The sequence below is a fragment of the Amblyomma americanum genome, chromosome 1 (assembly GCF_052857255.1).
Source record: "Amblyomma americanum isolate KBUSLIRL-KWMA chromosome 1, ASM5285725v1, whole genome shotgun sequence".
Classification (NCBI taxonomy): domain Eukaryota; kingdom Metazoa; phylum Arthropoda; class Arachnida; order Ixodida; family Ixodidae; genus Amblyomma; species Amblyomma americanum.
Window position 1 is genome coordinate 234,361,896 of NC_135497.1, and position 72,089 is coordinate 234,433,984.

The window sequence follows — 72,089 nt, forward strand, 5'->3', positions numbered from 1 at the left end:
TGGTGGCAGAAAAAATTTAGCTTCATTTGCTACTGTACAGTAAGGAGTTCCTCGCACTTAATCTCACATTGCGCATGCCATTGCTGGGCTAGTAGATGCAATATTCAGCTTCGTTTTCTTCTGAAGTGACTGAAATTAGATATTTTTGGCTGTGCAATGTCCCGCTATCACTCTAAATATCACTTGTCACTCACCTTGTGACAGCTATACTCTGTTTCATACATCAGGTGTAACGCTGTGAAAGGTACGGAAGTAGTCTCCCCCTCCCCCACGCCTTTCGCAACACAGCTGTCATTCTTTTCACCCCCCCCTCCCCTCCATACTTAAAAGACGCTAGCTACTGCCCTCAGTCACCCCTGATGAAGGAGCCGAGTCGGCTTTGAAACGTTGGGCTAAATTTAAAATTTTGGTTGGAGATGTGCAGTTTATTATGGGAAAATAAAGGGCGGCGTGTTACTCCGCACTTGTCCAAGCGGTGTACGGCACGAGAAAGCGACAGCGTATTGTCAGCAATAACAATGCATTTAATCAATCTCATAAAAAATGCATCATGTAATAAGCCTGCAGGAAAAGCATTTACTGTGTTTCACTCACCACAAAGAATGCACTACTTTTTGGTCGCGGATGCAGGCAGCGCAAACAATAGTGCTAGCTTTGACAGCATTGCACCTGATGTATGAAATGGAGTATAGACAACCGGCCACAAGCAGATTCGTTTTGACAAAGAAAGGAGCACAGCCCATTTTTTTTATGTTGCAAAGTTCGAAGGGTCGCTTTACAGCAGATTGCAACAGAAAGGTCAAAGCTGCTGTAGTATGCACGGAAAATATTTCAGTTGTTACACCACAGCAATGCTGGACATTAAAGGGTTAAAAAGAGGAAAAAGTACCTCCAAATACTAAGAAGAAATTTCCAGTTTCATATATAACTACGAAAATAACCAATTTCTTAGGTTCTATTAAACTGTTCTAATAGCTGATTTTTTTGCTGAGAACAACCTTCTGCTTTCTTGCAATCCAAGAAAATTTATTTGGAAACTGTTTCCTTCATCCAAAACATACCTTTGTAAGCATGTACACTTAGTTAAAAATGGCAAGTTCTAGTTAAACATAAAGACTTCTAGACACACACAGTTCCAGATACAGAATTCAGCCTAACGACAACAGGCATCTTTTTATTCTTTTGCTGAAATATAAACGATACTGTGCACACAAAGAAATTGCAGGTCCAGCTCAGCACACTATAATACCAGATCTTCACTCCCGCAATTTTTCTGCCATTTTCTCTTTCCCTCCCATGCGTGGAACAGGGGCCAGTGACATGTTCTTTCGGTTGACCTCTCCATACTTGAAGAACCTCCTCTTTCTGGTGGAATGCAAGTTGTCAGCAGATGCACATGTTACATCCTGTGCATATTTCAAGCCATCCAAACCTGCTTTCTGAACAATGCCCTTCTCGAGATCTGCTAAAATGGAACACCCATTCAATGCTTCGGCTTCACATGATACCTGCAAAGCTGTACACCTCAAGCAACCAAATCGATGGTGCCCGCAGACAGCAGTCACTTGTGAAAGCACTGATTCCACCCATTACCAGAGTGCAAATATAGTAATGGTTTATTAACATGATAGAAACAATGTGAACACACACAGGTCTGCCAGAGCACTCCAGTGCTGTCATTATGGTCCATTCTTGAGCGCTGGCAAACAGAAACTAATGGCAATTAGTAGCCTGGCCGGGCTTCCTCGTAGAACTTCGCACCAGTACTGCCTGTAAAGAGTCGCAGTAGGCCCAAAGTTTTTACCAGAAAATTGTGTGGCTGGCAACCCTAGCCTGCAACCATGTGCTGCATTCTTTTCACAGGCAACAGCACCATGGAAGCAAGTACAGCAGATTTAATTTAGCACATTCTCCTACTTGAGGTGGTTCTTTCTCTCATAGTAAGAAAGCTCACTTGACTACCAGAAACATAAAAGCCAGCCATGTTTCAGCTGGTCTATTACGTCAAAGGACAGTGTATGTTCATGAAAAAATGAGAAAAAACTTGTGAAAAAACTCATGTTGATTTTGTGGTGATATAACACTGCTACAAATTTCCAAAAACCTGCAATGTACTTCTCGAAGTACCCATGGCTAGTCTCAGCATTCAAGATACAGTAATTTCAAACACACCTTTGAGTACAAAAAACATTTCTACATTACCTTGGTCGACGACTAGCTTCTTCATTGGCTTGCTATGTTCAGACACCTGCACAAGGAACAGAGAAACCATTTTTTAAGGACCTCAAGCTGCTATGACAATTAGCCTTTCAATGGCCAATAACATGGGTAAGATAGTTTTTTGGCTTTCCATGCATGCAACATTCATGAAATAAATTAATGCAGCAATAAATATGAAACATATGAGCCAATGTAATCAAAAAAACATAGTCCTTTTAAATAAAGGAAAAACAATCACTGAAACTCAACCATCCACAACTTTCATTGATACTAAGTGCATCCACCTTTCAAAGTACAGCTTTAAGGACCATCTGTTAATGTAAAGCCTAATTTGATTTGTGAGTTTATGATAACATCAGTGATGTGATTTTTCATAGATGCAACTCATATATAACGATGCGCCACTACGCACTATCTTTTACCATTCCTAGTAACTATGCTTGAAAAGAAAATGATGTGTAAAAAAAGAAGAATCGAGTTATTATATAGTTTTAGCACAGCGCGATCCGCTACCGTGATCCAGTTTCGTAGGGAGCCGGAGGCCCAACTATGCCTGCGCAATAGCCGTTGCACGCTTCTCAGGGCCACCTGCACATGCGCAGATAGCTCACCACGAATGTGGTCCGCCAGTCTAATCATATTCTCGAAAGTTTCGATTTCAGCATCGCATCCGTATAGCTTCGTGCGTCATGTGTTGCTTTTACTCAACATGATGCCGCCTGCGAGACGAAGAAGCTACGATGCAAAACTAAGTTCTGTGCCGTTGAATAAGCGCTGAAGAACAGGAACCACACAGCAGGGAGACAGTTTAACGTGAGTGGAAAAAATTGTCCAGGACTATCCGCCTCTTTTTCATAGGGCAATGAAGCTAACTCCAAAATCGATGCCCACTGAGAACTTCACGGTAGCGTGCAGTTTCCCCCCTTCAGCCAAGCAAGGACGTGGAAGTGAAGACCGGAACCGTTTGTGAATATCACTGTCATGTGCATTTCAAGCATGCCCTCCACACCATTGGAGGAGCAGAGTAATTCCCTGCGTACTGGAGGCCTATTTAACATCTGCTTTCATTGCACGGTCTGGCAATGGGTCCGGCCAGCATGATATGCAGCACGAATACATTCACGAAGGATAACATGCAGCGCCTGAGAATTTTGCTCTTAAGTCAATACAGTAAAAGCTCGTTAATTTGAACCTCACGGGACCGGAAAAAAAGTTTGAATTATCCGATGTACGAATTATCGAATGGCCTTGAAAAAATTGACAAGAACCATTTGCACTACGGTATATGTACGGTAGTATTTACTCGTGTAATGAACCCACTCGCATAATGAACCCACCCACCCCCGATTTTGGCTTACAAATTTGAAAGAAAAAAAAAGCATCAGTTGTTAACGCTTCCCTCCATTTTGCACCGTCACGGTCGACAACGCAGTGCAGTGTGCCAAGATGCTGCGCAGTGATAACATCACGGTGTGTTTACCTTTTGAAGTTAGCTCTAGCAAGGGCAAGAAGCGAACTTTGCCGAGCGCTTGTCCGGTTGTGCAAGCCTGGTTTTCAGTACAATTGCCTTAAGGGGGGACATGGCTCTTTGGCACCGAAAATCGGCCCAAAAATCAGATTTTCAATCTTTTAATTTTCGTGTTCCTCGCACCATTCCGCATCTGTATGCAAATTTTCATCATTATACCCCACGTAATTAAGAAGTTATAGCGATTTAAAAATGCAGTACCACACCCACTTCCTTTTAAATTGTGGACAAACAACACCCAATTTCGATCGCCCGGCGCATCGAAACTACGCGCTCTACCGCCGCCATTTTGGTCTCGTTCGAAAGCGCGGGTTTTCGGCTTATTTTTTCTTTCGAGCAGCAACCCTGTACATGCCGCCTTCGCCAAAAAACGAAAGAAAAAATAAATAGCGGCGCGCGCTGCTATTGGCCGGTTTAGGCACGTGATCAATATGGCGTCGTCTGGTTGGTTCCGGCAAGCTAGCCATGGAAAGCAGACGCCCGGCGACGCCATTTTGTCTTTCTGCCGACCACGCGAGTGCAACGCGAGAACCATGCCAGGAGGCGCGAAGAAGTACCGCTCTGTGCACAAGTTCGGGCGAAAGCGTGCAAAAGGAAAAAAACGTGTTAATGACGCGACATTGTTGCATACTGTGCAACAAGCAAGCGTCAGTGGTATGGGATTGCGTGACGGTCACGTTGCGGGCGGCGACGCTTCTCCGTCTCCGCTGGATAACGGCACTGTTCTTCGTGCCGATTGTAGCCGCGTACGAATTGAGACTGCGCCTGTCACTAACAGTGACATAACTCAAGCGAATGCCCATGAGCAGTCTACACTTGATCGACTGGAATCGATGCCGGCGATGGCACGAAAGACCGCGCTGTTCGCCGATGCAAGTGGTGCGTCTGCAGGATCAGAAGCAGACGGAACAGCCTCCTATGCAATAATTGACCTCAGCGTTGCGAACGTCCTCTTGGATGCCGTGCGGTGCAAAACGTGTTGTGGATGCGTGAGGTTGATTACCAGCGACCAGAGCTATGGCCTCGCCGTGAAACTGATCGTGCTATGTGACAACTGTGGTGAGATTGCGGCTGAGTGGAACTCGCGGAGGGTTGACGGTGAGAAAAAGTGCAATCCTTTCGAGCTCAATATTCTTGCTAGTCGAGCAATGCTGTCGACCGGTAACGCCCAGACAGCAATGAACGATATCTTTGCGGCGATGGGATTGTCGCGGCGTGGCATGCACAACAAGACGTTTCAACAGCCCTTGAAAAACACGCTGCAACCTGCTGCTACTCGAGCAGCCGCGGCAGCTATGGCACAGGCCGCACAGGCAGTGGCGAAGGTATATGACGACTTGTGTTTTGGGCACAGGGGGAACATTGCAGTGTGTTACAACGGCACATGGATGACGCGCGGGCATTCGTCACATATAGGCGTCGGTGCCGTAGTGGAACTCTTCACTGGTTATGTGCTCGATTATGTGGTGCAGTCAAAATTTTGTCTGGGCTGCGAAACTGGCCCAAAGCCGAACACTGACGGCTATGAACTCTGGAGATCGCGCCACGAGTGCCAAAAGAACACCAACTGCAAGGCTGGCCAAATGGAGGTAGAGGCAGGCAAAATTCTATTTGAGAGGTCTCTACAGCGCCACAACATGTGCTACACACATGTTGCGATGGGGACAGTCATACGTTTAATGCCCTTCAAGATGCTAAAATCTATGGCTACATTGAAGTAGTCAAGGAGGATTGCATAAACCATGTGCACAAGCGTATGGGAGCAGCTTTGCGCAACCTCTTGCAGAGGCACAAGGGTGCAGGAAAACAAAGTCTTGGTGGCAGAGGAAGGCTCACAGCTGATCTAGTTGACAAGCTAGCTATATATTATGGCCGAGTGCAAAGGTCAAATGTAGGTAATGTGGATGCCATGCAGCGAGCCGTGATGGCGACATGTTACCACATCACATCTACTGATGACTGCCCCAATCACACTTTGTGTCCCACTGGTGAGCAGTCTTGGTGCCGCTGCAAAAGCAAAAGAGGAGCCCGAACTGAAGCATAAGTACAGTCTGAGAAGCGATGTGGCTGAAGCTCTTTTGCCCGTGTACAGTCGCTTATCAGAGAAGGGCCTGCTGCAGAGGTGCATTCGGGAGAAGACCCAGAATTCAAACGAGAGCTTCCACTCGATCATCTGGACCTTGATCCACAAAGAGCGGCATTCATCACTGTTTGCTGTGGAAGCCACAGCAGAAGCTGTGCTGCGCTTCAATGCCGGCTGCAAGCATACAGCAAAAGCAACTCTGCAAGAATGCAATGTAAACATGCCAGCAACTGTCTACAGGAGAGCTGAAGAAAAGGACTTGCGCCGTAACACGCGTTCTGCGAAGAAGCGGGCGGCTTCACTTGGCTTTGCTAAAGTGGAAAAAAAGCACCGCGACAGCATTCACCCTGACTATGCTCCTGGTGCATTTTGAAAGCATGCGAAGGTCTTTGGGGTTTTCTTTCCTGATTAAATATGCTGTGAGGCTTGAGTGCTTCTCACAATCCCCCAATTTTGGGGGTGTTGCATTTTTTAAAGAGTAATATCTCAGGTCCTTTGCTATATTTTTTTTTTTGCTAGAAAGGGAACCTTGTGAGTCACATGACACCAAGGTAAATGCAATGACCACAAGACAAAATTTACTGAGAAGGTTATTTGTCTTGGGTACCCAAATGGACCTTTCCTTTCAAAAGTTTCCTATCGCATAACTTAGGCTGAAATTGGCATAAGCCATTAATTTTTGCTTTAGTTCAATTTCCACTAGTTTCTGATCATGTTGACATATCAATCATTGACATAATTTACATGTAGATACTGTGAGATGTTTTTTCTCCTTTTCTCAAAACTGCAATTTTCGGGGTTCTGCAATTTTGGAGGAGCGATATCTCTTACTATTTGTGCTATAGCTCTCATTCTTGCTCTGTTAGAAAAACTCTTGGACAGTGCATTAAGACTAAAATATGTTCAGTTATTACACGGCAACATTTACAAAATTATCAATCTTGGGTGCCAACTTGGGCTTATGTCACAAAAGTTTGACTAGGTGTAACTTTGGTTGAAATTCTTCAAGCACATTAATTCTTGTCTTCTTGCACTCTATGATCCTTCTAGATCACTCTGGCAGGTCTATTCTCATCATGCCATAGAGTGTTTAGTAATTAGCTCACCTCCAAATGAGCAACATGAATTAGGTGAAATTTTGAAAACTATTTCATCTACAAGAAAAATAATCAGATATTTGAAATCAGCATGCAAAAATATACAAATGGTGCAAGTTTCAACCAGATCCACCCATAAATAAGGAAAAAAGTTCTAAGAGGGGTGTCCCCCCTTAAGGGCGACTCACATGGAGCGAACTTGCACTGCGGATTTTGAGCGGCACAGCAGACAAGCCGCCCACCGCCGCACAGCAGCCGCCAGACCGCTGCCCCCAGGATTTAGAAACGGCGTGATTTCATATGCTTAGTAAAATGCTGAGAATAACAGCTGTGCATTTACAATTAAACTATTATTTATTCAATGACGACAAAGAGGACGAATTATTCGTTGTGACCCCTCCCTTTCTGAACCAATATAGTTAACATGTTTGAACCTCCCGCGCTTCCTGACGTCAACCAACGCTTACTGGCTAAGCCTAGCAGCTTTGAAAATCCAGAAGCATTCTGAAAATCTGGCGCATTTGATCGCTAAAATTTTGTGCTGCAGGCATCTTCAGACAAAGCAAAAGCTTCATGCGACTTTTGTTTGCTGCGAGCATGAGGCACAGTGTAGCGGCAACGACAAGTTTGTGGTGAAGCGAGAGGCCGCTTTGGAAGGTGCGGCCATGTTGTAGAAGCGGGCGAAAGTCAGACACGGTCGCGCCCTGATTGATCCGTGCTGATAGCCCACGTTGGCCGCTTCCAGCCAACGGCTGACCGCCGGGCGATGCTAAAAGCCGGCGTCATGTAGTGTTCCTGTATATGATCCCGCAAGGACGCTACCAACCCCTACCCTCCGGCACCGCCGGCCGCTGTGCCGGTGATGATGCCATTTAGGCTTTACCCACTCTTCCACGGTTTTATCTGGTTCCATTTTCTGTCCCCGTTTAGGACTTGCGCAGCCTCTAACTATGCGGAGGTGCTCTCTCTTTTTTTTTTTGGCCACGTGATGTGTGCCAAGCCACCTGGACATGGTGGCGCGTAGTTCGAATTATCAGTAGCGGAACCGACTCTCTTTCGAATTAATGGGCACAGATGCACAGATCTCTATGGAGCTTGTCCAGACCAAGTAGTGCAGTTTTAATTATCTGAAAATTCTAATTATCGATGTTCAAACAAACGAGCTTTCACTGTACGAAGTTTTGGTGCAGGCTTGGCATAGATTACTCATATTTTGTCATGACGTGGCAGCATGTAACAGGCCTTGCCTTTGTGTGCAGTTTGGCGTAATTGGCGCTTTAGTCACATTATTGCAAAGAGAAGCAGAATTGATACTGAAAAAAAAAAATTACTAACGTGACTTAGGGTGGGCTCATACGATTTCGGCAAAAAAGCTAAAAACAGTATAGTACTCAGCAGAAAGCATGCTGTTTCGATTCACGCTGGAAAGCAATACTGTGATGTCACAAATGATGTCACAGATCAAGGGAAAGAAACGGTATATTTGAACACAGTTTTCCGCACAACAGAAAATGCATCTACAGTTACAAAATGATAATGATGATGATGGATTTTTATGGTACTACAAATTATGCAGGCAGTACTGTCTAAGTGTCCAATGAGAGAGTTGAGCTTTTATTTTCCATGAACCACTGCCCACACATAAAACCGCAATTTGCACTGCACTCTAAACGTTCCCAGAAAAATCCCCTAAGCTTGACTCAGGATGCTCCTACAGAGTTGATGAAATAGCACTGTTCAAAGGAAAGACTAGTTCACTGAAACCTCCTCACCATAGTAACTAGCCATGCACACTAAATTGTGCGAGACCTTTATTTCAAACAATGGGTGTTTGCAGCACTAGATCATATGGAATAATCTGGGTGTTTTGTTTTTTTCAATAATGATATAATAGTTACAGAACACCACTTTTTAGGTTGGGTTACGTCGCCAGGCCTTGCTGCAGCAAATATGTGAATATTAATTAATTACCTCATATGTTTATTGAACTTTCAAATTAACCTATACTGAATGAACTAAAGCACTTAGCACACATTCCACACGTGATTGCGGCACCTAAGTTCTTGAGTTCAATGCATGCCATGTTGCACAAATGATAATGATCAGCTGATGTGTATACTATAGACACAATACAACCAGTATGTGTGTTAATGATAACATCAATACCAACTCCAAATTCTTACCTTTAAGTAAACACTACTCTCTAATTTAAATAAGCAAGACAGATAGCGTTAAATTCTTATTCCAGCCTGCACCCGTTTTACGCTATAATGCGCAACACTGAAGGCAAAAATTCATCGTCTAGGGATTTTGGACAGGTAAGCACTGTTCCTCTGAAAAAGCATAGGCTGAAAACCATCTTATCATGCAAGGAACGTAACACCACTGCAACTCACCTTTGATTCTTTGCCCCCAAGTGAAGAAGTGACGCTATGCAGGTTGGCTGCATCTGATTGGGACTGCTCTGAGCAATGATTGATGAACATGCTTGGAATGTCCTTGCCAAAATAGACCTTGTTATTAGCAGCAATGGCTTCATAGCGCTTGAGTTCCAAAAATTCTGGTGTTAAGAGCAGCTGCAAAGAAAAAAAATGATGGGATTTAGCGTGGTTAGGCCAAATTTTAATTAGGTGCGCTCGCACTTTGCTTTTCACTTCAGTGTCGGTTTAAGAAGGCAATGCGTAGGGGTGTGTTCTGGATCCACTGCGTACTGATGGAAGTTGATCAAGACGATATATAAAGCACAGCACAAGAGACTGGCAGTTGAACATGCGGGATGTTCGGTTGCGGCGATAATGTAGTGGTCTAATGCAGTGGACAGCGAAGCTGACCTGTACGCGCCGCCGCGAGTTTGAAACCCACTTGCAGCCAAAGAGGGTTCTGCCATAAAGTTTTCTGCATAGATAGTCATGATGCCTGCTGGCAGGTTGCCCGCAACCCAGTGGGCAGATTGCCACCAGCCAGAGTCTTCGGACAAACATCGGTGAAATCTGAAATTGGTGGTTTTAGTGCTAGAGAAATAAAACAAAAAAGAAAGCACTAACAAACTGAAATGCTCAGATGCTCCAGCAGCAAAAGTTGCCCAAGAGAAGCACAAGATTCGCAGAATTATAACCAAGCCACTTCATGGACAAGCTTGTTAATTAACACGTTCACTGCGGCAGCGATTTTCGGGGTCCTAATTCCTGTGCGACATGGCCTACCGGTGGGCCACCCTTAGATATTTTTGGGTGCGGCATCACCCACAAGTGAGCCTCAGGAGAAACAGACTTATTGGAACCATGATAGATGGCAATAGCAACCTGGCATCAGTGCTTTTCGCAGGCTCTTTGAAACACCTGAGCTTTCCCATTGCTTTGTAGCACTACTAAGTTTTTGTGCTGCACCGCAGGGATACACGACGTGACCCACCGGTGACCCATGGCGCAGTGAACATGTTAAGATATCATGTACGAGGGTCAACAACAAAAGAAATGCCTCTAATTTTAGTACTACTAGTATTTTCTTGTTGAGGAAAAGCTGCCCCCCTTTAGCCTTTTCTTTGGCTTGCTACACATAAATATGGAAATAAACAAATTAATGAAATGAAACCAAAACCAATAGAGACAGCTCAACAGCACTTTTTCAACACAATCCCCATTCACTGACTGGCTATGCGCTGTTGTCGTGCAGTACCAGCAAGCACGTGCACTGTGGACGTGAACTTTTAACTGTGGGGTTAAATGTCATGCAGTGACACATGGGCTATGAGGGATGCCATACTGGAGGACTCCGGATTAATTCAAAACCTGGGGTTCTTAAACGTTCGTTCACATCACATAGCTCACGGGCACCTTTTACGTTTCACCTCATCGAAACGTGGCCGCCATGGCCGGGACTGAACCCATGTGCTCCGGCCCAGTAGCCGAGCACCTCAACTACTGAGCCACCAACACGTGGCAGGGCAACTGCTAGGATTGTTTTCAATGTGCACGTTCTAACCTAACAAAACAGACAAGTCGGCAGCCATTGAAAGCTACTGCTGATATCAGCCAGGGCACTCCACGTTGCTGGATATGAAACAAACTGCAGCATTTTAATGTTTCATTATATCAAACAAGCCAAGGGTATCAAAACTCTTCAACTTATAATTTTGTGTTGTGATTAGCTTCTTGTTTAGGAAGCAAGAAAAGCTTTAACAATGGACCATACTGTTTTGTTGTGGAGGAATTCTGTGCGCAGAGTTTCACTGCAGACTTAAGTTGTATCTGGCAATAGAGAGGGCCACCTGTTTCCATGTGCCTAAGCAAAGCAACTATATATTCTGTTGCATGAACGGTTGCTTTCTTGTTTTTTCGTTCTAGTTTACTCGATTTTCATGCAACCTCGTTTTAAGAAGTTAGCTTTTATTTACATTTTTACCTTGCGATCTGATCATTTAAAAGTCCTAGACTTACTTTTTCTTATGGTGATAGCAATCCATATTGAAAACACTGCTCCAATTTAACCCAACCATTGGGCATTAGTTATTAGTACATCAACTGCTATTGCTAACAAACAATCCAAGATTAACTACATGTCACTTATAACTTCCCAGGGGTGCCCTTGCATCACCGAAAAAAAAGTAATTCTTCTATGGATAATGATATTCACCATAAAATGAAAAACATGTTCTGAAATAAAAACAGAAAAAAACATAGCCAAATTCCCCAAAATATAAAAACCGAAAGTCCAGCCCCTAGTTATAAAGCACCTTGTTTTTAATTTAAAAAGTATCTGTATTTGATGATTACCCCTAACTTCATTATATATATTTGCTTCACAACCTGAAATTGAAATTAGTTTTTTTCAGGAAAGGAAATGGCGCAGCATCTGTCTCACATCTCAGTGGACACCTGAACCGCGAGGTAATGGAAGGGATAAAGGAAGGAGTGAAAGAAGAAAGGAAGAAGAAGGTGCCCTAGTGAACAGCTCCAGAATAATTTCAACCACCTGGGGATCTTTAGCACTGACACGGGCACCTTTTCGCATTTCGCCTCCATCGAAATGCAGCCACTGCAGTCGGGTTCAAACCCAGGCACTCCGGCTCAGATTACATATTCATACACCTCTACACATACTGCATTTTTTTGCATAATCCGAAACCACATGAAGCACACACAGGCCTATTTTTTTTTTTGCTCAGAACACTTTTGCGCCTTCGACAAAGCTATTTCATTGCTGCAGTGGGTCAGAATAACCCTGCTGCCTTTGCCACTGGGGCTTTGAAAACATGTCGAAAGTCCGCATCGGCAAGGTTCGTGCACAGATTTTGCAGTCCTGTCAATTCACACTTGACTATGCGTGTGGCTGGTGTTGAGCGACATTTCATGAGTGAAAAATGTGAAAAATATAGGCCTACCCTGGCATTGCAGCTCCGCTATCTGGCGCAGGTACCAGCAGTGAGACTACACAACCTGTAGCGGCACTGGCACCGCCAGCGGCGCTGATGAATATGAAGTTGGTACGATCTGCGTTGCGTAGAACAGAACGCTCTCAGCAACTGACCAGGCCAGCAACGTCAACAGCCTGTTCCGCCGGCTCACCAGCTGCGGCTACCGGGACCTCCAATAAATGTGGATCACCCCACTACACCTGGTGACCCGGACGACAGCCCCGACGCATGCAACGCCGCTCCCACCGGCTCTGCGCTCCTGCCCGTCCTGTCCATCCTAGCTGCTGCATGCCCGCTGTTCGCACCCGGCTTTCGGTAGCTTTTCATCGCCATGTATGTGCCTACCACCGCATCCGCTAAGCTCCTTCAGTCCTATCAGTGCTCCTTCCTTCTTCGGCTGCCCGGCCTGCCCGCTTTTTATGCCAGGGACCTTGTTTTGTGGCTGGCGCTGCTGGACTCGCACTTCCATGTTAACCATGTGCCCAGCCAGCTGCTGCGCTATCAGCACGCCAGCCACGAACTCCCAACCGGTCTCCTGGCACAGCTGTGGTTGCCGCCTCCCAGCACAGACATATACGCTGACTTCAGGGGGTCTGACGGTGTATTTTAGCTTGGAGCTCCCACCGACTCTCTGTGCTCCTGTTCCTGACCCAGAAGCTGCGGTGCCACTTGACCCACCACCCTTGGCCGCATTCCCTACCCAAGATGTTTCGGCTTTCCCTCCGCCTGTTCCTACGTCGGCGCCCCTCCCCATACCGGTCTCTGCACTATCACCGCCACCGTATGTGCCCCCACCCACGGTACAGCAAGTGCCACATGAGCACGCGTCGGTCTCTTGCCCACCTTCACACCCAGCTGCCTCGTCCTACACCCCGGTCTCTCCCAAGTTTGCTTCACCGGCCCCTATGGACGGCCATCCACCTGTGATCTCCTGTCTCACAGCGCCTGCTGCCCAGCCCTGCTTCCCAGCTGTGGCGCTTGCCCTTGGGCCATCACCGGCGGCACCTTCTCTCGACCTGGGCCAGACTCGCTTCTAGTCCTAAGTTCGCCTGATCCCTCAAGCCCAACCACAGTGAGCACAACTGTCATTCCTGTCGCCAGGCACGCCTGCACGTCACCCCAGGGCCTTGTTGCGCCTAAACGCGCCACCCGCAACACCTGCCACGCATCCCTGCCCACCTGGTGCCTTCACCAGTGCCTGTGCCTCCACTACAGACGCAACAGCTTCAGCAGGTGGCAGCACGCTTGAGACGCCTTATAGCGTGCCCCACACAACCCCGCCAATGGCCTCCGCACAACTGCTTTCTTCCGATTCTGACCCCTACATCTCGGACTTGTGCCCTCTGCCCCCAGCAAGCAGCCCCAAAGACTCTGTGGGCTCACTTGTGCCGACAGCCAGTACACCCCGTCGCCCGCTTCCACTACTTCTTAACAAGGCATCCCATACCTCACGCAGCAGACCTAGAGCCCAGTGCCGTCCACCGTTGTTTCGCCATCACCAGCGGCCGAGGCATCGCTTTCACTTTTACGGCTGCTGTTTCCCCACGCCATACAATCATCCGCACCAACTGAGCAAGCGCACAACTGCCGCCCAACTGCTGGCCCCACCCGTAGGTTGTACGACTACAGTACACCTACCTCGCCTCCAATTCCTCGACTTCTCCCGCCTGTTCCTTACGTCATCATCCTCATCCTTTGGCTCCCCTCGCCCTTTGCGCAGCAGCCAGGCTCGACCGCCTAAGTTTGTTTCACCCGCCAGGTGGCCTTCACGAACCTAACTGTGTCCTAGACTTGACCAACCTGTACAAACTTGTACATACCGTTTCTTTTTCCTTTATCGCGCAATGCACCAGGGGGGAGCATCTGTAGCGGCGCTGATGAAGATGAAGTTGGCGTGACCTGCCTCGTGCAGAACAGAACGCTCTTGGCAACCGATCAGGCCTGCAATGTCAACAGCCTGCTTCGCCGGCTCACCAGCCGCGGCTACTGGGACCTCCAATAAATCTGGATCACCCCCCCACAAACCTGTGTCGCTTCGATCAGTAGTGTGTTCCGGGATCACTTCCAATACTGGAATCCAAGCTTCGTCAGCATCCTACACATTGTCACCCTATTACGGAATCGGATGGTAGCATGGTGTCCTCTTCGAAGCATCGCATCAACGTGGTTGTCACAATGGGGCAAGGGATCCTGTAAAAATCCCGCCAATTGCATGGTGCATTGTAACCCGTGCACCTCTTTAGCGGGCGTAACAGCAGGCGTGACAACAATCGGAAGGTCCCTGTCACTAGATCAAAAAAATAGCCTGGCTGCGTAGTTTCGGTTTCTGAGCTTCGCCACTGCCACGTGACAACTGCAATTGCTGGCCCGTGCATTCGCCGGTAGTCCAATCCCAGCTACGCCGGGTTTTCGAATGCCGACTGGCGTGTCACAGGTGATTTCTTTTTCCTTTTTAGAAACCGTCTTGCCGTTCCGACGCCAGTGTGTATTCCCTCGCCCCTTGCTTGCATTTGTGTTGTTCTTCCAGCACACTAAAAAGGGCGCTCGTCACGGGCTTACAGGTGTTAGCACGATGAAGCCGTCTCATAAGGCCTTACTGCGTCTTCGCATTTTCGGCAGTTTTTTTTTTTTCTGGGGGGGGGGGGGGGGGGGGCACAGTTACTTTTATAAACCGAGGCCTTCGCAAGAACCGAGCATTAATTCTAGTCCCTTGAGCTCCAAATGAATGAGGTTTTACTAGTCATCATGTTATTTTTTGTTGCCAGTCTTGTCATTTTATGGATTTTGTTTTGCATGACCTAATTATAGTTTGGATACTGTTATGCTGTCTAATCAAGTAGTATACATTTCTGTGTATATCATGTTTCTTGATACGGTACTGAGGCAGTCTAGTTTTGTTTATTTTAGTTGCAAAGACCATACACTATTTTGAAAAAAATAAGGGCAACAACATTTCCTTGTTTATCATTTTCTAAATTTTTTTTCTGTACTGGACCGATATTCGATTCGATATTCGAAGTCATTTTATCTTCATATTCGTATTCGATTAGTATTCGAAAATTTCAATATTCGCACACCCATAATTACTACATTAATTGTTTGAGATATAGTTATACTGTGAAAATATTTGAAGGACCATTTTGCAGTCTTCTTTGGCTCTGACTGGATGAGACAGCTCTACCTTTCACAGTGCTGCAAACTGCTTGTGAGATGGGAGTACAGCTAAACAAGGTAGATGATCCTGCTTTTCCAAAAGTGTTAGATGCTATAGTTGCCAGAAATACACACATACACACAAATGAAGCTGAAGTCTTGAGCAAAGCAGAGATGAAACCACTGCCGCGAGTTCGGTGCAGTTTGGCAACATACTGCGCCAGGCGTTTCGTGCCCGCTTCATCACTAGTGTGACACTGCATATCCCTGCATAGTCCCGGCAGCTACAGAAGTTTCAAACATGCAGCCCTTTAGTGGCGTCAACATGACAACAGCTGCTTAGGATGAAGCGTTGTGATTGCTGCCACGCACAGCACAGCCTGAACCGTCAGCTTAGTTTTTCACAAAGTTCCTCAATGATAAGGGGTGAATCCAGGGCATGTACAGCAGTGTGAGTGTGCAACCTGCAGGAGGCTTGCCTATGCATGCTGTGCATTTCAGTTTCCTTGGTGCCACGCTAGGAACGCAGTTTTCACATAGGATGGGCGTTCTGTGTACTTATGTCTGCACCTGTACACATTTCTATGTATGACTAACTCAACAGTTTTGCCATTTTGCAAATGGTGTGCTCTGTGCTATTTCACTGTAAATATTCATTTCAAGAAACTCTCACTCATGCCAACTTTTTTTAAGGTCTCTTGTAGTTCACTCCAATGGGGAGATAAGATTAGATGATCTGCTCGGACAGGGCTCCAATGGCTGGAGCAGCACAGTGCTAATTGAAGGCCACTGGGAGAGGCTTTTATCATGATGATGAACGCAATGTGTGGCACTATATATACACAGATGCCTTTTCGACACAGCATTCATGCAGGTGCTCAGATGCTGTTTACCTTCCAAAGTGGCCTAATTTTACCCATGAAAAAGCGAGTTTAAAAGGCAACTCATCATCATCAACCTTCTTACACCCACTGCAGGGCAAAGGCCTCTCCCATGTGTCTCCAATTAACCCTGTCCTTTGCCAGCTGCATCCACCCTTTGCCTGCAAACTTCTTAATCTCATCCGCCCACCTAACCTTCTGCTGCCCCCTGCTACGCTTACTTTCTCTTGGACTCCACTCCGTTACCCTTAAGGACCAGCGGTTATCTTGCCTTCGCATTACATGCCCTGCCAAAGCCCATTTTTTCCTCTTGATTTCGACTAGGATGTCATTAACCTGCGTTTGTTCCCTCACCCACTCTGCCCGCTTCCGGTCTCTTAATGTTACACCTATAATTTTTCTTTCCATGGCTCGCTTCGTTGTCCTTAACTTAAGCTGAACACTTTTCGTTAGCCTCCACGTTTCCGCACCGTAGGTGAGTACCAGTAAGATACAGCTGCTCTTACCTTCTAAAGATACCTTCTAAAAGGAAACTACGGGTTTTTTTTTAACATTTTGAGTTTATAATCGCATTGAAATCTTTAGAGTCCGCTCTCTCCGGTGCAAAAAAACTTTCGCAAAATACCGAGTAGAACTATTTTAAAACAGAAAAAACTAGGAAACCGAAACTAAGTTTCGTCCAAACTGACGTCGTGACCTATGACGTCATGGATACTGCCCTAAAACTTATCGTGTGTGCATTAATTGGCTATACAGGCGATGGTAAGCAACAGCTTTGGTCATTTTATGTCCACACTACCAAAATCAAGCACAAAGTTTTATCCTTCAACAAATGCAGAACGAATATCAACAAGCATGCCAACCTGTGACGTCACACGTGAAAGGTTGCTCATAGAAATCACCCCGATTGAAGCCACGAAATTGAAAGTTTTAAAATTCATTTGCACTGCATCAAGACGTCGCCAAGCTGCGAAATTTGGCACAAATGACCAAAAAACTGCGGTGAACTTACCCTGAAAGTTTCAGTAAAATCCGCAGAGGTACAAAAAATGCCGGAGTTGCTTATTAGCAATGAAGCATTTAAATGTACTTGACTATGAGCGGCTAGCTGCCACACCATGCACACTGTATTGCATAGAATATAATACCCGTTGCAAGGGATCAAAGCTGCAAGCAGCTGCACAAAATAGACGAGATGAAAGAATAGACAGTAAACAGAAGGTTACCTTATTCGCTTCTGCGAGCTTCTGCTTTGAGTAGAACTCTCCATCTGCTTTCATCTTTTCTCGAGAGAAATGCATTTCATCTGGAGAAGACAGAAGGAAGTGCAAGATAAGTCAGGTAAAGCAAACAATTATTTTCTTCTAAAAAAGCAGAAATGTTGAAAACAGATATTAACTATACAGACAAATTCACCTTTAGAGGAACTATGCCCAAGAATTTATTGCAAAGGAACAGGTTGGAAGAAGACATTGATTAAATAAGACATTGTTCGGTTGGTTTCCATTGTTCTTAGGGTTCGATCGTCACCGCAGCGGCTGTATTTCGATGAAGGCTGCTGTGTGATGTCAGTACTAATAAAAGAACCCCAGGGGTCGAATTACGGAACAGCCAAATCACAAACCTATCAGAAACAAATCAATTAGTCCCACTACTATTGGTCAATGTGTTCACCAGGCCATGTTGACCAATAGGAGCGGGGATTTTTGACCATTTTGTGACTGCTTTGAGATTGTCATCTTTCTGTAATTTGGCCCCGGGTGGTATGAATTAATCCGGAGCTCTCTTATACGCCATCCCTCATAGCCCACGTGTGTACCGCAGCGGTGGCCAAGTGGTTGAGCATCCGCCTCGTATGCGGGAGGTGCGGGGTTCGATCCCCAGTGCCGCCGGGTACCCACCGGTGATACAATGGGTACAAGCTTTCCCCTGGTCTGGTGCTCGGCTTATTTAGGGTGAAATGCTTGGGAAATGGGTCTTTGACCCCACCTTGAGAAAAAAAAAGAAAAAATACCTTGTGACATGGCGCTCTTTGGCCATAGCTGCCCTTGCGCCATAAAAATCCATAATCATCATCATAGCCCATGTGTTTCTTCAGGATGTTAAAACCAACAATTCACAATTCTAGGGTCCTTCCTTCATAAAGCTTGAGCGCAAAACCCAGAACTAACAATTAAACAGAGAATCGCTAGATGGTACAGTTGAGCCCACTTATAATGAACCTGTCGGTTGTGTGCATTTTGTTCACTGTATCCGAAATTCATAGTAAGTGTACTTTCCGTATTAAAACGAAAAAATTGAACGTCAAATAAAAGTGCCATTACTTCTTAATATGCTAGGCAAATGCTAGACAAGCCATACACTGTACTCACTTGCCTAAGCATACAATCGACTCCCTTCAAAATGAACTTGTGACATTAAATCGGGCAAACGAACATGTGACATTCAATCAGGCAAAAGTCTCTTTTAACACAGCAACAAGCTTTCCAGAAACGCAGGGGCCCAGACATCATTAGTTCTCCTTAAAGAAATGTCCTACATGGCAACAGATCAATTGGCACAGTAAGCTGTAAAAGCTGTAATACACAATTGGTTGACTGCCGGTAACATGCAGGATTTATGAAAATATTTTTTGCAGCACATAACAAATATTCCATAAGCGAATCCCCCTCATCTACCATATATACTCGTGTATAAGCCACACTTTTTTTCATCAAATTTTCTCAGGTGCAGGTTATACATGAACCAGGCCTATAGCTACACATTAACACATGTAGTGCCATTGCGAATACTGTGTCAGATATTTAAAAAGCTGGAGACAGATACGAACATTTTATTTCACCATTCATCGCCGCTTTGGCACTAATCACCGTCTGGTGAGCTCAGTTCACAGGCACTCTCACCGCTGTAGGATGAGCTCGCCTCATTGGTGTACTCCCAAAGCTGGTCGTCCTCTGTGCTGTCCATGGCGTTTGACAGCCTCATGACTCTAATAAAGATCTTTGAGATGGCGTCCGCTGACAATAAGCATCACGTGTGCAGAATCCAAGCGCGCACTTGCTGGAGGGACGCTCACTTCAGCCGTCCTGTCGGAGTTGTTCCGTGGTTGCCCGTGGCCATCCATTAGGTGTAGCACCGCTAAAATTCAGTCTTGAATGGCTGGTTAACGCAAACATCAAGCGGCTGCAGCACGCTTGTCAGGCCACCAGGAATTACTGCCAAGTCCGTTCGGCAGCCTGTCAGCCGGGTCTTCACTCTGTCTGTTAGGTGCCCTCTAAAGCTGTCGAGCACAAGAGGGGCTTTGCGGCGTAGTAGGCCTCCTAGTTGCTTCTGCCACACTGTTTTCAGCCAGTCTATGACAAACTGTCGGACATTCAAACTTCTTCTTGCACCCGGACTACGATAACCTGGGGGAACGTCTCTCCTGGCAGAGTCTTTCTCTTAAAGACTACGTAGGGTGGAAGTTTCCTTCCATCAACGGTGATGCAAAGCATCACTGTGCACCTGTGTCGTTCGGCACCAAGAATACGCATGGGGACACTTTTTGCCCCTCATCAGGCGCATCGAACGAGACAAGGGTCTGATAAGCATTGCTTATCTGTGAGAGGTCGTACTCATGCTCCCTCCAAAGTGCGCTGACAAAGTGATGCAACTTCATTATTTGGTCCTCGTACTTGACTGGCAGCTTCTGGCACAACGTTGTGTCACGGCGGATGGAGAGTTGGTGCCGTTTCAGAAAACGTTGAAGCCACCATCGACTGGCTTTCAAGTCTACAGGTCGAATGTTCATTCACTGAGTGATAGCGACTGCTTTCATACGGATCATTTCCGTAGACACCACAAAGCTGTTGCTCCTAGTACAGTCGAGCCCACATATAACGGCCCCACTTAAGATGAACTTTCGCTTATAACGAACGAGACCTGTATAACTGCAAAATATACATTGTTTCAATGGCACAAAATCACACGTATAACGAACGTCATTAAGCCCCGCTGATCGGTTACAGCAAATGGACGGCGTAAACCCGGCGCCGTGATACGAGATAACCTGCCTCCAGCCTCTTTGTGCGCCCAGCGGGCGGCATGTTTTCCCAAGACTCATCGCAGGCCAACTGTCCACCCCGTTTCGCACCACTCTCGAGCAAGCTACCCTTCCCCACCGTTGCGCCTTCCAACATCGCCCTCCTGCCCCTCCTCGTTACTCTGCTCCCCTCCCCCGCACTCTCTTGCAAATCCGCACGTGGTCTCCGCGATCAGCTGCGCCGCCGCCAGCGCCGATCACGGAGGCCACGCTCTGTGAAGCAGGCCTTCCGTGGGAGCCAAGAGGTGGCTCCACTGATGCTCATGGACGGCCCTCATTAGTCTCTCCGCTGGCGCTGTGCGTCTGTATCTTTAACTTGATTGGCTTGATTGCCGCCTGTGCACATTGCACGTCTACCCCATCGCACGCTTTTGTCATTCTTGTTGCGGTGTCATTTGTGTTTTGATGGCTTCATTCAAATCTCGGGCCCTGGTTGTAATTCGGGATGGCGGACAAGAACACTGTGCCCATTTCCATTGTAATCAGCAGTAGAGATGATGAAAGCAGCCTGAAGATGACCAGCCCGGTGGGGATTTGTGGCAGCGCGTCATCAACTTCGACATGGGGGTCATGAATTGGTTAGAATGACTTTATTTCTGTCGATGACGACGCCGACACCACGGAACCGTGCACGGACGAGGGCATCATTTCTGAGGTGCGGGACGAGAGTGATGTGGAGGAATCAGATAAAAATGAAACTTCAGAGCCAGCACCCATAAGCGTGCCTGTAGAAATGAGCTACATAGAGAGCCTCAGAAAACTTATCTATGTCAAGGGCCTCGGCGATAGCACGCTTCTGCTTTAAATAAACTGGAAACCTCCCTCATCGGATCTGCGCTGCAGAAACAAGACATCCATCACGGACTTTTTCACAAAGAAAAAATTGTGTTTTGACAAGCAACTGTCTTTAAAGCTGTGGTTCACTTACTACGAACTTTGGGATATAACAAACGGACACCGCGTGACGCTCGACTATAGTGCAAATGTACTCAACGAGGTCCTCTTCAAGTTTTGGGAACTTGCACTGTTTCCCACCAAGGTCTCGCCAAGGTCTTGCATTTGCATACACCAACAGCGAACACACTTTTCGTTGACATCAAACTTGTGCCTGGCCTCCCGCTTACCATGTTCCTCAGTGCATCTTGCCACCTTAAGTATGAAGCTTACAGTGTAGGACTGTCTGCGCTTGCCCATTGCTTTTTGTTTCTTCGCATTCAAAAGCATGCAGCCTGCCACACGATGGCGCATACAACACAACAGATTCCTCAAGCAGTCCACACATTTCCAAATGAAGCACTAAATAACAAAGACCAAATGGCGCTGGGCAAGGCACCGTGAAAACCGGAGAAATCCACGGAAGCGTCATGTTGTGCAACAAAGGTGATAATGAATGCGGTATGAGAAAAGCAACTACAGCCATATTGTAGCACTTTGTGGGACTAGGTACATTTTTGGTGAATTGTAGTTTTTTTTTTCTCAAATTTTTGCAGCCGAAAAATTGGCGTGAGGGCTACCACGAGGGCAGCTTATAGACGAGTATATATGGTATACTTAGTATCATTACTGATTTTATTTCTGGAGTCTGCATGCTCAGTTTCAACCTTATATTTCAGCCGCTTCTGCAATTCCAATAAACTGAATAGATTTCAAGTCCAGTGATGTTCGTCATAAAGGGAGCCTACTGTACAGCAGACATACTATGGTACAAATTGTTAACAATCTCCTATGAACAATGACCACTTTCAAGACTTGCAAAATCATCATGGGTAAGCACTCTTTCACTAAGCGCATGCTATATAGAACCAATTTCTGCTAGGCTGTTCCCTGGAAGAAATGTCATCCTGCTGCTGTACTTCTCTTTTTTGCACCGCCCTTGGCCTGGGACAGCATTAAGTTGGAAACACCTCACACATTTCCTACTGCCAGTGCACCACTAATAGTCAAATGACTGCCTCTCCCTTGTTCTTAAGCAGTCATCCCAGGTCCGAGTGTGAAAAAAGCATGGCAGTGGAAGCAAAAATTGAATTGAGATTGTGCTCTTCAGAAAGCTAAGCACAGAGCGGCTTCCTCATATCTTATGAAGCAGAGCACAATACTGTCACACATTGGTGAAGGCAGTCCAGAAGACAGAGAAAAGGGCTTCCAAAAGGAACTGTTTATTGGGCTGACCTGCACGCACGAAGGACTGAATGATTCGGTGGAGGCAAGAGCAAAAAGCGTGTTCAGCGGTTGTCGAACAGAATTCCCATCACTCTTAGCTGCACTCAATTTAAAGCTGGCAAGGAACCTTAGAGATAAGGTACCGAAACAAACTACAACAATCTTGAACAATGTAGAAGCAGTTGCACGTGGCGGGGATAAACTAGGGTAAGTCTGGTCGCGTCTTGCATTGAAAAAAAAAAATTTATAAAGGCGTGTGCTGGTGGCTTTGATGTGAACAAACAAACAGTACAAAGATTCGCGGCAATACGCCACTTTCATCAAAGCTTCGCTCCATAATTTAACATCCTTGCACCTTAAATGTTTTAGAAGTTATGGTAAACTACTGTCAACAGAAATATTAGATTTTTTGTGCGTGCAAAGCTGTTAGTCTTTCTATCTTGACTGCAACATTATGTTTATTGGCATTTAAATAAATAAATGAACACAAATAAACCTAATGTTGCAGTTAAGCACAACCAACAACAGTCAACCACGAAATAATGTGACAAAGAAAACTTACCAAACACTACCACTTGCAACATTATCTCACACAGCAGTCAGAAAGCAAGGCCTCAGCACGGTGCTCAAGCTTCTGAAAATCTTGCTGTCGCACAAACAAACTGCAGTGAACCAATCTGTCACACCTCAACCACTTTCTCATTCCTGAGAAAAGGGCTGAGGTTTTTTTTTTTTTTATGCTGATCGGTTGGGAGCCTCGAGATCCTTGCCCCTTGCCCCGGCAAGGATCTCAACGCAAACAAGTGCAAGGAAGAGTTTCAGTCACACCAGATGGGATTTACTAACGTTAAAAGTTTCGTGAAAGCAGCATCAGTTTTTTCAAGAGCTACAAGTTACTGAGATCTGACATGTAAATCCTGTGATGCCTGCTCAACTTCCAGTCAGTTTTAATGTGAAAGCTTGGCTTGTACAATTACCCCTCCATTAAGTTCCCACTTATTACTTTTACAAGACATGTTTTCTTAATCTCACAATAATTTTCCATTATACAACAGCCTTAGAACCAGTTCAATATGTCCAGTGACATCAGCACAGCTCTCCAGACACAAGTGATGCTGTTGTTGTGTTGGGTTTAATGGCACATAAGCATCTAAGGCTATCATGTGCCAAACTCAAGGTGTAGGAAAATTGTTTTCTGCTGAATTTTACAAATGTGAAAACTTATCATTGGTGTATATGGCCTAAAATTTTAGTTCATGTTTGTTAGTAATGCGAAAGTAAAGAAACTTTAAAAATGGCTATTAGTGAAAGCTTTAAAGAGTACCGGGTAAACTTAGCAACCATCCTTGCCCCGGCAAGGATCTCGAGGCTCCCAACCCATCAGCATAAAAAAAAAAAAAAACTCAGTCCTCTTCTCAGGAATGAGAAAGTGAATGAGGTGTGCCACTAAATGTAGGAAGGTGCAGGGTCGGAATTTAGAGTTTTTCAAGGAGACCTGCTTCCATTAAAAAGCTGCTAAAAACATTTTGGATATCAATAAATGCATCTTCACCTAAAATTAATGCTGGGTGAAGGGGAATGTGTTCTTTGTAGAATCGAGTAAAATACTTTTTCCACAGTGGCTCAAGTTCTGTGCATGAGAATAGGATGTGGTGTACTGTAATTTCATCTCCACATTTTTCACAAATAGGTTTGTCTTCTTTTGTGAGTAAGAAGTTGTGGGTAAGGTGTGTGTGTCCAATACGGAGACGGCATAAAATTACTTCTTCTAAATTACTTCTCCTGCATGTACTCTTATATCCGCTTATTCCTCTCTAATCAAGTGGCCCGCTTTCATGTAGACACCGATCTGTCTGATCCCCAGCATTTCACCCGTAGCACTCCTCAAGGTGCTGTTCTCTCTCCTACCCTTTTTATCTCGCTGTGGCACCTCTCGCCTCCCAGCAAGCCGAAATTCCCGACCTGCACCACATCTTTTACGCCAATGACATCACTCTCTGGCATTCGTCTGGCTCTACCAGTCACGTACAGGACACCCTGCAACCTGGCCTAGATCTTATCGACTCTTTCCTCACCACCACCGGTCTCTCTTCTGCTCCGGAGAAATCCGAGCTTTTCCTTCTCAACCACTCTCATACCAGCGCTCGCACAACCATTTTGTCTCTCTCCAACTTCCTGGCTGCCCCATTCCTGTCATCACCGAGTGCAAAGTTCTTGGCTTCCCTTTGCATGCGGCCAAGAACGTGCAAGCCCTCCAACACGCTGTCGCCACCTGCCACTCTGTAACTCACCTCCTGCAGCACGTGGTGACTTGGCACTCGTGTCTCCACGAGGCCCATGCGTGCCGCGTCGCCCACGCGCTCGCCCTCAACAAGGTCGGGTACTTTGTACCATATGTTTCCTTCACTCAGACTCAACTTAACGTTCTTGAAACTGCCCTTGTGGGCCTCTACAAGGCAGCTCTCAACCTCCCTATCACTACCTATACCACTAAGCTCTTTGCCACAGGCCTCTTCCATCCTCTATACAGTCAACGACCGATTTTTCGGACTCTCTTGGGACCGTGAAAACGACCGAAAAATCAGGCAGTCCGGAAAATCAAATTTCACCGAAAAAATCACGACTTATTATCAATATGCCGGAGGAAGGGTCAGTTGTATTGCACACATTCTAAAGCTCCTCGTGACTAAATTTTGCCACGCGACATGTGCATAGACAACGAGCGGCAGCTGCTCTCACGAGCTCGGCCACTGGCTGTGCTGCCCTCGGCATGTCACCGATGAACGCATGGGTTGGACAAAGTCTAAACGGGAAAGCGAACACGCCGCTGCGGGAACTGCACTGCGCCCGCAGTACGATGGGCCCAGAACGAGAATGCGATGATGGCGAAACAATAGGAGCCAAGAAACAGCCGAAGCAAGCACTCCCATCAGCGTTGGCGTTCGCCGTTAAGCCTAGCAACTAGAGACAAAATCGGCATTGTATTCGGCGATATCACTCTGCGGTGGCTTGCGTATAATGGGGGGCGTCTTGCCAATCATCAAAACGCCAGTTGTTTACGGTTTTGCGATAGAAAAGTCGGGCTTTCGTGCGTTTTGCCTAGAGTACACTGACCACGCTTTGAAATGCACATCTATTTCCTCCCGCGCTCGCCGTCTCGGTGAAGCCATATGCCTCTCACACGCTTTGCTACTGCCTCTTTCCCTATTCAGGATGAAAGACTCGGCACAGATGAGTTCCGCGAACTCTGACTACTGTTCAAGTTCGTGCGGCGGAACACATTCAAGAACAGCACGAATTCGAAGCCATGCGGGCGCAATAAGCCGACTCGCGCAGAATTTCAGCATCGCAAGTTAAGAGGCTCCTTTTAAAGCTTGAATTTTGTTTTCTTTGATCAAGTTTTCAATCTCTCCTGCAGTTTGAATTAAGAGGTCCCACTGTACGCATTATATGGCGGCTTGGGTACTGGCGGCGAGTGCAAACGAGGTCCGTAAAATCAAGCAGTCAGTGGCGGTGCGTCCGAAATTTTAGGCGCTCTTATACATTGGCTCTATGGGCCATGTAGCGGTGCCACGAAAAAGTCAGAATAATGAAGCATGTCTGAAAAATCAGGCGTCCGAATTTTCGGTCGTCGACTGTATTCTCTTCTCATTCTCCACCATGACTCTCAGCTTTTCCCGGCTTTCCCTTACCCATCAGGATCAGTGGTTATTGGCCTCAGGCGGGTATCTCTCCCATTCCCATCTCCACCTTTACCTCTTTTATTCCTACCCCGGCTCCCAATCTTCGTATCTTCATCCTCCTGACCAACATGTGCCCCATCCTACACGCCAGTGGCGGCTAGCGTAGCACCATTCCGCTCTCTTTGATACCCAGGGTGTGGCCTATACAGATGCCTCTTTCGTGGCTCCTCGAGGCTCCTGTGGCTACGCCCTATACCATCCCCACCTCCCTGCACCTCAAACCCACACTAGCGGGCCATACCTGCACCCTCCGGATGCACTGTCCCTCGAGGTCCTAGCCATTGCACATGGCCTCCAGTCATTTCCCCTCCTTCCGTCTCTCACAGAGTGCACACTGCATTCAGACTCTTACACCACTATTCGCCACATACAGAACTGCACCTTGCCCTTTTCACTGCAGCAGGAGGTCGAATGAGTGGTGTCCACACTACAGCCTTCCATCGTTTTCCTCCGCTGGGTCCCTCGGCACTCAGGGATTGATGGCAATGAGCTGGCCCATCAGCTCGCCCACAACTCTGCACTGGGCGCCATTGATCCCCTGGCCCAAGACCCCGGAGGACGGTGGAAGACTCACCCTGCGCTGCACCATAAAGGAGGTCTATCTCGAGCTGCGCCTCGACAGAAGACTTTACCCTCCCCCTCATCCATCGCTCACTGTGCCAGAGGCTCGCCTTCTTCGGCACATCCAAATGAATGCTGTCGTCACCCCCTCCCACCTCTTTCTCTATCGCTACCGAACAGACCCTTCTTGTTCCAACTGGGCCGCTATCTATGCAGACCTGGCCCATTGCCTTTTCTACTGACCGGCTGCTCAGCAGTCGGGTTCCTATCCCCTCCCTTCTCTATCCATCACCACCTGGCTCGACTGGCTTGCCGCTGAAGGGGAAGAAGAACAGCAACGTCCGGTCGCCCAGGCGGTCGACATGCTCGGCCTGTAAACTATGGCCGAATAAAGGTCTACTACTACTACTACTATTTGCAGCTGGCTGAGCAGTCCAAAATTTGCGATCTTATGACGGCAAGCAAATAATCAGAACCTTTTACAATGACCTCATTATGAAAACATCATGCAATAACATATCTTCTAATTTTTTAAAGCAATGCATTCAAAACTGTTTATAGCAATGCTGTCATAGCACACTGTTGTTTACAACAATTAAATCTGGTCACTGAATGTCAGCCTTGAAAGAAACAAAAACAAGGCACTACAACCGTGCCAGCCAAACCATGCCTACAGAGCAAAAGTGCGTGCGTGTGGAGCCGACCAACGGACCGAACCGGCACAGTGACGCTGAGAAAGCGAAATAACCCGTGACATGCAGTCGAAGACACCGGGCACACCGAGGATCCTTGCCTGTCGCGGCGACACAGTGAGGAGAAATGATTGTTTCCCCTATCAACAAGGCAGAGAAGTAAGGAGCCTTGGTGGAGCAGTCCATTATTAACAGTTCCGAGGGGTGAGCTGCTCGCAGAAAACAAGCCAGCGTGCCTTTTTTTTCGTTTTCTTTTTTGCATTTTGCACGACTGCTGGCAGTGAGGGAGGTGAGAGCACGTGCGCTGTCCCATCTCCCCCTGTTCTTCGGTAACTTTGTGGATAGCACTTGCCCTGAGGGCAGGTGTTACTTAGTCAGGCGATATGCCGGGTTGCTGTTGCTGCACCAGCCATGCGCGCCATCGTACTCTCAGTCAGTGCAGTGCATGCGTGTGCCAGCGTGGTTTTTCTTGTTTACAGTCACCGTTACCTCGGTTCTGCAAGCTCCATGGATTTTCCGTCAGGAATTTCTTCTGGAAAGCAGGTGTGATGCCAGTGACGCGGAGGCATGCGTAGCTCCCGCTGGTGCAGTGATGACGGTGCTTTGGTCATCGGTGAATGGTGATGATTGCAGTGTGTTGAGTCAAAGAATTCTTTCACGCTAACATGCAGTCATGACAAATGAAGACCTCACCGACGAGGCGATCATAGCAGCTGTCACTGGCACGGACAACAACGAACAGGAACCTATGCAAGTCGTGGTGTATAGTAAAACTCTACTAATTCGACCCTACATTAATTCGGAAATCTGAATAATTCGAACTGTTCGCACTGTCTTGGCCAATGCCCATGTATGTCTATGGCATACTACGCTCGCTAATTTGGACGCTACGGGTCTCACACTGGTTAATTCAAACAGTTTCCCGAAGGAAGGCTGCGTCCTGGTATTGTGACTGGTGTGGCAAGCAATCGTCCAAATAGCCGGCACAAACCTGAATTCTATGCTGAAAAGTTATCGGTGTACCTCAATGTGCGTGCAACTGTAGGCACCATGACAAATGTACGGGCATGTCTCTAAGTCAGTCAGACTGCGTAGTTTCGGTTTCGCTTTTCAGAGCTTCGAGCAAGTCCCTATCACCCAGCTAACTGAGCCCAGCTGCGGCCCGTTTCAGGCACCGAATGGCGTAAGCACTTTCATCCACGTGGCTCTTTCTCTTCGGTTCTTCCAGTGCATCGAAACTACGCACTCGTCACATGCTGTTCGCTGTTTGTGCAGTGAGAGAGGCCTCCTAACATGCGACGCTGCCACTTGTGAGGGGTGTGACGCAGTAGAGGTGGAGTTCCGGCAGTACTATGTTACGTCGCACCGTGAAGGTTGCCGGGGAGGCCCTTACCGTAAACTTTTCAGCAGTTCTGCTTGGACACTCCCAACAGTATGCATGCAATAAAGTATTTATGAAAATGTGAAAAATAATCATAGTCACGCCGTTCTCATCTCAAAAGCAAGGAACCATTGTCCAGTCTTTCACCAGATAAATATACCATGATGCAAGCAGTTCTTGTTATCTTTTTGGGATGATTCGATAATTTGCACAATTTTTCCGGCCCCGAGAAGTTTGAATTAACGAGCTTTTACAGGCATTAGAACGATCAAGCCTCTGCAGGACTTTCCTATCATTAAATGATATAAAGTTTGTCATATTTTCTTTTTATCGGCACAGCCCTGCTATAACAACTGTCAGTTAGAACAATGGCATTTCCATGGCACTTCAGTGGGTTTGACTGTATGCAAAATTGGTCTTTCTCTACTTAACATTCACAGATCCGTGGCAGTCCTCATACCACTCCTGGCGCAGTGGTGCAGTGGTTAAGGGGGGAAGAGGGTCTTATACCCCTGTCACAATGGCATTTCGAAGGCCCTCGAACCGATAGCCTATCGACTCAAAGGTGATCAAGCGCTGCTACACGGGCAGTTTCAATGGCCATCGAGTCAACGGAGCAGCGCAGAACTCCATCGAGATTTCGAGGGCCTTCGAGCGCTGCCCAAGGTTCCTAGCGTTGCTTCGAGCGGCGCCAAGCGCACTTTCGTACACGACACATTCAAGGTACAAAAGCATGAACAAACATTATTCGCCTAGAATTTAATGCAAGCAGCCTGTACAATAATTTTAAAATTGTACCAGACTGGTTTTAAGTGCATTAAGCGCATTAATTTTGCGTTGCGGTCTTCGCGTTGCTTGCGTACTTAGCGTTGACAACATGGCGGCGCCCTGCCCGCCCGCTTCACAGCGATAACAGCTTCGTCACTAATCCCTAAAAGCAATATCGTGTTCTAAGCTGTTGTACTCGCCTTCGATTTGCCCATTCTTACCCTTGCATCAAGTTTCAAGAGACAAATAGCTCTTGTTTTTCAGATATCATAGCGATTTCCCAGGCCTTAAGCCTGAAGAAGCAGCGCTCCGACGCAGTCGGACTGGGTTGGTTTTGGCTCATATTGTATTAGAGTGGCTACAGCAGTGTCTGCATCTGTCCGTCGCGCACATGCAATTGAAAGAGTTTTAGACGACATGCGTGTATGCGTGTATTTCAGCATTTAGTATATATTTATCAAATGTTTTTGTTATTTTTGCAAAATCCAAAGTAGCGATTGTGGCGGCACACAAGCTTGGCGTAAGAGACGATAACCATTTCAATGGCCATTGAGATTTGCCGTGTAGCAGTGACACAACTCCTTCGAGTTCGATGGCGATTGAGAATTTGGAAGACCCTCGACTCGATGGCTATTGAAACTCGCCGTGTGACAGGGGTATTAGAGAAAAATTTTTTAATACAGTAGCCGACGGGTAATTCGGACTCCAATAATTCGGACTTGTAGGATATTTTGGACCTTGATGAGGCACCGTCAGTCACCCCATAGAAGCACATACATATTCGCGACGGATATTTCGAACTTCAATAGTCCGAAAGTTCGATTTTGCAGACTAATTTCAGTCGCCTGTGGGCCAGAATCGGCCATCTTATCGGCTTTTCGCCGGCGCAAAAGGCGCCATCTTGGATTGAGGTGTATTTACACTGCAGTTGGATTGGCTTGACATACTTTCGGTACCTCATTGTTGCCAGTAGAGGTCCCTGCGCTCTCTGACACTTCGAGATGGCAGCCGGACTGTCATTGCTGTCAACTTGTTTTTGTCACCGACGTTGTCGCGGGCAGTTGTCGCTTGTCTCATACCGCCCATACATTGAAAATTGGTTGTTGGGGGAAGGAAGTTGTGCAGGAGCTATCTCACATCTCGGCGGGAAGGGATAAAGGAGGGACTGAGAGAAGAAAGAAAGGAAGAAAGAGGTGCCGTAGCGGAGGGCTCCAGAATAATTTTGACCACCTGGGGATCTTTAACGTGCACTGACATTGCATAGCACAGGGGCGCCTTTGCATTTCGCCTCCATCGAAACGTGGCCACCGTGGTCGGGTTCGAACTCGGGAACTCCGGATCAGTAGCCGAGCGCCCTAACCACTGAGCCACCGCAGCGGGTTTCATATGTTCACCATTCGCCGTTTCGTCACTTGGGTTTCTCTGACCGCGTCAACCGAGTGGCGCCGAGCCTCCACAAAGTTACATCCATTCGCCGTTTTGCGATTGCGTCTGGCGGTTCTGGCGCTTTGAATGAAAAGTTCCTTTTCTTTGCATGTGTTTGATGAGCGGTGTGGTGCACACTCAGGTTGTGGACAACATGGCCCCGCCGGGTCTTTCAAAGAAACGTGGGAAGTATTTTAACTAAATGCGATGACCTTGCTGTCTAGTGTGTACAGTGAATGCACAACTTTGGTGGAAATCGTCGCCAACAAGAGAAATTTTCTGCAAGGTAAAATCAGTGACATTTTTAAGCCGATTTCATCTCAATAAACTGATTTTTTTGTACTTCACGGATTTTTCAGACTGTTCGATTATTCGGACCATCTTTCGGGTCCCTTAGAGTCCGAAAAATCGGTCGGCGACTGTATTGAACTTAACAGAATGAAAACTTCAGCTATTATGTATTTTAGCGTGCTGATTTCAAATATGGTGTCCATTTTCGTGCATATTATGCCGTTTGTTATTAATTCAAGAATTTCGGTAGTAAAACTATTCTGACAACTTTTTGAAAAAATTGGCTACTCATATTCAAATAATTTTTATCCCAGTGGATTTTACTATTATCATTGCTTGCAATAAGGGTACTTTCGTTGATCTAGCCCTTCTGCAACCAAAGTTACAGTGTTTTGAAGTTCACATAAAAGTGGCGAGGAAAAAGGTGATCTTTTTTTTATGCTGTGTAATATTTTCACATTAAGTGCTGTTAATAGTTTTATTGCAAGCTCCAATCATTCAGCTTTCAAATAAAACAAGAATGGTGAAAATCGCGCGAATCAAAGCCAGGAAAAGCTTGTCAGCAGTGTGTACGGTGGTGCAGAAAATGAAACCGAGAAAAACGCAAAAAACAAAATGAAACATTTTGAAGCTGTGTAGGCACACTACAGTGCTTAATTTTCCAAAACAAACAGCTTAGAAGGCCAATAGTGAATAGACTGAATCACATTTTTGCCGTTGCCACCGCTTAGCAAGCTGCAAACATTATTTTGAGGGTGCACACTGTATTGTGAAGCAGTCTGTCGATCACCACCAAATCTACGACCACATCGGTAGCTCCACAGGCAATGGTGGGTTGGTATCTACATGCTCGTTCGCTAGCGTCCACATCTTGCGCTAGGTTGCAGAAATTGTTGCCAAACTGGCAATTTTATCATCGGCGTGCTTCGCAATCCTCGTGATCAGCGCTGGGCAGAAATGTGTCTACTCTGACCCACTGCTGCCAATCTCGCCTGAGCCCGCGATTTGCTCCGTGTCGAAGGCAGACGCCGAAGCTGGTAAAGAAGTGCTTATCACGACCGCCGAATTCCACTCCTGTGCCTCGTTATTCCCTCTTCCGATCACTGCTTGTGAAGTAAAACCATCATCCTGCTCTTCGTCATCTGCTGCAGCCGCGATGTGCACCGCGCTCGGAAGGTCACGTCATCCGCCGGTCCACACTCCGGCGCTCAGGCACTCCGCTGCTGCTGGTTGACATCACTGCCGACGAACTTGTGCCTTCCGCTTGCTTTCTGCGGCCTTTTTTACGTTTTTTCCCAAACTTATGCGAGCTGCGAACTTCCGATATGATTTCACGCCACAGTGGTCTTTTTCAAAATGGCATCGCAGGACGAGCGCAGAGCGTTAAAAAAACTGGCGCCGGACAATGAGGCGCTTGAATTTTGCCATATGGTGTCAAACAGCCAATAGCATTGCCACATTTTACATTTTGTTTTCTGTCTTTTTCTCGGCGACCAATCATAGTAGACCTTTCGTTCTGGTGGGAAAGAAAGCTGAGGCATCGCTCTTTCAAACGAGATCAAAGTCACCTAGCTGCGCTGGCTACTTTTGACATGACACGCGACGCAAAACGGGCATTTTCTAACCGATTTTCGCGAGCTCTCTTGTCAAAATTGCATCTTTGCCTGTCGATTTCTCGTAAACTACGCGGTATTCAGCCATGAAACTTGAAATTAAGATGGAAAATGATGAGACATATCCAACTATGACCAAATTGAAAAGTCGACTTTTTCGCGATTTTTTGGTCCCAAAGACCCGCGTCCCCTCTTAAGTGGTGCACCACTGCCGGCCACTGGTGAAATTTGTGTGCTCCAGGTTGCTCTCGGACAGACAAGCGTTAGACTTTGTTAGGCTCTGAACCTCCGAATTAATGCTTTAGCATTAAAATCAAGTCTCAGTTGCAACAGTTGAAATGTTAAAAAAGTCTTAAAATGTTACAAAAGTATCGTAAGGCTGACATGAAAAATTCTTGCTGCAACTCAGCAAAGCAAGGAGCAAGTAAGTGCTTGACACAGTCAGTCATTTTTCTCCATGGAAGAATGAACACATCAAACCCATGCACCGAAAATAACAGGATGGATTGTGCGCCATGTGTGCCACAAGTTTACCTTGCCAATGTGTGACAAAACAGAAACGTCCACCAAATAACGAAGTTAACATTAGTATTACAGCCAAACCTCGTTAATTCAGAAACTGATAATTCAGCCTCCCAGCTCCCTCCCGTCAAAATGTACACAAGTCAATGGTACTGCACACTCATTATTTCAGAGTGGAATCGCGCGCCCACCATTTAATTCGAGCTGAAGACATGCCATCCAAAAACCAGTGCCGGGCAGGAAACTACCCTCCATTCCGAAATCGAAAACGTACGAGGGGCAGTGCTGCTACAATAAAGCCTAATTTATTCGGCCCCCGTAAATTCAGAAATTTGGGCTGCCGCCAGAGTCTCGCCAAATGCCCATGCAGGTATATGGCATCAAAAGCTTGTTTATTTGGACGCCGCGGGGCTCACATCGGTCATTTTGGACGGGCCCCCGAAGGGGCACTGCGTTGAGATATGATGTGCTTGACGGGAGATCGTCCAGATATTAGTCCACAGGCCTGAACTGCATATTACATTTTCTCCCGTCCCGCGCCCCTCTGATGTGTGCCAAAGACAGGCGTGTTGACGGTCGGCAGGTTCCCATCGATAGGCCGAGAGAGAGTCTGGCCACATAGTTTCGGTTTCGGAGCTTTGTCGCCAGTTGTCCTCAGCCCGTGGCAATGGTGGATATCGGCTGCACATGTTAGCGAGCCAGCCAAGCCGCACAATGTTTGGGACGACGACTGCCTTGTCCGTGCTCTTTTTTTTTGTATGTTTTTCAAAGACACCTTGCCGCTCCAGTGCCAATGCACGCTTCCCTCTACGTGGTATTTCCATTCTTCCAGGGCGCCGAAACTCTGCACCTGTCACGTGCTGTTAGCCGTTTGTGTGGTAAACCCTCCACACATGCGACGCCACATGTGAAGAAGCTCCAGCGCTACCTTTTTGGACACTGAAAGAAGCCGCGGAGAACCTTACCATTGTGGAGCAGTTCTGTTTCCGCTACTCCCAATAGCGTGCTCGAATTATTATTTCATGGAACTGCGAGAAATCACTGTTCTCTCGCAGTTTTCATCTTAAGAGGAAACAACAATTGTCCCGTGCCCGAATAAAAATATTTGATGAAACTGCGAGAGATCACTATTGTCTCGCAGTTTTCATCTGAAAAAGAGGCAACAATTGCCCAAGTTCCTAGAAAACAAATTTCGGATTCACGCTAATGGTTTTGGCAGTTTTGGGGGTGGTTTGATAATTCAACATTCATACAATTCGGACGTTTTTTCCACTCCCTTGAAGTCCGAATTAACAATGCTTTACTGTACTTTATTAGCACCACAGGGGCCACTGACTTCGAGTTATTTGCCATAATCTTTCAGTGTGCAGTCGTACCCGTATTAAATTGCTCTGCATTGGTTTATTTTTACATAGCATATAGGCTGAACAAAACACGTGAGCACAGCTAGCCCCATGATTCCTTTATCTTGTGCTCTCAATGTTATTGGCAAGCAAGAGGCCATTACACCAGAAAAGCTATGTTGGCCCTGTTCGGCTGGTACAAAGTCTACCTTTATGCTGGTCATGATTGTACTGTCAAAAGCAGTTGTCAGGCATACAGCTAACCAAACCCAGGAAGGATAAAAAAGATGCTCAACACCTCACCTTCAATATATGACATCTTCTTCAGGGATTCTTGCTCCAAGATCCTCTGCTGGTACTGAATCTTAGCCACTTGAGCAACCTTTTCAGCATCTGTGACAAAAAGAGGCTTGCTTGAACGTCTCGCCATACATAACCCCCTTCCCTGGCTCTAAAACAAAAAGTAAATAATTTTGCACTTCAAGCAATGAAAAACACTGCCACACTAAAATAATGTATTATAAAGAGCGTTGCTTTCACCATAAAAGGCAAGCGGATTCTCTTACATTAGATAAAATTCCAGCAATTCTGTCGACAAAAACTATACACTGAAGTATCCGTCCACGTGCAGTCAACTATTAATACCTTGAACTTGAAAGGAATAAAAAATATGTTTAAGTTATGCAGAGTTCAATTAAGGGGAGTCCTTAAATGTACTACCGTATCTAAGCACATAATTTGCACCCCCGCATAATTTGCACACCCTTAAATTATGACCCGGGTTTACAAAAAAAAAAAACATTTTTTACTCGCATATTTTACGCACCGCGCTGCACTAGACCACCATCATGCACGTGGGCTCTACACTATGGCTCTACCCAGTAGCATTCGGCTATTCCGCGTGTTTGTACGGGACGCTTTTTTAATCTTTTGTGCACTGGGCGTTCATCGTGGTGTCAGAGGCCGCTGTTACAATCGCGGCGGCACCAGCGGCACCGCCACTCGGAACGGCCAGCAGCGCTTCCGGGGAGGATCGGCAGCTGATAGAAGAGCCAACACCGCTGTTTGGCTGATGCATGTGACCCGACTGCCGGCTACGCTTTTCTTGGTGGCTCTGACGGCTTGTGTTTGGTTGTTCGGTCATGTCTTGCGATGGGATATCACAACTATACGGCAAGTTTCAAACTGCTTGTCAGCACCTTATCACGGTGCGTAGCGGCAAAGCCAGCGAGAATAACCGCATGCGCACAAGTTTGCCTATAGACGACAATCGTTGTGTCGGCAAACTTGTGCGCACGTGGCTATTCTCGCTGGCTTCGCAGCTCCGCGCCGTGATAAGGCGCCGACAAGCAGTTTGGTCGACGCTCAAGCAGTAAAGAATTGTGTGGTGTGATTACTGATTTATTGATTCGCGCTTGCTATCCCGGAGGAAGTTGCGAAAGGAAACTTACGGAATCCGAAACTACCGAACAATTGGCTGGGCCACAAGCGATGACGCTGTTTTAGCGTCTTATTCAGCTTCATGCATGCACCTTCATGCCATCCCGCAAGGGGGGGAGGCTTTTGATTTAGAGTGAACTTTTTTTTCGGGAGGCGGCCAGCGTGGGGTGTGGGTGCTGACATACACGCAGCAACATATACTATACCTATATTGCGCGTTATGACTTTGTGGAGTTTGTTAAGTCAAGCTCGCAAAATACCCGCATAATTTGCGCACCCCCTTCTTCGAGCCCTAATTCCTGAATAAAAAGTGCACAAATTATGCGCGTAAATACGGTAGATGTTGCCAAGGCCAAAGCATCGGTTAAAATAAACCAAATGAGTTCAAATAAAAGAGATTCACTGCAATGTATATGATGGAAACAATCCAGCACACTCAACTCAAAGGACAGGCAAGAGAAACACAGACAAGCAGTGACATACCTGTCCTCTTTGTTTTTGGTAAACTGCTAGTTGAGGAGAGAGAATAAGCGAACTCTACTTTACAGAGATCAGTTCACCACATTTCACACTGATCCCTGATCCTTTTCACTGGCAACATCTCTTAGTCATACAATGCCAAATATTGTCCGATGGGATCATTCAACTCTGCTCTCTGTCAAGACCCGCCGGAAGCCAACCTCATAGTTCAAGCAAGTTACTAACAATATTTTACTAAGCAGACCTGTATGCAAATTCAAATGGTAAACCTTTAACTCGCACACCCAGAACTGAGGCAAAATGTTGGCAGTTACACAATCGAACCATTCCTGTGCCAAAGTTTTTTCATATGTTTTTTTCTCTTGGTCAAAGAACCCACACTAAGCTGTGGTTTACAGAACATCAAGAATACAACTCAATGCTTACATACCACCAAGCCCACAGATACAGGAACTGACACTACAAAAAATTATAACACATGAACACTGCACAATTTTGGGCATGTTATGAGCAGGACATAAAATCAGAGGCAAAATGATGACAAACTGAACTGACATCCAAGCACAAAACTTTGAACTTGCCAAGCCGCAAGGTACTCAAAATAAGACAGCCAAAGTGTAATAGTATTTACATGCTGTCATATGACAATGCTCACTTGAACACTGTAGCTTAAGCACACCCAGACATTAGGCTTTTCACAAGAAGCTTCTTTCATGAAGTTGTCAACCATCCACAAACATCAATATCCTTGTCTTAACATAAGGAAAATTTTTTGTAATATATTTTTATTAATGAAAAAAACCTGTTGTGGCAGGATAGCTGTAATTACTCTCAGAAAATGATGATAATTTACTGCGCTATGAACAGTAGCTCAAACACAACAGCAAAGAGAGCAGTAGCTAACACACAGAGTGAAGTGACACGTTGCATGAGAAAAGCCAAATACAGCTAACAGGCAAGTGCATTTGTATTAAAATCTAATGCTCAAAACTCTACATGGTAACAGGAAATGCCGAAGCACTACTTAGAGCTCCTAAAGCCAAATAGTGCAAGTAGTGCACCAACCAAATCAAAAGCTACAGGAACAAGAAATACGCACCCAAGCTCATGTTCTACACTGCCTTCTCATGAGACACGGAAGTTTATACTGCAATAGCCCTAAATAGCAACGTCTTCCCTATCCATTAACACCAAAGGCTCAAGGCTTTGGTTCCAACCCTCAAGGCCTGCATTGCCTTGATTCAAGTGCAGTAAAACCACAACAAAACTTCTTGACTCACCAATAATGGCCTTTTTCCTGTCAGTTTCAGCATCTTTTTCCACAACCTTTTGCTTCTGCTCAGCTATGAGCAACTTCGTCTTTTCTGCTTCCCTATGACAACGACAAAATGCAAAGACCTTCATATGACATGACACTCACTAGTAGCAAATGAATTTATATCAATACTAGAAAATCTTTCAGAAGCAAATGACGCATCAAACTATAGGAGCTGGCAAGCAGGATTGGCAATACACAAATTCAAGACGAAACAGCACAGCAAAAGATATCATTTTTTATGAGGCCTCCACAAATGTTCACATTTCAAGCTTAGATTGAATGCTCAATGAGTACACTTTAACACATAAGCCAATATATTTCAAGCGGTTACTTGCCACTAGCGCAGCCTCAATATTTACAGACGCTATATGCCGTTTATTTTCCTTTGAAGTGCTGCCATATTCATATCTGATTGATCGCTATCCGCTACACGAGCTGTGGCGTTCTATGTCAGCTATTAACATTCAGGTGAGCTAGTTGATGCACTGTACTTGACTGAAAAAAAGTGGTGAGTGACAAGGACACAGAAGGACACATACGACACGTGCAAACGCTACTTCCAACAATACATTAGAAATTACCTAGTTGAACCAGCATATCTAAAAAAAAGTGTCAGTCAAAAAATTGTGCTTCTTACAATGGTCAAGTATGCCATCAGTTTACAAATAAGTATACTTAAAGACATGACTTTCTTTTTCAGAAATATCAGACAGGGTGCACTAACACAGCAGGGGTCAGCAACTTCGATAAAGAAGGCTTTAACCAGCTCTCAGTTTATTACTGTTTGCTAGGAATAACACGCTACACAACTAGCCCACTATGCTGGCTTGCTTTCATTACTATGCCTTTTCAGGAACTTGGCTGCCTGCAGCTGCAACATGCAGCCACATCACATACAATGCTTTGCCATGTTGCCTGCTAGTGTTGTTAATGACAAACAATGTGACCCTGAACCTATTTTTTACGCCCATTTCTCGCAAGACACAGAACATGTTATTTTTTATTTCAGCAGTCCAGCCACTGATACCTAGACAGCCATGCTGCACACCAATGTCTTTGAATGAAGTATGTATACAAAAATATTCAGAGGGAAGATGACAACAGTGAAATGTCATGGACACTGCCACTTTTTTTTTCCAGCCATACTTATTTGCTACGTAGACCAGATTATGAGGGTTAGTTAGCTAGAGCATTCGTAAAAGAGAAATACGCATGCATTTTTTTTTTAGGGGTGTGCGAGTAGTGAAATTTTTGAATACGAATCAAATACGAATGTGAAAAAAAAATGGCTTCGAATACCGAATATCTGGTCAGCACAAAAAATAAAATCAGAAAATATAAACAAGCAAACATTGTTGCTCATATTTTTTCAAAACGGTGTATGGCCTTTGCAACTGAAATAAACGAAACTAGACTGCCTGAGCACCGTATAAAAAAAACATGATGTGCGCAGAAATGTATACTACTTAATTGAATTAACAGCATAACAGTATCCAACCTGTAATGTGGTCATGCAAAATGAAATGAAACATGACAAGACTAGAAACAAAAGTAACATGATGGCTAGTAAAACCTCATTATTAATTCGGAGCTCAGAGAACCGACAGAAATGCCCGAGCTATTCGAAGGCCGATTTATAAAATGCCCATGGCCCCGACAAAGAAAAAAATTTCAAAAATGCGGTATGTAGTCTTATGAGGTGGCTCTATCGTGCAAACACCTGTAATAAGACCGTGACGAGCACCGAGTTTCGGCATGCTGGAAGACATTGCGAACGTAAGCGAGATGGGAACGCACACTGACGTCGGAATGGCAAGTGCTTCTAAAAAGGAAAAAAAAAAAAGACCAGCGACGCGTCAGTCGGCACCTGAAAGCCGCACGGAGCTGAGATTGGACTACTGGCGAATGCGTGGGCCGACATTCAATTGCCATTGACATGGGTGAGCGGCGAAGCTCAGAAACCAAAACTACACGGCCAGGTTATTTTTTTTTTACATAGTGACAGGGGGCCTTTGAACGTTGTCACACCTGCCGTTATGCCCACTTAAGAGGTGCATGGGTCCCAGTGTACCATGCAATAGGATGGATTTTTACAGGATCGCTTGCCATGTTGTGACACCTCGACTAGCCCCTCCGGGAGCCTTGCGCGAAATTCCGCAAGTAGGCTTTCCCACATTGCGTATTTGACCAATACAAGATGGTGGAGGTCACACTCAGAGAGTTATTAAGGTGCCAGAACAAATGCCATGGGTGTGCGCATTAATTATATAACATATTATCGAAGGATAAAAAAATAAACGCGCTTTCGCGTCGCAATTGTTAGAAGTGGATCATACCCCATCTTGTTCACAGAACGTGTGGTATGTGGGAAAGCCCACTTGCAGAATTGCACACGAGGTCAAACCTAGTGGCATCGGAATGCAATCGGTCTATGCGATAAACGGTGGAGAAGAGAGAGATCAGGGCCTTTGTATCATTTTCCTGGAACTTTAAACTCTACATTCAGATAATTTGCCAAGATATTGCTGTTTTGCCACAATCGAATTTACGAAAGTCGGCGCGGTATACGATTGCTGTAGAGTATTCGGGAATTTTCGAATATTCGGAAATTCTCGAATACCAATTTCTCGAATACGAATATGAACCAAATATGAAACATTCGATTTGTATTCGAAATTTCGAATGTTTGCAAACCCCCAATTTTTTTTTTAAATAAATTTACGAACTGTTACCACCTCAAATAACAGCGAACATTTCTGCTGCATACACCAAAAATATGGCCAGTTTTTATTTTTTTTCCTGCAGCCAATGCAAATCTAGATAGCACCATAGCTTTCAAAACAATGAACTGTTTTAAAATGGACACACAAAATTATGGAAAGCTCTGGAGATTTCACAGCTTACCTTTCGAAGCAATCCAAAGATCTCTGGACTTAACACTGCATCATCAACATGAAAGCCGCAAAGAAGACTGCGAGCCTCATTATTTCTAACCTTATGCCAAACACAATATTTCAATTTTAAAAATTCTTCCCTTTTCCAGAAAATGACCCACTGAAACTCAAACTCCTAGGTTAAACTGCAGCACAATATGAAATCATTGTTTTGTGATTTATTCACCTAAATCACCTAAAATGACATCCCAAGTGAAAAAAAAAATTCTGAACAGCCCAGAGCTGCATGGTTTCACAGTCTAAGTGCAACACAACAGAACAGATAAAATACAAAGCAAAACTTCTCCCACTCCTACAACTTATATCTATACTGTCAACATAGCACCAATTCATGTACAACAAAGCACAAGGCAACCAAAACACTGCATTTAACGATCTAGTACATATCTCTGTACATAAAAAAAAGTTCTAAGCCCTCACATGTGCACGTGTACACATGTGCAGCCGCCATACTTCTCGGAAGTTTATAAAGATCAATTCAATGATTCAAGTGTTCAGTACTGGCAACAGTTCAACACCTAACACATTATCTATTTTCTGCAAGAGTGGATGGACTAAATCACAAGTTTACTCACTTACACCTGAAATCATAATCGAACTATAAGCTTCAAAATTAATGAGATCGCATATATGTGATGTTAATTAAGCCTCAGTAAGCTTAAACCAAAGCAAACGATCTCTGACAAGAGGTTGGATAATACAACAACCTTCCATTTAGTTTCATTTTTTGTCATCATTTACTGCACTAAATGTGCAGTCTAGATAATAGCTGCAGTGTTTGTAACATAAAACAACAGAAAAAGAGGTGTCTCATTACAAGGACTCTTTCCTGCTCAGTACATACAAAGATTTGCATTGTAAACCCCAAAACAGTATCAGCTCTGGTAAGCCTTGAGAGTGCATCAGTTCATGTGGCTTGCATAGCAGATCATGACTCATAAGTATGTGTAACTTGCCTTACGCATGAGTTCAAATGAGACGGAGAAGGGACATTAGCCAAATGGAAGAATAAAGTTAGGTCATCTGAAGGAGCTCGATACAGGATGAATGCTGAGAAGTCTCTTCAAGCAAGACTGAGGCAGTTGAAATTTTTGGCCAGGAAGAGCAGAAACTACACGGTTTAGTCTTAATCTATACATAAACTGAACTCATCAAATAAATGTAATTCACCTTCCACACGATAATGTACATGCTTATTAAAATGGGCGTACAGTGAGCACTTTCCTAGCATAAGTAGGGGTCACCTTAGAGCAGAACTGTAGCACGTTGAAGATTTCAATTATTTTGAGCTGAGTAATACTTTACGCTGAAAATAAGCTGCTGTCAAAGTTGCATGCATTCGGGAAGCAGTAAATCCCCTGTAATTCAGACTCAACCCAAAGCAAAAAAACAGTTAAGTCTTAATATATATCGCCAGCTGAACAAACCATTTCTTGTAACACCAATACAGCAAAAGTCTAAAGCATACAATCTGAAATAGATTGTGAAGCTTAAAATTGCCCACGGCAATGCAAAACAAATAAAAATGCTAGCACAGGCGCTTTGCTAAATGCCAGACAGTAGTCTCTCTAAGGAAGAAGCTACACTGAACACAACTGCTAAATAATACGCTACAACCAGCCCCTGCATATAACTCACATCATCTCGTAGTTACGTCGGATAGTTTCAGGGATTTTTGGCTTTGTCACTCGCACTGCTTGCACAAACAGGCCGGGTGCCATCACATTCAGGTCCCTTTGCAAGGCAGTCTTCAGGTTCTCGTCAATTTGGTCTGAAATAAAAGCAGAAAAGTTATGTAAAGAAAGAATGTGCATAATCAGAAAAAAAGTCATGAAAAGAGCATAAGAAAATTCCGGTTCCTTGAACTTCCATTGCAAAAATGTAAATTTAAATCTCATGCTTTGATCTGTTTCAATATAATAATAAAACTATTTGAGACTGATTAAGTGCATAGAACAAAATAAATTAGCAAAACATTAGTCAAGGCATCAAAGGCCCACTGGACTGAAATTTCATGCAACATGCAAAGACCACTCAAGCCATCACAGCTACTGGAAATGCTTAGTGTGAGTTACTATGCTCAAAGTACAAGCGAGTGTGTCAGAAATTACCCACAAAATCTGTCGCTTTAGATACCAACGCTGAAAACAATGGTAGTCATTACTGGCCACTGGAAGTGACAAAGGAATTGGAAACTGTTCGCCCTGGTCAGGGACATCCGCACCAATAGATTGCAAACCATAACACCAAGCAAAACATTATTGTATATAAGGCATTTAAATGCACCTAACCAAAGTTACCATACGTGTTCTTGCAGATGTTTGAGTCTTTATCACATTTTACATATATTATGACCCTGTCTACATATATATTACATATATTATGACTCTAATTCTAATGACAGTACCAGAAAATGAAGTGCTGCATTCTACAAAGTGTGCTCCACATTTGTAGCTTGTAGCTATTGTTGTATAGGGATAATCTCACATGCGTGAAATCCAAGGACTCTGTTCTTTATCTGTTGATGCACATCTTGCTGAAGCATCAGTCATTCAGAATAATGCTCTTCCTTCAGGTGGTCAAAGCTAAATGTAGTAAGCTTGTAACTTCGCATGACCAAATCAAAACTGTCACTAGTGCACTTTCAGTACCGGTGATTTTACCCATGTGTTAGTGCAATATGCTTCTGCACTGATTGATCCGTAGTTTTGTTCACCGAAGTGAATGACACCAGTTTGGTACATTATGAGTGCCAGTCTGAGCCATTGACAGGTGCCTCAGTGTCATGCTTGATTATCAAATTTGTATGAATTTGGGCACTAAACACTACATGCCAAGGGACTCGGCATGAAAACTAGCTCTCAAGGAAAACAAAGTGGACGGCCGTAAAAAGGAAAATGAAAGTTGAGACCTTTAACTGAAGGAAAAGTAATAACAAAAGCATAAAAAAGCAGGCTAAGGTGGCATCTGTAACAAAAAAGAAATGATAATAAACAGCGAAAATAAAAATAATTCAGCTTTGCTTCGCTGCCACACCTCCAGTATTTTTTTTGTTGATTTTTTACCACGAAACACCTTTGGCAATGACACAATAAACTGGTTTAACAATAGTGTGTCAATGCCATCAGTGTTATTATGAGCTCCTGCACTTAATTTCCAGTGGTATAATGAAGCATTTGACACATGTTTTGCCCTAGAGCCCTTCTGCATTGCACAGACGTCTAACAGACATTCAGGACATTGGTCACAATGTTACAAGACAGAAGCTCAAAGAATATTGCGCAGAGTGTTGAAACTTTACTTTGCTTGATGGCTGCCCATCCTGCTGTATCAGCTCGCACAATTTTTTGTGTACATAGTGAAAATGAGGGAACGATCCAACCAGTAGCCCCATAAACAGCACTAAAGAAAGACCTACAAGACATTAGTAAACATAACATATGCAAAATGCAAACATGCTTCATTAGTGCATCAATATAACTTGTTTGCACCTGCCATCTCAGCTTCTTGCCATCTGAGAATATAGATGCCATTTGTATATTAGCACACAATGCTCCATGCAGGAACAATGATGACAGTGACAAAAAACAAACCAGATGCTTTCAAATATATGACTTCCAAGCAAGGTGGCCCACAGTGAAAGTCTAAGAGAGGGCTTGCAATGAGCAAAGGTGGTTCGCAATCTGACGTCCCGTATGCCTTGCCGGGCAAGTGTGTGGCCCACCACTAAGATCTTAAGTCATCTCCTATGGTGCATTTCAGAAGCCTCAAAATAAAAAAAAAACTATGTTTCACGGCTGTGCCACTCAGCCACAATTACTACTTCCTTTACACATCCTGCGTAACTGCAACGAAATTAGCCCGAGCAAAGTTTTTTGTCAAGTAGGCTTTTAAATGCTTATCTTTTTTCAACACTAAGGTTGAAATTTTTGAATGACACCCGCCACAGCGTACAAAGCCTTCGAATGCTGGAGAGAATTTTGCAGGTTCAATCTTTTTAGATGATGGCAAAATGCAAAAAATGCCTGTGTATTCGAATTTTTTTGTACACTAATGAACACCAGGTGGTTACACTTAATCTGCACCCCTCCACTACACAGTGCTTCAGAAAAAATTAGATGAAAATTGGTTTTTGGGGAAAGGAAATGGCGCAGCATCTGTCTCACAGATCGGTGGACATCTGAACCACTGAACAGTGATGCGCGCACCATAAGGGAAGGGATAAAGAAGGGAGTGAAAGAAGAAAGGAAGAAAGAGGTGCTGTAGTGGAGGGCTCCCGAATAATTTTGACCACCTGGAGATCTTTAACGTGCACTGACATTGCACAGCACACGGGCGCCTAGTGTTTTGCCTGCATCGAAACACAGGCGCCGCGGTCGGGTTTGAAAGTGCGTCAGAGCCCAGAGCATTGTTTTGGGATGTAAGAAGCTGTCCACTCATTAACTCTCTCAACACAGACCCCAGTTAGCTACAGTCAGTGTTCATTCCCAAGTTGACAATGTACACTAGCCCTGCAATGGACAGTTCTTATCTGAACCGCCACAATTCCAGGATGGTGACCTTGGGCTACGAGTAAAACATGAGACACCTAGAAAAGGCTACAATTGAAATGCATATAAAATGGCAAAAATCTAGCAATTTCTCACTATTTAATAAACAGCAGAAGGCCCCTCTCTCTACTTCATACTAATTTGACAAATTTTTCCAAGTGAATGATGCCTACAGCTAACAGGCAAACAACTTACCAAATAGGTTTATGTAAACCTCCTGGAGATTGTGAACACTGCAGAACTGATTTAGTTCATGGTGCACCTTGTTGAAGATTAGAGTCTTGTCGTAGTCAGCAGTGTAGTTCTTTACCATATCATAAACTGAAAGAGAGGTTTCTGGTGACGAAGAAGCTTTTAGGTCATCATGAAGCCTCATGGAGTTCATTTCTCGCACTGCAATAGTTTCAACTATACAGCAATTTCAATGAAATGCACCACAATACACTCTGCAAACATTGCACTTATCCTTTCCTGATAATGCAGACAAGCTTGTAAGCGGCGAACTAGATATGACAGCTATAGATAGTTAGGGCTCCTTGAGTAAGCCAATAGTCAAATAGTCATAGCAACACATTTACATGTACATGGTTTTTGCCCATGTTTTCACGGCATACAGGCAGATGTCAAAGCCCGGGTAATTCATAAGATTGAAGCTGTTACTCTGGAGGGCCAAGGACGTCCACCATAGAGCAACACTTTATAAGACAAGTGCAAAAAAATTTTCTATGTTCGAAACACTGAAAATGATCTAGGAAAAAAACAATTACTGAGCAATGATAATTCCATTTCACACAACACTTCGCTGCAGTTTTGCTTAATATTCTTATTCGTCAAGTGGATTACATTGCTGACTTCATTATATTGTAATACTAACAGAGAAAAGTTAACAACAGCTTGATATATCAAATGAAAGTGCAATAAAAAACTGCCCCATGAAGGAAAACAGTAGCGCCGAAAAACACACACACACACAGTAGAAGAACGACGTAGGACAAGTGCTATTAACCATCTAGCCCAAAGAGAAGTTCTTCTAAACTGTCCCATAATGCTCAAAATTTCTCTAAAGCATAGAGAACTCTGTACTGCTGCATCAAGACACTGATGAAGACAATGCTAAAGAAAAAAGAAAGAAATGAGAACATCTTACCACTGTCTGGGCTTAAGATATTTACAACCTCAATTCTGTCAAAGTAGATCATGACACCACCACTGCAATTAAACATCACATTAGCTACATATGTACAGAGCAAAAAATATAAGAAAATTGCTAGCATCAACATGGTTATGCTCAGATATATACCATTTGTTTTCTCGTGCACACATCACACTACAGGCAAATTCAACAACTAAACACAAGAAAAGCACAAACATGATTCAGGTTGCTCTATCCCTTTCAGTGCAATGAATGCCTTTAATCTGCCATCACTGAAATAAGCACAAACTCCAAAAACTCTTTTATCCTCAAGAAAAACCACAAGGGCCATTTCAGCTAACACTAAAGTGGCTCAAAAAAGTTTGAACTAAAAATTTCTGCCTTATGTGACACAGTAATAGCAAGCCTGGAGACTGCCCATCCATTTTACACAGCAAAGACTGAAATAAAGTAGGGGTGTGTGAACTGTGCTTTTTCAATACCAAATCGAATGCAAATTGCCTTGCTTCAGTGCCGAATCAAATAAATCAAATACTAATAGTGGAGTTGAAACTGAATTGGACATGAATCGAATATCCGTATACTATTCACTACTTGAGCGAATATTTGTACAAACAAATATTCATGCAAAACAGCCAAGCTCTAGCGGCAGTGCTATAACTCATGGAGTTAAACCTGTAGCTGTCGAATGCTACAACAAAAATATCCACCAGGGGACACGCAACATGAAGTCGGTATATTAACTCCGTGATCATCATGTCATATGGATAAGAAAATTACCTTTATTTTGCCTTTAGTTATTGGCCATCACCTCTGATACTGAGCTGAAACTGGCTGAACCAGTCTTGCAGACAGTACATATGAGAATCATGAACACAGTCACACAAATGAACCCCGTCGTTGCACTGAATGCACAAATCAATCATGGCAGCTTGCGGTGCAGTGTTGGGAGTGGGTCACACTTTGAAACAGTCGAAGAAAACTACGGCGTGCCATATTTGAACCTTGTGCCTATCATCCAAAATTATTAGGAAACTTCAGACCATATTCGATTCGTGTCAAATAATTTTGAAAGTGCACTGTTTGATTCATTGAGGAAATTAATTAGGATGGTATTTGATCTGCTATTTGAAATGTTCGAATATTTGCACACACCTAAATAAAAGGCCACAAAAGTTAACATTTTAGTAAGATATTAACCCATCCCACACTTTTCAAACTTTTCTCTGACACCTGTTACGGAACCATAATACACTTCTATGCATTGTCAAGGTACAGCCCCCAACTATAAACAAAACACCACAGGGGGAAACAAATGGCTGCCCGAGATGGCACTCATCTGCCCAGGTATTCATCATAGTAGAGCTTTGCCTATTAAGCCCAACAATGCTTCTCCGACACCTATTGTCCTCTGTTCCTCTTTTAAGACCACAAACATGTAAACAAAGCCCGACAAGGAAAACCTTAAAAACTGCAGCTGTGACTGCAAGTGGGGATGAGCTACGATTAATGATTCAGTATTCACTTTGTTTTCCAACTCCTGGTACAACGCCCAGCACCATTAGACCTCGTCTGCCGCCCATAGCATTAGCAGGCACAACATGCAGTTCTGGCTGCAACTGAAGCGTTTTGATGCAATGCATGCAGCGGCTACATTTTTGGTACAAACAAAGGATAAGTTTCATCATAGACCTGCATGAAGGCATTATTAAATGCAATGGAGCACTACCCATTCAATAATGCAGGCATACACACATACACAATTTTCTATACACACTTCCTGTGGTATGAGGGGTTTAATGTATCAAAGCTGCACATGAGCTATGAGAAATCCCCTAGCGGGGGTCTCTGGTTTAATTTCGACCACGTGGCGTTCCTTATTCTGCATTAACACCGCACTGAGCCCGGGCGTTCTCGCATTCCGCTCCCATCGAAATGCGGCCGCCGCGGCCGGGATTCGATTCCACGACCTTCGACTCAGCAGCCGAACGCCACAGCCACTGAGCAACCGCGGCGGATACACACACACTTCTGATGGGCATGAACAGCTTTTCAGTGATTTTCAACGCACCTGGTACCACATGGAACATTTTTTACTTCGTCTGTCTGAAGCGTCACCTGAAAAACAAGACAAACGCTATTCTGGGCTCTGCATGCGAAGTTGCAAAACGAATCAAAATGAATTTTAACGACGCCATTCAAAGGCAACAATAATACACACACTGCCGAAAACGAATTATCACATGTGGTTCCACCATGCCTGAATACACGCAATTACTTCTGTGCACCGGCAAAGATGTCCTAGATAATGGGTCGCATCAACGATCGTTTACAACTATGCTATCGTACAAAATGTTTTAGACAAACCTACCTGGATTGATCGGTAAGTTGTAATGAATGGTACCATCATATGGAAACCTGGATTACTAGTTTGCTTAAGCAGTGCGCCTCCCTTGGAAAGAAAACATGACACATTAATTAGGCAATACGGCGCGGCCATCAGACTGCCAATGAATTCAAAAGCAGCTCAGCAGCTCACCCGGTAATAAACACCAACATGGCCTGGAAAAGACGAGGTCCAAAGCTTTGAAACATGACAAGTGCTACTATTTTCGCATCAGTGCAAGACGCCCACGGCAACTGACGGTCGAAATGCCGCCCTGTGGCTTACCTTCGTCGATTTTGTGCAGTGAAAAATTGACAACAAGGAACAACACAAATGCACACGTTAAGGCTGCGACTCCTGAGTTGGGCATTGTACACCTGTAAAATAGTGCCACACATAAATCTGCGTTCTGCATGCCGATTTATCTGCATTTCCCTCGAGAAGGGGGCACAGACACAGGAACTCACCAGTAAAAGATCTCTCACGCCACAGCAACTTTAGGCTCGGTACCCACCAAAAACAGTTAAATGTGCATTACACTTGGACACACGGGACTAGATTTAAGAACAAGCCGCATCTACAAACTCTACCGAAGCAAGAACATAACAAAAACAACTCCGTAACATTCACGTGAGCTTGCACTCCCGCTGCTGCGACATAAATGTGTCTCGTTTTGGCTAGAAATGGATAATGCTCCCTATTGTTGCCTACATAGTACTACAACTGGTACAAAGTTATAACACAGTGCGGCTTTGCGGCTTAGTGATACGACCCGTGCCGTTTCAATGGTGGTAACCTTTTAAACAGAATTCCTAGAAATTTTTCGGCAGATAACAAATGTAGTTATCGCCGGAGCTGTTACAGTTGGGCTTCCCTGCCTTTTTCTGATGCAGATTTTCAAACATAACCGTAAAAATCCAGTCCAGGTTATAGCAATAAATTTAAGTTTGAATTTTCGGGAGGACTGCACTTTCATAGGGCCCATTGAAGTCTTGTGCATGTTTATGCCTTTATCGTGAAGACTTTTAAACATTTTCCCGCCTCAACCATGGGCCATGGGCTCGTTTACTGTGGCACTGCGCACAGAGCTTCGGTATATTACGGTAACTTTTCTCTCGTAGTAAGTGTGTCAACGGTACTTACCTGGTTCAGCCACGCATGATGCAAACCCGTGATTGTCTGCCCCGTGATCGACGAACCGAAAGCCGCCAACGCCAGGTTTTCGCCGTCGTTGTCTGAAGGGAAAAGTGCTACGACGCGGAAGGCGCCGAGGCGAGTGCTGCAAGATGCACGGGTCGTTTAAAGGCGCCACCGGCGCTCTCCGGGCAGCAACCGTGCACTGGGAGCTTTCGGTTTATCCAAGGAGGTTATAATAGTTATTATAGCCTCCTTAGGTTCGTCGATTTCGGCGCAGACGATTTCGAGTTTGCATTATGCGCGACTGAACCACGTAAATACCGTTGCCAAACTTTCTAAAAGACAAAAGTTACCAAAGTACGCAAGCTCTGTGAGCAGCTTTGCAGCAAAAGAGTCAGCGGTTGAGGCGGAAAATTTTTCCAACTCTTCACTATTAAGACGCAGAATACTGGATGTCCTGTTTTCGGCATATGTGGCCCGAAAGAGCTAGTGTTTTCCTTACTTCTCACCACACAGGCACAAAGGGACACACACAGGCGCACCTCCACAACCAAAAAGAAAAATGAAAAGGGAACGAGAACAGCCAGTTCGAAGATAAGAACGAATTCTGTCGTTCCTTCAGAAATCAATTTTAAAATGTCCTGTATAAGAACTGAGGATTGGGCGAGTTGGTGGTGATCGATCGTATTAAAAGCCAGCGCTCAAAAACACAGACAGAGGACGAGACGAGAGACACGGAAGGCGCTGAACTTACACTAAAAAACACAGAGGACGAGACGAGAGACACGGAAGGCGCTGAACTTACACTAAAAAACACAGAGGACGAGACGAGACACACGGAAGGCAGTTCAGCGCCTTCCGTGTGTCTCATCTCGTCCGCTGTCTGTGGTTTAGCGCTGGTTTTTAATACGATGAAAATGTCCCATGGGCATTATCCGTCCAGAGGAAAACTATTCCGAAAAAAAAAAAAAACGTGTGCTCTACTCTCATGCCAGCTAGCGCCTCCTCTGCTCGTACTTATAAGGGAGCAACCATTGTTGAATGCGTATAATTTTTCGTATTGGAGCTACCTGTACACGCAATACCCCGAATACGGCTAAAATTTGTACTGCTCAACTGTGCTAAATTTCTTCGCTTTCCAGCTGCTTTGAATCAAAGCTTGAAATATTTTAGCTTGTGGTTGAGCAAGTGGTTGAGCTTCCGTCTCGCATGCGGGAGGTGCGGGGTTCGATCCCCACTGCCGCCGGATACCCACCGGCTATACAATGGGTACAAGCTTTCCCCTGGCCTGGTGCTCGGCTCATTTAGGGTGAAATGCTTGGGAAACGGGTCTTTGACCCCACCCTGAGAAAAAAAAAGGCCACAAATGGGCTTCTACCGCACGAGGCGGATTTTGGGTTGCTTGACGGCGGAACTTATCTCTGATTCGTTAAGTCAACTCGGGAGGTGCTGGGTTCGATCCCCAGTGCCACCGGGTACCCACCGGTTTTTAATGGATACAAGATTTCCCCCGGCTGAGTGCTCGGCTCTTCTGGGTGAGATGGTTGGGTAAAGAGTCTTGGCCACAGTTGCTCTGACGGATCAGCGATAAGTTCCGCCGTCAACAACGTTAAATCCGCATCGTGCGGTAGAAGGCCATTTGTTTTTAACCACCGCAGCTGTGGCCTCGTGGTAGAGCACCCACCTCGGCTTCGGGAGGTGGGTGGGTTCGAATCCTACTGGCGGCCGGTTACCACCGGTTTTCTCAAAATGGGTACAAGCTATGACCCGGCCTGGTGCTCGGCTTGCCATGGAACACGGCTTGACAAAGGAGCATGCGCATTCAAATCCCGTCTCTATGGGCTTGGAAAATAGACAGCACATCCACAAGACCTACTCAAGTAACGGGGTTAGAGGATTGGTGTGCGCTCACAGCCAATCCCGCCCCTTCTGCCTTTCTCTGATGGAACGGATGAGCATTCACGCCTTGACGCCAGGTTGCAAATATTGCGCTTCTCTCCGAACCTAATGAGCGGTTTTCCCGACGCCGCTCAGCAGTTGACAGCACTGCAAGTCTTTCTGTAGTTCCTGCCATTCGCTCAAAAACGCCTTGCGCTCCTTCCAGATTAGACGGGAAGCAGTTGATGCAGCGCTCTTATCATTTTACCCCCGCATACGGTGGTTAATAGTGGGTGTTTAATTAAACACTCGCGTAGTTTTGTGTATGAGTGTTTTATAAAAGCTCACGTTGCCGACGGGCCAGAAAGTTCTGTGTGTCCCGTGGTGCACCATAAGACAGCGTACTCTCACCACTTGTAATGGCCTATCGTGGTCCTCCTAAGCAGGTTTACTCCTGATTGTCACTTTGAAATAGCAATCGCTATCTTTGACGACGACGTGTGCTTATGTATTAGCGGCTCTTCATAGACTGATACCCGTCATCGTACCAGAGTGTTTCGAAGCAGTGCTCCGCTGTACCCAGGTAGCCTGCATCGTGCAACACAACAGCGCGCTCTAGGCACAACCACAGAGTACCAGGATAAGGTCTGACTGGAACGTAAGGCGGCAGTCATCTGCTATGGACTATCATCTGAAGGAACGCACCCGACGGTCTACGTTGTGCCGGCGCTTTGATGACAACTTATTAAGCTGAGCTCGACAATATATTAAATCCGCAGTATCATCATCGATTATCGCATCTCCTGGCGACCTGCAGTGAAGTTTTTACGACGCTATTCAAACAAAACAAAATCAATCTTTTTTTATACATTGGTACAATGTTGATGGCCTCCCTGGCAAAAAGTTCTGAACCCAGCTTTTTCACTACCTCTTCTTTTGAATGTTGCCGTCCTCATTGCCAGGTAGACAGACAAACAGCAGATATCTAAGCGTTAATATCGGCAGACCTTTTTGGAGTTGGTCACCCTCATTCTATGTTGAATATAACCTGGCTCATCAGGAACGCAGCAATCATATTGCCCTCCGGTTAACGCTTCGTGCGCCCCTCGAACTTCTATCAATTATTTTTTTTTTTTGCTGAAGCGTGTCAGCTACTTCCAGGCATACAAGCGCGTGCTACACAGGACTGCGCGTCTGCATTTAGCGCCGAATCTTCTTCGCAGTCTTTGGTCACATTCTCTGAATGAAGAAGTTGTGCGGGCTAAAAACAAACGACAAGAACGGTGACAAGGAAGCAGGGGACATGGGCCTCCATCCTTGGCGTTCTTATTAACGTGTCTGGTTCCCGGGCTTGAACCCGACCGCGACGACTGCGTTTTTATGGAGGCAAATCGCGAAGGCGCCCGTGTGCTGTGCGATGTCAGTGCAAGATACCCAGGTAGTCGAAATTATACCGGAGCCCTCCACTACGGCACCTCTTTCTTCCTTTCTTCTTTCACTTCCTCCTTTATTCCTTCCCTTACGGCGCGGTTCAGGTGTCCAACGATATACGAGACAGATACTGCGCCATTTCGTTCCCTAAAAACCAATTATTATTATTATTATTATTATTATTATTATTATTATTATTATTATTATTATTATTATTATTATTATTATTATTATTATTATCCACGTGTCTGGCGCGCTTCCATGCTTCTGATTTATAAAACGAATGGCATTCAACTACCAAAACGAGCTTCCCACTTGCACGCATAACACGGCTGGTGGCGTTGTGGCATTTATAGGAATGGTGTGATATTTGTTCGGCATGGAAATTGTGGGGTATACTGTCACAAGTGACCAGCGAATTTCAGTTCTCGGAGAGCGAAAACTCTCAAAAACAAAAACTGCTAATGCACTCTGCTAACCAGGACAGAAAAAAACGAATATTTTTCATAGACGAGCGAGGAACTAGCACCTAACATATCTGTGAAACCCGCCGCGGTGGCTCAGTGGTTAGGGCGCTCGGCTACTGATCCGGAGTTCCCGGGTTCGAATCCGACCGCGGCGGCTGCGTTTTTATGGAGGCAAAACGCTAAGGCGCCCGTGTGCTGTGCGATGTCAGTGCACGTTAAAGATCCTCAGGTGGTCGAAATTATTCCGGAGCCCTCCCCTACGGCACCTCTCTCTTCCTTTCTTCTTTCAATCCCTCCTTTATCCGTTTACCCTTACGGCGCAGTTCAGGTGTCCAACGATATATGAGACAGATACTGCGCCATTTCCTTTCCCAAAAAAACAATTATTATATCTGTGAAAAATGCCCTCGTTATGCTTCAGCTTTCGCAGCTACTTTGAAACCGCCTCTGCTGCATTTTTCTCTCCAACAGCAACCTATGGAAGGTGGGGGGGGGGGGGATGAAGAGAAGGAAAGACAGGGAGGTTTCTAATTGGAAGAAAAAAAAACAGTTTTCTTCCCTGAACTGGGGGAAAGCGATGAGGGGGTATAAAAGTGAAGGAGAAGATGGAGTAGCAAGCGGATGAAGTCAGTACTCGAAGTAAGCAAGCATGCGGTTGTCACAGCCTACCCTGCAAGCCCGATGCTCTCAAGCAGGGCAGGAATGTAGATAGTTATGTTTCCCACGCAGTTCAGACAAAGCCCACAACAATGATCTTGTCTTGAACTGTCCCACATTTTACGTTCACCGCATGCATGCTAAAAGTTTGGACAGACTACCGATAAAAAAGCGTTATCCTCGCGTGGCCGTGCGTCCGGGTATATAATACAAACAAGCCCATCCTTCATCAAGGTGGCGTGCCCTTCGCACTTCCGCCCGCAACCTTACCATTTTTTTCATATTTTTTTCCGCTAGTGCAGCATCTGTGCAGCTCACTGCGTGCCGAGAATTCGCTGGTTTTTGCACCTATTATTACTTTTTTGTATTTTTCTACTTTTGAATGTAGGTCCTGTCTTCCATGGCAGAACGCTCATCTCTGTGGTGTTTTTCGGGCTATGAGTGCTGTCGCGTAGAGCATTTAGCACGTCTGAATACCTTTTTTCCTTCCCTGTTGCCTTTCTTTTCTTTCTTTTTTGTATTTTTTCTATCGCCTCTTCTTTTTGGGCCAATCAGGCGTTAGTCCCCTACTGGTGGCAGGCGCCATTCTATTCCTATTCAGTTTAGTTTAGGGGGTTTAACGTCCCAGAGCGACTCCGGCTATGAGAGACGCCGTAGTGAAGGGCTCCGGAAATTTCGACCACCTGGGGTTCTTTAACGTTCACTGATATCGCATAGTACACGGGCCTCTAGAATTTCGCCTCCATCGAAATTCGACCGCCGCGACCGGGATCGAACCCGCGTCTTTCGGGCCAGCAGCCGAGCGCCATAACCGGTTAACTCAGCCACCACGGCGGCGGATTCCTATGCGTTTTACATTTACTTGAGTGGGACCGTGCGTTTCCAAACGAATTGACAGTAAATGTCAAGAAAAAAACTTCATGAGTTCTCAGTTGACTTTATAACTTACACCTACGTCTGATCGTGGCATGACTACCTCGAATAACTCATCGCACTTAACGAGTCCGGATCGTCTACCAGGAGACCGGGGTTACCGACAGACCACCGGAAGCCTGGCTCTCCCGCCCTCTCCGCCGCCGTTCGATCTTCGCTCTGCAACGCATTTGGCATGCATATCATGGCTGGCTAACTAGAGATGTTGGAAAAGCGATGTTAAGACGTGCACATTCTCGGTGCAAGCGCACCGGATCAAGCCATTGGTCACAACGAGGCAGGAGCCATGTCCCAATCTCTCTGCAGCAACACAGCGTGTATGCGCCCCTCCTGATGTCCGTGTACTATAGATGTTAAAGACACAGCAGAGGAGCGAATCGATTGGCGTCTTTTCGCAAAGGCAGCGTGACATGCCTGAAGCCGCCAGCGGCATGAAGTGATATGCCGATAGTTTGACAGTGCGTGCTAAATTATTCTTCGCGTCATATACGACACAGCGCGCAGGCTAAAGTTGAGGAAGCAATTCCATGAACCTCGCGGCATAATGAAATTAATGCACTTCAACATTCTTTTTTTTCTCGGAAGGGCATCGCACACGACAGCGCATCGTGAATTTAATGTTAAAAAAGCTTTGGTGTCCAGTTTATAACCCCGAGTTTATAACCGTCCGTCCACCAAGGTTCAAGGAGCCGCATTCACAGGAAAATAAACTTGTGGAGGACCCCCAGTGGGCGCCGTTCGCTGAGCTTCCGCTGTGACGAACCCAGCCACGTATTCCGCCATTGCCCATTCTGACGAATGGAACTCATAGGATTTGCATTGTCCTGGCCTAAGGCCAAGAAACATAGTAAAATACTTGCGGCAAGAGAAGAATACACTCAGTTCCCGCAGCCTGCCGATAATGAAGCCGTCCGTGGATATCTGGTTTTGTGCGCGTGTTATGGACGCTTTGTCAATCTTTTTATGCATTTCCCACGCGCCCTCCGATCAGTTCACGAATACAGACGTGCCGTTTAAAAGAGAAGAGCTGGCAGTTGAAGCCTTCGAAAAGCTTCAGTATTGTTTGAATCCAAACCGGTTCTCGTACACTTCAATGAAAACTCGGAGACAGACGTAAGCAACCCTACCCTAGGCGCCATACTCATTCAAAAAAAGAACCAAGTAGAACGTGTCATCCCCTTCTCGAGCCGCTAGCTGTCAAAGGTGGAGGCCAGCTAATACATAACAGAAAAAGAGTTTTTCACGAGCGTCCTGACCGTATTGAAATTCCTCCCTCAGCTATACGGAAGATCGGTAAAGGTTTTCTGCAACCACAACGCTTTGTGTTGTTTTACCAACTCGAAAGAACCATACCGCCGCCTCAAGGCTTCAGTTACGGACGACAGGAGTTCGACGCCACCGTATACACAGTTTACAAGTCAAGAAGGAAGCACACCTACGCAGTCAGCTCAGTCTCAAGCTCCAGAGGGCCCACCACCATGAAAGGACTCGAACAGCGACACTTTTATATCAGCACCAGTAATCACGCGCCCGACCCGCGTCAAGACACCAAGTTATGAAACCCAAAATGCCTCGAAGACAAGTGCGCCTAATATCAGTGAACCGCTAACCGACGTTTTGAATATGTTCATGACAGGCGATTGCCCATCACAGCTTAAGATATCTAAAATTGCGCCAAACTGTAAAAAAAGGACACAAGTTACACGTCGGAAACTATCGCTCAATATCAATATTATCGCCTTGAGCCAAAGTGGCGGAAAAGTATTGCTCTCATCACTAGACAATTTTTTTGTGCAAAGCAGTTCTACGAAAAGGAACAATATGGGTACATGAGGAGAAAATCAAGTGAAGTGGTACTACTTAATATAGTCGAGAAAATAAGGCGAAATAATGAATAAAGGTTACTCGCCATGGGCATATTCATCCATTTGACCAAAGCGTTTGACTTGCTTAATCACAACATATTATACAGTGAACTAAATAACTACGGAATTCGATGCACACCATCAAAACTAATAAAACTACTTACTGTACTTTAAGATACGTCAGCGTGAACAACGTTCAGTCTTCCAAATTGGCAACCAACTGTGGTGTGCCGCAAGGATCCATACTGGGTGCTTTCCTCTTTTTGTGTTATATTAATGATTTGCCCACCTACTTATCGGAATGCTGTGTCTTATACGCAGACGACAGTAACATTTTTGTAACAGCCAAGGGTGAACAAGATCTCTATACGAAAGACAATGATAACTAAGCTTTCAACCTGGTTAAAACAAAACCATCTATTAGGCAATCTACAAAAAATATATTGTTTTTGCGCCAATAAATACACCCCTTGCAGTAATGCATGCATTGCGTTTGGTACACACAGGCTGCAATGTGTAAACCACACAAAGATTTTAGGTGTATACTTAAGACAGCCAACTTCAGCCGCATAAACACGTTCAAGAATTAACTTTAAATATCTACCGACAAATTCCACTCCTTTGTAAACTACGCTACCTGTTTCCCACAAAAACCCTTCTCACCCTCTACTATAGCTTCATTCACCCTCATATTACATATGCAATAAGCGTTCACATATCATGGCACCCTTGCCCCCATAGAAGTCGCTCAAAACACTGCTCTACGGACAATCTTTTTCCTTAACCGGCAAACATAAGTTAAATTTGCTCATCCTTTACTCAGTGTACTACCTTTGAACACCTGTATTAAGTACCATGTAATGAGAATGTTTCATAAGCTTATTCACAATGCCACTGCATGTCCTTCAGTAAAAAGAACAAACAGCACCAGCAAGTACTCACTGCGAACAATATCGACCACATATTTGACTAGACTCAGCATAAGATGAAACTGGGGATCATTCTCTTTTGTTGCGACACATTTATGGAAAAGTTGCCAAATAGCATTACGTCCACAACAAGTTTCCACTCGTATAAAACCACCTTACGAAAACATGCTTTATTTTACTGCAGGTCCGTAATAAGTAACCATTGCGTTATTTTTTTATTTTAACCAAGATGTACTCTCTTTTATCGCCGCTGATTATTCAATGAAATTTGTTTATGCATTTCTCGTGTATTTATATTGTCTTATCTATCGCTCAGACTGATGAAATACAAAGTCTAATCAAAGGACCCCTTCCACAACTCGGCCAACACCCTCTAGACTAGGCAAGGCCTCTCTGCTCCTCCGTGACTTCATCACACTACGACGGGCGCAGGAGTTCGTGTTCTTCATGAAGGGACTGTGCTGCGCGCTCGTTCGTTCTTGTGTAACTGCAGCGCTACGTGAAACCGTCCTTTGAAGATTTTGGCCCCATGATTTAATGCTGGCATATATGTAATAATAATAATAATTGGTTTTTGGGGAAAGGAAATGGCGCGGTATCTGTATCATATATCGTTGGACACCTGAACCGCACCGTAAGGGAAGGGATGAAGGAGGGGGTGAAAGAAGAAATGAAGAAAGAGGTGCCATATATGTATGATGTCATTTCCGGTACACAGTCTAGGGGTGAATAGGTTTAAAAACTGAAAGTTAGAGGTTTGCGGATTGTGAATATATGTTGGCTATTCAATATCCTTTACTATCGCCCAATATTGCCTGAAAGCCCGCACATTTTTTTTCTGCGGCGCATTGATATTCCGCTGTGCGTTCACATATAACTTTATTTTTGTTAATAGCTCGTTGCATGACGCGGACTTGGAAACTATTTTCGGGCAAAAATTGAACCGTGTGGTATATCACCTAGCGCCGACTGTTTTCCAGGAATCTGACAACTATTTGTAACCTTTTTCTTACAAATAAACGCTCACCCTCCCTCCACAAACACACGCAAAAAACATTGCCTTAGGGTATGGCTCTCAGAACAGCTTACAGCTCCATGCATGGCATCTGAACTAAGCGACTGGGCAGATGCCTTACGATTTGATAAAATTGAAGCAAGCTGTGTTACACAAAAAGGATATGTTTATTCAGAAGTACTTGCAGCTGGGCTTGTTGGTGCGTATTCGTGAAAGACATGAGAGCGAAAAATGGCAACACGGACTAGTAAGGGAACAGGACTAGCGCTGCACTTTCAACAGGATTAACTCAAGGAAGAGCGTTTATATAGCCCTTATCCATGCTCTTAATCGCTCTTAATCGTCCTGTCGTGTTTTTCAATTTCTGGTGACTTTATCTTATATGTATCAATCAGGTGTCAAGAAATCACTTTTGGTATATATATATATATATATATATATATATATATATATATATATATATATATATATATATATATATATATATATATATATATATATATATATATATATATATATATATATATAAACTTATGAAGGGAGCCAAGAGTCACCGAAACCCAGCTGCATAGGGGAATGTTTTCTTTAATTTTTTAATGTGTAGTGCTAATCAGTGGAATAATAATACTTAGATTAGTATATAGCTTAAAGAAAATTACTTATAAAGCAGAAGAAAAACAACCATTTCGCCGGTGGGCTCCGAACCCACGACCCCCGAATATCGCGTCTGGTGCTCTTATCAACTGAGCTACGGCGACGGCTGTCCAATCTGCTGCTCTTGTGGGTATTTATGTTTATTGGGTGTAAGCGAACCTTGAGAGTGTTCGCTTACACCAAATAAACATAAATACCTACGAGAGCAGCAGATTGGACAGCCGTCGCCGTAACTGAGTTGGTAAGAGTACCGGACGGGATATTCGGAGGTCGTGGGTTCGGTTCGGAAGCGAACACTCTCTAGGTTCGCTCACACCCAATTAACATAAATATCCACGAGAGCAGCAGATTGGACAGCCGTCGCCGTAGCTCAGTTGGTAAGAGCACCGGACGCGATTTTCGGAGGTCGTGGGTTCGGATCCCACTGGCAGCATGGCTGTTTTTCTGCTGCTTTATAAGTAATTTTCTTTAAGCGATAGATTAATATAAGTATTATTATCCCACTGATTAGCACTACGCATATAAAAAAATAAAAAAAACATTCCCCTATGCACCTGGGTTTCAGTGACTGTTGGCTCCCTTCATAAGTTTGTCAAAAAACGAGTCCCTCATTTCCTTTACATTCTCTGCTATATATACATATATATATATTCCAAGACTCGCCTTGGGCTTTGGAATATTCAGAAGCTGGCGCTTAACGAAGCAGACGACGAGAAGTGCCGAACTCTCCGAAGCTCGAGCGCCGAACGCTCAGTCCCCCGTGCGGGCTCTGGACTGACCGCTGCCTCTGGTCTGTGCCTGGATGGTTCCGCTGGTTGTTCGCGTGTTCGCGACGCGGTGCTTTGGAAGACGTTCCTTATTACAAGTGGTGGAGGTGCCAACGATCCCTTCGGCCTGGAGCTTCGCACCAGCGCATTGCCTACCGCCTCTGCAATGCCTGAGACCGTCACCCAAACCACTTCACCGCTTCCGTCGGCTCTGTCTTCTGTTCTGGCGCCGCGCGGCAGCGTGACATGAGGAACATGAGGGAAATGAGGTAAAATCGAGAAACCATTGAAAACAGGAGAAACCTCTCGAATTTTTTTATGTTCTTGTATTTTACCGGAGTAAGAGGTCCGGAATTCACTGGCACTTGCTAGCTTCTTAGACTTAATAACTGGCTTAAGTACCTGGTGCGCAGCTGCTACTTACAAAGATATTCTGGTGAATGCATATTCCGCACTTTACAGATGGCTGTCTGAAGAACCTATAACTACTCATTTGAAACGCAAGCCCTGAGCTCGTTTCTTAATAAGTCGCCATGACAAATACAGAGGTTCAAAATAAGGTAGAGCTGGACCTTCTTGTGGCGCTTCTAGGAATTAAATGTGGTCTGCGGCTTCTAGAAGAAGAAGAGGTCATACAAAAAAGATATAAATAACACCCATTCTGTTACCGTTTATTCTAACCGAATGAGAGTGTGGCCGCATCCTTATTTTACGCTTTTATCCGTGTATATTTAACATGGGCGAAAAATAGGGCGCTATAAATACATGACAGGATTACGTTTGGCTTCGGTTTTGGCTCCTTTTATCAAGTATTCAGCGGCAACCATGTGCACTGCGACCGATGAAAGAGACAGTACTGCATACAGTCACGTTATATGTCACCTGGGGGTGACGACCCGCAGGCAAACAGCTAGGAATGAAGATAGGCAGAGCAGCGACGTAGGCTTCGAAAACAAACTGTTTATTGGGTGAGATTGTGCATATAAGAGGAATTCAGTTGTGACAATGCACACGGGCAGCTGTCGGCCGCGTGTTAATTAACTAAGAAATTGCGAATTCCAGAGCAGTCCTCAGGAGCATTCAGGAGCATCGTATGAAATCATGCCTGCCTCAAGCAGCGTTTTCAAACAAACCTGTCGCTTTAGTCGGCGTATATATGTAAAAGTAACACGCTGGTTTGGGCTAGTTGGTTGCTATTCATAATGGAGACAAGTTTCGCAGCATGAATAAAACGCACACAGAAGACAAGGAACAAACAAGACAGGACATTGCTGCACTTCCTGCAGGAAGTGCAGCACAGTCCTGCCTTGTTTCTTCCTTGTCTTCTGTGTGCGTTTTATTCATGCTGCCAAACTTGTCTCCATTATGTATATATGTATACCTGAGGTAACTAGCCCACCGTTGTGGCACAGAAAATGATAAGACTGTAAGCCGGCGGACGAAACAAGCAAGAAAGGTGACAGCAGGATTTTCTCAGTACTCGCTGAGAAAATATTTGATGCATCTATAGTTGCACTCACATATCGTAGGACCACTGTTTTCAGCACATCACAGCTTGGACGAGGGGTGTACAGCGAGTTTTGCCTTCTAAGCTGCAACTATTTCTTTAAGTGGTGGGAAATGAAAGATGTCACATTAAAATGGAAGTTTGGAAAGTGTTTTTCTAGAGGATGATATCACTTTTCCGTGCAGTCCCCACTAGGAGCTATGCAGTTACGTCGCTTAGCGTCGTAAACGAACTACAGGACGGCTGTTGACACCAACGGCGAACTGCATTGGTGACCTCTTTATGTTTCCTCAAGGTCTTTGTGCTCATCCGCTTCTGCGACCACGGTCTTATTAAGCCTGCATAACTATTTAGTTCGTCAGCACGCGTTGCCATATATCTGGATGGTGCATGCCGAGATGGGGCGTTCACATTGGATGGACTTGGCTAGACTATCAACGTTTACTACCCGTACACACCTCCTGAACCTGCTATTATAAGGGCAGGGTCTCTCATGAAAGGCACTCATTGAATAGTGGACAACAATACAATCCACGACACGCTTCTTTCAACGTAAACTTTAACCGCATATTCACGTAAGCCGCCACTTTCCGGGCTACTGATTCGACTTCAGTGGCGCCACCTGCGTAAGGAAACATCGCCGGAGGGAGCAGTTTCCAAAGTTACATATGGAGGCACCATGTTTCGACACCAGCCATTACAAAAAGGTTGCAGCTCAGGAGGTGCTCATCACAGTGCAAAGCTGCGTGATCGCTAAATCACTACGCGGTTATTTTTCTAACAATATCACTCCAGTTCCTAATGGATGGGAGGTCTGCGCCTTTTCGTGGAGCGTAGCGAAGTGATTTAGAGGTTACCTTGTGCACTCAACGAACGCGTCCGAACAAGTGGACACTGAGCGAGACGCAGCCCTGCAGCCTTTCTGTGTTTATCGCCTTGTGTGACAGGAGGCACAAAGGGCGATAAGTTTTGATTCGTGTAGTATAGAGGTTCAGAGTACAGTAGTAATTACTTTTGGTTGCTGAAAATTAATGTTAATTTTACTCTAGATTTTTCGTGATTTTATCTTTTTTTTTGCACTGCGAATGTGAAGCTGACACTCCTATTGCTCGAGGGCTTGCAGCCTTCAGAAGTTGTCATTGCGCAAGCTATTTTCTTAAGTGTTTTCTCGTCCTATGCACGCATTGTATGTGAATAAACATTATTATTATTATTATTATTATTAACATGGCGCCCAGTAAGGACGCATGTGTGCTGTGCTCCCGCCCGTTTTTTTGTAAGCAGCAGTTTTTTCGTTGTGCCGACTGCAACAAACGTGTACACGCGAAGTGTATCACTTGGAGTGACGACGAGCTGCAGCTTTTGAAGTCCGGCTCGCAACCATTCATGTGCAATCTGTGCTTGTCGTCTTGCGGCGGTGCTAAGCCTAGCGACGGTGGCGTGTCAGCAGCTGCATTCCTTTCTTCCACTGCCCACCAGCCCCATCACCCGACCGACCCGACCGGTTCCCTCCCTTCCTCCCCGATGGGCGAACCTGACTGCGCTTGCCTCGCTTCGGGCTCTCCTCCTCAACGCACTTGAGAGAGAGAGAGAGAGAGAAAAAAAAAACTTTATTGTCCAGAGGAAATCGGGGCATGCCCCTGGGTCCCCGCACGACCCCACTTCACTCAAGTGTTTATGTGGTGACAACTCGCGGGCGCTCGCTCTCCAGGCCGAGGTCGTTGCCTCTCTGCGGGCTGATGTTCGCAGCCTACGCGAGGAGCTTGTGAGGCGCCCTGCTTCATCTCAGCGTGATCCGCCTTTTGTCGAGCCCCTGTCCGCGAGAAGTCCTTCCCGTATGTTCCAGCCATCCAAGAGCTACTCTGCTGCCCTTCACTGTGGGATGGCACCCGTTGATTTGGCCACCTGCCCGACATCTGTATCTGTTCCCCCACTTATAGTTAATTCGCCTGAGGCACAGAAGAAGCACCGAAGCCCAGCCATCACTGGCTCGTCGAGCTCATCCAGTGTGAACGTCGCCAGACCTCAGAAGCGCCCGAAGGCTATTTTCGTCTCCAAGCTGTGCCCTGAGACAACGTCGGCTGATCTGACGAACCATCTGATGTCCGTGAACGTCACCCCCTTTCCTGCCGGCAGTTGAAAACGAAATATGACTCTTACTCGTCCTTCTACCTCACAGTCAGCGCGGAATTTTACGATCAGCTTGTTGACCCTTCGATGTGGCCTACGGGTTGCATCTTCAAGGCTTTTCGTGGAAAGCTCCTGGATGGTATGTTGCATCCTTCCGAGCTGACGGTTGATCGCAGTCAACCCTAACTTAGATATATATTACCAAAATTCCCGAGGTCTTCGGACTAAGGGACCTGTATTTTTTTCCAATGTATTAGCCTCTTGTTATTCGGCTCTTGTAATTACTGATACCTGGCTGTCTAGCGAAGTTAACTCAGGTGACTTCTTTCCTAATAACTATTCTGTTTTTCGAAGTGACCGCCCTGAATCAGCTTCTAAACAAAAGGGAGGGGGAGTGCTCATTGCTATTGACAGTTCTGTGCAGTGCGTTCGGCGTTCCGACCTGGAAACCATCGAAGAATCTGTCTGGTTAGAGCTCACTTTAACTCGACATCAAAAACTTTTATTGGCAGCTTTGTACATTTCCCCTAATCTACCTCCTCCTGCCTACGATGATATACTACATTCTGCCGAATATGTTACCACTTCTCATACCAAGAACAAACTCCTCATTTTAGGGGATTTTAATACTCCGGGTATTAACTGGAATACCTTTACATATGCTCACAACAATCATTATGTAGTTAGTAAGTGCAACCGGCTTTTAGATTTCACAGCTTTTAACACCTTGCAGCAGCACAATTTAGTTGAAAACTGTTGTGGTAATGTTCTTGACATTTGTTTATCTAATTTTAAAAATGTTCGAGTCTCGACATGACATCTCACTTACTCGCTGTGACAAATTTCATCCTACAATTCTAATAACGGCTTCGGTTTCTGTCCCACCTTCTGCTAATTAAAATCGTGCGGGGAACTCCCCCCCCCCCCCCCCCCCCCGTTTCGCTTACGCACTTGGCGACTATGTTGGTCTCTTCGGTTTTTTCTCTTCTGTAGACTGGTCCGTTTTAAACGAAATCAGCGATGTTGACGAACAAGTCAGCCGCTTCACTGAAATAGTTCTCAATGGTATGCGCCAGTACATACCTCTGCACACTCCTACTCGCAGCAAGTTTCCGTCTGGTTTTCCAAGGAACTTAGAACAGCGCTGAAACTTAAGGAGCGGGCCCACCATAAAGCGAAACGCCCTGGGCTGGATACATGGGAAGATGAATTTCGCCGCTTGCGTTCCCTTTGCAAACGCCTGTACAAGCGGAATCATGAGTCATATCTTGAATATTTAGAGAATAGTGCCTCTAATCGTCCTACTGAATTCTGGCGATACGTTCGCAAGCGTTCGAATAAATCTGATAGTCATATTCACTTAGTTGACTCTCATGGGAATGAAATTCGGAATGTCGCTGACGGCTTTGCTCAACACTTTTCCTCCGTGTACAAATCTCCACGTTGCGATTCCGTATGCCTTCCAGCTGGCGCACCTTATTCCGTTCTTTTTGACGTGAAGTTGGTAAGCGAGAGTCTTAAGTGTTTGAAACCATCTTTGTCCCCTGGACCTGATGGCATTCCAGCCGCCATAATAAAAGCCTTCAATAGTACCTTCGTCCCTGTTTTAACCACGATATTTAATAACTGTTTGAAAAATTCTGCCTTTCCCCGCGTTTGGAAAACGGCGCATGTTTTCCCTGTCTTCAAATCAGGAAACAAATCTGATGTTTCGAACTACCGCCCCATTTCTCTTCTTTGTGCAACCTCCAAGCTTTTTGAATTAGCTTTTCACAAAGTACTTTCCTTCCACCTCAAACATGTAATCATACATAATAAGCATGGTTTCATAAAAGGTCGTTCTACTGCAACTAACCTTGTGACTTTTTTGACGTATACATCAGCTGAAGTCCTTCAGTGGAGTCAGGTAGACGCTGTGTACTGTGATTTGAGCAAAGCTTTCGACGTTGTTACTCACTCATTGCTTCTTCAAAAGCTTCTGCTGTTTGAGATCGACGTTTCAATTGTAGCCTTCCTACGCAACTATCTTCTTGATCGGTCCTGCTTTGTCAGTGTAAATGGACAGACCTCATTTGTTTACACTCCAACCAGCGGAGTTCCTCAGGGCTCGGTATTAGGCCCGCTTCTGTTTTCTGTTTTTATCAATGACGTTTCCTCCGTGGTCAAAAACTCCTCGTTTCTCCTTTATGCGGACGATATAAAAATGTTCAAGGCAATACATACTCTCCATGATTGCTTGTCATTGCAATCCGACATATCCGCCTTCTCTGATTGGTGCTTGAAGAATGGGCTCACTCTCAATTCATCTAAAACCAAGGTTGTCTCATTTACGCGTAAAACGCACAGTCTTCTCTACTCTTATTCTGTGAATGGTAGGCCGCTGCCCAGGCTTGATGAAATTAATGACCTCGGCGTACTTTTCGACCGTAGCCTCAGCTTCTCCTCTCATACAAAACGCATTGCTCTACGGGTTATGCGAACACTCAGCTTCATCTGCAGGCTTTCGAGAGAGTTTCGAGCCCCACTTCCTTTCTTAAAGCTCTACCTCTCCATTTGCTTGCCGCTTTTGGAATATGCGTCTGTTGTTTGTAACGGCACTTGCCAGTGGAACTGTAAAAAAATCGACAGTGTTCAGCTAAAGTTTTAACGCATATTTCAACATCGGTTTTCTTGCAAAACTTCCAGCTCTCGCCCCAGACGGAGTAACTCACTGCAGCTTCCTTCTCTTAGCTGCCGTCGCGTGAGGGCAGATATATTTTTCTTGCATAAACTTCTTCATGGTCACATTCTATGCCCTCAGCTCCTAGCGCGTATCCTTTTGCGTGTACCGCGAAAGAGCATAAGAGAATTCAGACCATTCCAAGTTTCTGCGCTCCTGCACTCCCTCTCCCCTCTGGACAGAATGCAAAAGTTGTTTAATTCTCTTTGTCCTCACCATGATATATTCGAAAATTCTCTCCCTTCCTTTATATTGGATGTCCGTGACGTTCCACTTTGAGCACTCTTTCTCATAAATAACTTCCCCTTTCATGCATTTTGTCTTTACTACACTTGTGCATTTTTACCGGTATTATATTGTTTTTTTTTCTCCTTAATTGTTCATCACGTCTACTTGTTTTCATTAATATTATTTCTGTAATACTGCGTACTCACGCCTGATTTTCTGTAACGCGTTCACTAATTACATTTCTTATTGTGTTTGTTGTATTTCTAGCTTGTATTTCAGAGGTTTCTTATTCGTTCGTATTAGTATTGGCTTTCTTCTTGTTTTGTATTTTGCTATATGCTGCACTTGGCTGTTATCGGCCGTTCTTGTGTTCATTCTCTTTGTTTACTGTTTCATTAGTTATTTATATGTCTGTTGCCTGTTCTAGCTGTTTTCATTTACCGCTGCTCTCGCTGTTTTCTTGTTTTCGCTTTTTTGCTTCATGCTTGCTGTCACGCCTAGTTTTTTTTTTTTATCGCCTTGACTGCTGCATTACCTCCCCTGAGTGTCTTCCTTTGTGGTGAAATAAATTTACATTTTGTGTGTGTGAATGGTGTACCAGCACCAAGACCTTTGGGTTGTTCCTGGGCACCGAAAAATAAAGATATTATTATTATTATTATTATTATTATTATTATTATTATTATTATTATTATTATTATTATTATTATTATTATTATTATTATTATTATTATTATTATTATTAAGTTTAGAAACTGTACGTGGTATCTTCAGAACAAATTGAGGTTGGAAATTCCCTTACTGGTCGGGTAATTATAGCAGTATAGCAAGCTGCCATTGACCACATAATGGGAGGAGAGAATGCGGTCTTCCAAGGGCGAATTTAAGGAAACCTTGTGGCGGGGGCAGTTTGGAGGAGGAGCGGTCCTTCACTCCATTTACCTTTATTACTTTAAAGTCCCGCAATATGAGGGGTATTGCATAAGAGGTGGGTGACATAAATAAAACAAAGGATACAAGTAAAACACCTTAATTACACGTATGTTCACTGTTAAATATGGCTGCTATACAGTTAAAGAAATGTGAATGGGCAAGTGATTTCAGCGATGTCGTGGGGAAGGCGATTACAGTCCGAGGCTGAGCGGTGTAACCATAACGCGGCAAACGTTGTGCCGTGCGCACGAGGCCGAACAACTTGGAGGGGATTACCAATGCAGAGCGAAATGCGTGCCGGATGACTGATGCTGGGCGGATGATGAAGTGAGTTGTAATGGAACGTACGAAATAAGGCTTCGCGCAGTGCATTTCCTGCAGGTTCTTCAACCAGAAAATGAGGGGGGGGGGGGGGGGGAAGGCAAACTTTTCTGTCCCGAAGAAAACTTCTGACTTGGTGTTGGGCGAAAATGGTTCAAGAGAACAAAAATCAGCGAAAAGACGCAGGACCAGGAGAAGACACACACCGACTGTCGCCGGAGAAGACACACACAGACTGTCGCCGGTGACAGTCGGTGTGTGTCTTCTCCTGGTCCTGCGTCTTTTTTTCGCTGTTTTTTTTCTCTTGAACATGCGCCAACTCGCCCAGCAATTCACGCTGCGAAAATGATTATCCACCGCCTGCCCCCCTCTGCGTAAATCTGCCCCTAAGGTCTGCCTATGTCTTGGCGACTTGCGTCAGTATAGAGACAAAAGGGCTTGGGCAGTGCAGTACAACAAAATATTAGTTCCTGAGAGGTATCAGTTTAGGTATGTCCCCAAAGGACGGTGGATGTTTGAGCGCTGTTACTATCTTGATGGCTCAAGAAAAGTGTCATTTTACGACTTGTTATTTCTTTTCCTTTTCGTAAGTGCAAATAAGGGATGCAGTAGTGCACGCCAAATTACTGATTGCTATTGTTGCGTGGAATTGTAGAGACTCTGTGTTCTCTCATAACGCGCCAACTGTAAAATGAACTTTTTCTTCTTTATTTACAATAGAACCACGTATGCATCACGACTATAATCGAAGACTGCAGCCATCTTTTCAAGATTCTGCTTCACGGACACTTTCTACGCAAGAAGGTGCTCACAGGACATTTGTGTAGTTTATGCCTATAGTATGTGCAATTATATCTCGTCTGTATTTGAATATACCTTCAGCTGGTAGTACTGGCAGTGTCCGCTGTTTTTGTTGAGCCCCAAGTTTTTTTTTTGTGCCATTTTCCTGTCATCGGCGTCAGATAATAGGGCGCCTTCATTTCCTTCCTCGTAAAGACAGCGAAAGGTTTTTCTTGGAGGGGAAATTTATCTGCGCCCTCTCGCGTGTCCATTTCTTGTTTGCTCACGTCAATGAGCGCCGGATTGCGGCACTATACAACATCATAATCCACTCGTGTCCTGTATTAGCCAACTCACAAAAGAAAGCGGGAAGTACTACGTATATACTTCTATACCGGAAACCGAGTAATAAAGCTTCGAGGCTCATTAATTATTGTAACAAACGAGTGCACAATAGTCCGGCATTGAAATATTGTTTTTGTTCTGTCATGCATGTGTGAAGGCAGTACGCGTGTTAACGCAGTGGGGACCTACATTCACTGATTAATGTGCGAGTGAGGGCGTTTATTATGAATTGAATAGTCGAAAAGTACCAGCCAGTATTTTTGTTATCTCCTAAAGCAGGCTATCATTGAAACTTTTGTATTGTAAAATGCTCGCATCTGGTGAAACCCAGGACGAAAAAATGACATAGTATGTTTGCAACATTCGATTCAGGGCGAAAGCATGGGCTTTTTTTGGCAACTGATTGTACTGATTTTTCATGCATGATTGACTGAACTGAGACACACACATGATGACTGATTAAATTTTCTGTCCTTTTTCTTCAGCGGGCATGCACAATATTTTGTTCGGGTCAGAACCTCCGGATCAGTGTGCTACGTAAAAGACGACAATGAGCGGGCAGTGATGTGGGACAGAGCGCTATTTTCTGAGGTTAACAACAATAACAACAGAGCGCTCATGCTATGCCGGCTGCCGACAATCATGAGGCGATTTAGCTCGAGTTGCAACCAACGGATTAGTGCTGCGTAGAAGACGACGATGAGGAGCGCTCGTGCTAGGCACATGCACGCAAGAAATTGAGGAAACAACAGCAACAATAGATGGTTTTGCTAGGCTCTGAAAGTCCTGACTGGAGCTTTCGATCTAAATTCAGGATCCAATGGGCTCGAAGAGAACGCATCCGTGGCCTAGACCCATAGATGCCGAAAATGCGCCAAAAACCGACAGTTTTACTCGAGAAACGCTTATAAGCTTTGGGATCACCGCGTGATCTTATTTTTTTGACTGTAAACTGTGGCAAGGAAAAGAAATCGGGGCGCAGGTGGCCGTTTCCTTTGTTGAGAACCATCATGTCGACTACACGACGCTGGTGATGATGAGAACATTTTATTCAATAAAAAGCTTTGCGCCCGCCGAACTGGGAGGGGCCCTTAGACCAGGGCTCCCACGGCCTTAGTTGTTTGCAGCGCCCGCTGAACCAGCTGTGTTTGGTCCTCTATGTGCTTGAGCTGGACAGCGTGGCCTCCAGCGCTGCGCAGCACGCAGTAAAAAGAGAAATTAGACGGCTGTAGTTGATGCTTTTAGGCAGCATAACTAAAAATTCTTGACACACGCATTTTTTAAATCAGAAGTTGTTCATGAACGCAATTTTTTCGCAGCTCCCTCCTCAGGATGCTATAGTTTTTTGCAGGTTATTGCCAAAAATGCACCTAATTGGTTTTCTATGGTAGCCTAAACTACTTAGTACGAGAACAGGACAAACTTTAAAAGCAAGATTTTGCTACGCATCGGAAGAATGGACCACTACCTTCGGTATTTTCATAACAACATCTTACAATATTCCACAGTTGCCTCACAATTAACAGTAATGCCTGAGAAAGCTGGAATAGCGTTCTCAAGCCAGCTTAGCTTGTCGGTTTGTGTGGCTCTATTTTTGCGCAAGTGTAGCACTTAGAAGCAAGCTGCATCTGGAGGAAGTCGCATCTTCGTCCTTCGAATTATAGTGGTTGTCGGTGAGGGGTCGATATTTCTGAAGCAAGGTGTCTCCTTTGTTTTAACGTCACTGGGCTACTCAGGCGCTCAGCACAAGTTCGACGCCGACTGAAAGGTACGGCTCCACCATAACCGCCTCTGTCAGTTGACATGAAGCTTTTCATCTATGAGAAGGTAATCGAAAATTACACGTGAAGAAGGTTTTGATCTAACACGAGGTAACCCCTGCCTAATGCTTGGCTAGTTTAGGGTGAAATCCTTGGTAAATGAGTCTTGGACCCCACCTTGAGTACAAAGAAAAAACCTTGTGTCAGAGCGCTCTTTGATCACAGATGCCTTTCCGCCATAAAAATTCATCATCATGATCATCACTATATATAACGAGGTAATAAAAAATTACATGTGAAGTGTACCTGTGACATGTGAAGTTGAGCTCTTTTTGCGGCTACACGAAGAGGAGAGCGGACGGGGCTGTCTAACTGCATTCCAGCCCTCCTCATAGAT

At 45.0% G+C, this 72,089-nt stretch overlaps 1 protein-coding gene across 3 annotated transcripts; it reads right to left on the minus strand.

Annotated features, from left to right (window-relative positions):
- Window positions 1–1,589: 1,589 nt before the first annotated feature.
- LOC144114784 (erlin-1-like) lies at window positions 1,590–50,537 on the minus strand. 3 transcript variants are annotated; one of them, XM_077648731.1, is made up of 14 exons: window positions 50,380–50,537; window positions 49,522–49,613; window positions 49,390–49,412; window positions 49,222–49,302; window positions 48,922–48,968; window positions 46,845–46,906; window positions 45,893–46,033; window positions 42,786–42,918; window positions 38,156–38,247; window positions 35,259–35,348; window positions 17,602–17,681; window positions 9,325–9,504; window positions 2,203–2,248; window positions 1,590–1,770 (listed from the first exon to the last, which is right to left on the minus strand). In XM_077648731.1, exons 2-14 carry the CDS (start codon window positions 49,604–49,606, stop codon window positions 1,724–1,726), a joined length of 1,107 nt encoding a protein of 368 aa, XP_077504857.1. In that variant the 5' UTR covers window positions 49,607–49,613; window positions 50,380–50,537; the 3' UTR covers window positions 1,590–1,723. The 3 variants fall into 3 exon arrangements, with proteins under 3 accessions (XP_077504857.1, XP_077504858.1, XP_077504856.1); XM_077648732.1 differs by lacking the exon at window positions 50,380–50,537 and adding an exon at window positions 49,704–49,905 and having other exon boundaries at window positions 45,893–46,018; XM_077648730.1 differs by lacking the exon at window positions 50,380–50,537 and adding an exon at window positions 49,704–49,905.
- Between the last annotated feature and the right edge of the window lie 21,552 nt (window positions 50,538–72,089).

Bases quoted from the DNA above. Each gene is read 5' to 3' on its own strand.
- LOC144114784 (XM_077648731.1), bottom strand. From the start codon at position 49,606: ATGCCCAACTCAGGAGTCGCAGCCTTAACGTGTGCATTTGTGTTGTTC. The intron at 48,969-49,221 runs GTAGGTTTGTCT...CTTGTTTTTCAG, and splicing joins CAACTTACCGATCAATCCAG to GTGACGCTTCAGACAGACGA. The intron at 38,248-42,785 runs GTGAGTTATATG...TCGTTGTCATAG, and splicing joins CGACGTAACTACGAGATGAT to GGAAGCAGAAAAGACGAAGT.